Source organism: Mesoplodon densirostris, chromosome 18 (assembly GCF_025265405.1).
Source record: "Mesoplodon densirostris isolate mMesDen1 chromosome 18, mMesDen1 primary haplotype, whole genome shotgun sequence".
Classification (NCBI taxonomy): domain Eukaryota; kingdom Metazoa; phylum Chordata; class Mammalia; order Artiodactyla; family Ziphiidae; genus Mesoplodon; species Mesoplodon densirostris.
The window spans coordinates 63,106,216-63,178,304 of NC_082678.1; the positions used below are offsets into that span (position 1 = coordinate 63,106,216).

The following is a 72,089-nucleotide window of genomic DNA, read 5'->3' on the forward strand; positions in this document are numbered from 1 at the left end:
CTCCTGCACCTTCTATCTTTCTTCTGTAAATGGAGATAACAATTGTCCCTACCTCATAGGGTTGACATGGGATTAAATCAAATATTCCATGCAAGTGTTTAGCACAGGGTCTGGCATGTAAGGACTCAATAAATGTTGATTTTTCACTAATTTTATAGTATTATTCCTTTATCATCTATGTAATTAATCTCTGTCAATGGCTTCTTTATGATAGAATTGGGAACAGAATCTAATTTCCAGCAGACTGTCAACAAAAATAAAGGAAAGACAGGAAACAATCCAAAGTTTATTAAACATTAAGAATAACAGACAGATAAAGGTTTGGACTTATCAGCAATAAACACCACCAATACCATGGTGTATAATTACACTGACCTCAAGTGAACTTGTACCTGTTTAACAGATGCAGTCTTTGTGGTGTTGCCAAAAGGATAACGGTGATTATTGTTATGTTCGGTAAGGTGCTCCAAAATGAAAGATTTTATGCCTTAACTATTCACACACACACACACACACACACACACACACACACACACATTCCTCTACATACACTTGGCCCTCTGCAAAATGTACTGACTTTAGTTGTCAAATCCAATGCATCAAGATTGAAGACATGGCTTTGCTCATTTAAAAATGACATTGTTAATTGTAGAGAAAACCTAGAGGAGATCTTGGCCTTCCCAGTGGGGGCCTAGAAGCCCTCAGCAGGAAGCTGGTAGACTGAGAGCAGGTGTCTACCACCTTCTGGGATAGGTCTGATTAACGCTGATAAAATTTGAGTTTTCCTAAAAGGAACATTAGGGGAAAAGTAGATAAACTCCTTGCGTTTTACAGAATGACCTTTGTTTTACTTTGGGGTGGGGGTGGGAGGTGGGAAGGACTCTACTTAAAATTCTTCTTGACTCTTCTGAAAACAGACTCAAGACCTTTCAAATGTACATTTAGAATTATTGTGGGTTCCCTCACAAAACTGGTGAGTTGGAAGGAACCTCTGGGCTTTCTCATACAGCTTCCTCCCCACCCAATGCCAGAATTCCGTCTGAATGCTCCTCAAACAAATGGTCCTTCTGCTTCAAAGGATGGTTTCACAGTGGTCTGTTGTATTTGAAGATGAAAGGCCTGTCACTATCCTGCTCACTGTGGGTTTTGAATGGTCAAAAGTGGCCACTTTCTCAAGGGGAGGAAGTGATCACTTACCTCCCTCCCATTCCCTACCTATGTCCTCAAGGCGGCACAAGCAGAAGGATAGGCTGACCAATTTTTGCCTTTCTTTGCAAGTCTAGTCAAAAGAAATGATGATGTGACCTTGTCAGGAAGTTCTAGGCCGCTCATTCCAAATCATGTCTAAATGATGTTGGCATAATATGATTTGGATTCATTTTTAATGGCCAAGTAATTAATCTCTGAAAGATGCTTATGAAGAAAAGGTGAAAAATTACAACAGGACTCTTTTAATAGCTTCAGTCTGCAGAACTCATTTGACCCTGGATGATCCAAGTCATTCCAAATTGGGCCGGGCTTCCCATACCATTTAGCAGAACTGCTTTCTTTACTAGTTGACTGCCCTGGACAGAAGGCAGTGAGTCCAGGGGTTGAGTGCTCATGTGTGTGGTGACAATGACCTACATATAAGGCACCTGTACAGACTCCAAAGTTTTTAAATTTTTAAGACGAGGTAGGTTTCTGAAACCTCCCCTGGCACGCCAAAGAATGTTTTATTATGATCGTCTTATTTCTTCTGCAGAAAACATTTATGATGCTCATTTGATACAAACAACCTAATTTCAGAAAGACCAGTACTCAAATACAGTTTTTTCAGCTACCATTTTAAACGTCAATGAATTTAGATGGTCTTCAGTACAATCCTTCAACACTTCTCCACTTAAAGATGTCATTTGTTTCTGTTTTAGTGACGATTTAACAATTCTACTGCAATTAGTCTCTTAACCTATAAAAAGGCCAACTCCATGTCCACTTGTTTCTCTGAATAACACTTATTCAGTTCTGCTTAAGTTTGCCAAAGGTCTTGTTTATTTTATTGGTTATTTACCTGAACAATGTATTTTAATTCCAATACTCTCCCATCTCCCACCATAATCTGTAGCTTGGGACAAAATGGACACCTAGCAGGAATATTTTACTATTCAGATTTCCCAAGACTATGACACTATGAGGGAAGCATTGCTGATGGATTGACAAGGAGACCACCAGGTCGCTAAAGAATTACATACTCTGGACACAGGAAACTAGAAAATCCCACTGATTAAAGGGTATTTTAATCTCGCGGAAAATGTTTCTTTGCAACAACAGCAGAATCTCTTGACACAAGTTAGTGAAACAAAAGAACAACCATCTTTAAAGTCAAAACATCTATCAAATTATAAACCATACACATAGCACCAATATTAACCTTATACTGCGTAAGATGCACGTGCCCACAGAGGAGAACAGAACTGTTTGGGACGCTTGCAGTGATGCTCCATTCCAGGAACTCATAATTTTGAAGTGAACATTTTTGTGGCAGATGCTTTTCCTAAAAAACACTGTATCATCCAATAAATATTTGACTAACATCCATTTTGTGCTTTTGGGTGATGTTAACTGACTTCTTTCTGAGACCTAATAGGAAATAAGGAAGCTCCTTCGATGTTTTAGAGCAGAATCTGTCACAGCAAGCTTCGACACTGTTGTAAAATTTTAATTTAAAGCAGAAAACATGCCGATGTGTCAGTGATAGACTTAAAATATTAAAGACTTCAAAAACACCCAAGCACTTCTTCTCTGTACAACATTGATGAATATATATCTTTGCTATATAATTTTAAAACATGGAATAGTTTTCGCTTTCTCTTTGCTATATATAATATATGTCTTCCAAAATACATCGTCAGTATTTATATCTGAAAAATACTGTACAAAAAGAACTTCCTATAATTACTCTGTATAAACATTAAACAATTTAATAATCTCTCCTTTTGGTCTACAGTAAACATTTAAATTGATTGGATTAACCACAGTTTGTGACAACACCATCCCCTTCTGAGATACACCAGTGTCTTTTACATTCATTTTTCAGAAGTCCACTTTATAAGAGCACATACGTTCAAAAGCAAACAGAGAATAAGAAACATAAGCTCCAAAATCATTAATTTATGAAGCATTCAAAAATGACACCACTAGGAAAAAGGGTTTTACAAAACATCAACTTATTAACTTAACTGACTGATTTTTAAAAACGACAAAGTATGATTCACAAAAACATATATATTACAAAAAATGGGGAAAACTGAATCTTAATTGAATTGTATTGAATATCAAGAGGGATGTGGAAAAAGTTAACTAGAAAATTGGGGGCTAAGGGTATGGGAAAGAGGAGAAAACAAAAGCAAACCCATCAACGTCAAAAACTGTTCCAAGATGCATTTTTTGGCTGTATACTGATAAGTTAACCCCTTGTTCTTAGACCTGGCATTTCCCTCTGCTTCTCTGTCCTGGGGATGTTCTGGGCATGCTCAAATGCATTACTGTAATTTTTGTTTTTTAAAAGACAGTGAAATTCTTAGGTAGGGAAAATATCCTACGTCCACTAGTAATACTCAGGCAGCATGCTCTAGCGTACAATAGGATTATTGCTTTAGGTACAGACAGTGCAAAAACACATTCTGTGTTCTATAATAGTACTCTTACTTGCCGGGGTTGGTAGAGTTAAAAGGAAACTTAGTAGACAGCAGTAAGTAAATATGGGATCTAATAAATCTAAACAGCACTTTAAATTTGAAGACGATTATCACCAAAACTGAAGATAGGAGGGAAGCAACCTGTAACTGAACGGAGCTGCAGTGTAGTGCTAAATTATTCTGTGCACCTTATTAGCATGGTAACTTACAGATTACACAGAAACAAGAGCCTGTGGTCTTGAAAACCGAGATCTACTATTTCACCAGGGCCCTTCTTAGCGAACCCAACCAGAGGGTCCTGGAAGAGTAGGTAAGTGCCAACATGAAGCCACGCGGAAAGGGCAGGAGTGGAGGAGGAAGGGGGTCAGTAAACCCACGAGAGGTCTCCGCAGTCCAGTAAAAACATGGCACCTTTCATTTTGAAACTAAAAGACGATGGAGGGCTATCAAAATGGCAAGTGCAAAGGGACGCGCGCGCACGTACGCACGCGCACACACACACACACACACGCACACACACCCGTTGACCACACGAGCACAAGCACATACACACACCCACGCCAAAATGTGAGTCCGTCCTGTTGATGCATCTGGTAAAGTGCTGATGTCAGAAAGGTCGGTAGGTGCGGTGCGATCAACCAGGAGGCCCCTGTCCGGGGCCTGAGGCCGCCCGCGGAAGCCGGCCTACAGGGGCCCGTGCCGGGCCTCGTACTTGGCCAGGATGTTCTTGCACTTGCCCAGCTCCTTGCGCAGGTCGGCCACCTCCTGGCGCAGCGCCGAGTTCTCCTTCTCCAGGAAGGACGCGCGGATGGCGATCTGGTTCTCCTTGAGACGCCGCGCATCACGCGAGCGCTTGGCCGCCATGTTGTTCTTCCGGCGCCGCGCCCAGTACTTGTCGTCCTGCTCGGGGCGGGGGAGACACACACCGACGCGGTTAGACCTCGGCCCGCGGCCCGCATCCCCACCGGGCTTCCCGCCCCCCGGCTCCGGCTCCGGCTCTGAGAGCCGACGGCACCCACCCTTCCCCGGGCCGCCTCTCCCGCCCAACAGAGCGCCCGTCCCCGAGCAAAGCCGGGCCTCCCGCACTCCCTGAAGGACAAGCCTAACTCCTTCCCTCTCTTTGCTGGAAATGTTAGACCCTTTTCTTCCCTGGGAGCGTGCTTTCCTGAATAAATTGATACAGTATTGTTGGAAGGCGACCTGGCAGTATGTGCACCGTGCCTCTGGGCTCACACCCTAGTGCAGTCCTCACGCACGTGCGCACCCACGGGCCCCAAATTTTTAGTGCAGCATTGTTTGTAATAGAAAAAAATGAGCAAAACCCCCTAATTATCAGGAGCTTTAATAACTACATCATGATAGATTCACACAACTGTTAAAAATAATGATCCAGCTGAACCAGAAAGATGCTAGCGACGTATCACTATGTGGGTAGAAACAGTGGCAATTTGCAGATCAATAGGTTCCTCATCCCACTTCGGTTAAAAAATTATAATAGTATATATTCATGGAAAGAGGCCCAGAAGATTTATACGTAGCTATTGAAAGTGGTGGCTTTGGAAGGGGGATTGAAGGAGGGAGCCAAGGAGAGAGGTAGGATCTTTCACCTTTTATTTTATATCCTCCTGAACTACTAGACTATTCTATAATGGGCATGTGTACTTTGGCAATTAAGAACAAAAAAGTTCCACCTGCCACTGATCAATACTCATATTGGTGGCTAACATTTCAATAACTACTCTAATTTCCTGTTTAACTGTTTTCTAGGCTGTCTGAGCCTAAGTGATGTTTAACTGTGGTCAACATGGAAGCAGTCCCTCCTTTCCCCCCCATCACTGCTCCCGCTGCCAAAAAAGGGAACACCCTCCTAGGAGGACTGAGAAATGTAAGTCTTCTTCCATTTATGGTGCCACCTGGTGGGTTTTGCAACCCCCTTTTTTCAACAACTTGCAACAGTAGATTCCTCAATCCTAGCAAAGCTAATACCTGCAGTTATGTGCCACCCAGAATAAGGGAGTGAGCCAGTTCTTCCCCTCCCCCCAGATTCCAAGAGGCATTTGGCACTGGGGGAGGTCACATGGTTTGAGGCCAAGGCTGCGAGCAAAGTCGAAGGTCAGTGGTCTGCGCCATCCCTGCCATTTATCCTGTGCCAACACTTGCCCAGCACAATGACAGGAAGTGTGAGACAGAAAGCATACGGAGGCACCTTCTATCTGTCCTTCACAAGCTAGTACTGTTCTCTTACTTATAAGCCACTCCCAGCTTGCTATACCTTTCATAATAATGTGTCACAAAGTGAAAAAGGTGATCTTCATAATAGCTAGTACCAGAATTCTTCTTAGAGAGGAGGCTGCCCTTCGGAAAATACCTGGATAATTAAGCTTGGGGCAGGATTTGTTGCTTCCCTTCAGAAAGGGCGCAGCAGAGCGGGAGGAAGGGGTGAGAGACTAGGCTGCTGGCCCAGAGAAGCTGGGAGGAGCTAAGAGAGCACAAGACTCCACAGGGGCGAGAGAGCCTAAGGCACATTAACAACAGTGAAAGCTCCAGCTCTGACGGAGGTTGTCTGCGTTACTTTGTAAGCCCCAATTCCACCCCCTTGGTCAATCAGTGAATCTACCATACTCATCAGTGTTCCCTGGAGTGTAGTTTCCAAGACGATTGGAAAGAGGGGTTGGCTTAGGATGTGTCAGGACCTGCACACAGGGGCCGGGGAGTGAAGGGGTACACGAAGACAAGGAGAAGCTGTGTGCGACGGCAGGAGGATGGGGATGCGGTGCCACCACAGGCCGTGGACTTGCTGGTTTGTGACCAGGTCTTAAGGACCAGGGGCGTCACCAGCTGACCTCAGTGCAGCAACCAGTTTCTGAGCTCTTCTCGCTTCTAAGGTGCTTTCACTTCCCAGCCTCACCTGTCCACATGTGCAGATGAGCTAGGCGAGGTGTGGAATGGGGACCATCTCAGGTGGGAGGGGAGCTGGGAACAGGAGTGGAGCGGAGGCTGCAGAAGGCGGGCAGGACCGTCCCAGACGAGAGAAACCAGCTTTCCCACCTTTGTCAGCACAGAAATGGGGGGCGGGGAGAGCGGGATATTGAGTGGGGCTGAGACATCACCTGTACACTTCCCCTCTCTCTCCCAGGGGCAGATGCCATCTGGCTACGGAGGTAGCCCTACCTGGCAAAGAACTCCTCAGCCCAGTCCCATCCTCTTGGGGGTCTGGTGTTTGATGACACCTCTGCCCAGCAGGCCCCCCCTGACATGTCAACACTCCCTTTTTCTCACTTGGGGGCTGTCAGTAGCGGCTCCCCTGGGAATCCCCAGGCCCTGACACAGGACCTGGCAGACACTAGCATTTGAAAAATATGTGTCAAGTGAACGAATGGGTGTTTGAAAGACACCAAGGCGATTAAACTGAGTCTCAGCTAGGAATCAGTATGCCACCCCTTCATCCTCCTGGGGCTGCCCGCTAACCCAAATGAATGGCTCCAGAGAGAGACTGCAGGCAGCGGCAGGGAGGGCCACTTCACTCACTCGGTCTGCTCATCCAGGGCTGGAGGCCACCTGCCCCAGCTCAGCCCTCCTGCCACATGACAAACATCTTACAGCTCTGCTTCTTGCTTCACCATTGCTCATGCTCTGGGGCCTGAGACTTTACTCACAACTGAAGGAACCCAGGGACACCTGGCAGGACAGACAGCGTTCCTGCCTGCGCCCCTCACTGGCACGTGAGAAGGCCAGGCCCAGCCACGGTGGCAGTAACATGCATCATTCCAGCACAGACGTTTTTCGCGTGGCCTCTTTGTTGCTGAGGTTACCGGGGTAATTAAGTACGCTTGCTCTTTGCTTTAAATTTGTAAATTTGGAGACCATGTGCAGGTCTGGCTGGAAGTTGTATCTACTACTCAGCAGCATCCCTTCAAACTTGCCTCCATTCAAGAGGAAATCCCTACTGAATGGGCTCCCCGGTTTAGTTTAAGAGGCAAGTTCCAAAATGCACACAGAATTGTATGCCTAAGAACACAGGATGAGGAAAAGCATGAGCTGAAAGAAGATGCCTAATTGCCCAGGACCTAATCCCATGGGGCCCCTTTCTTACCCCATCTTAGTCTAACCATCGATTCCCTGACTAGCTTCAATTTTCTGGTGTTTTTACTATGCACTTGCCTCTTTTGATTCTCAAGGTGACAGCTATTGATTTGTCACCCAAAGGCTCCCGATGTAGCTCCTGTCAGGGCCAACGTGCTTCAGTGACCTTTCTGGAAGCTAGCCGACTTGGGGACGAGGCTGGGCCTTACACTAACTAGCAGTGCTCACCTGTACCTTTCTGTGTCTCCATTTCCTCAGTGGTAAAGTGATCACTTTGGTCTAATGAATTTCTGAGGTCCCTTTTAAAACCCGACATTTTATTTTTTAATAAGTTTATTTATTTATTTATTTTTGGCTACATTGTGTCTTTGTGGCTGCACGCGGGCTTTCTCTAGTTGCAGCGAGCAGGGGCTACTACTCTTCGTTGTGGTGAGAGGGCTTCTTGTGGTGGCTTCTCTTGTTGCAGATCATGGGCTCTAGACATGTGGGCTTCAGTAGTTGCGGCACACGGGCTCAGTAGTTGTGGCTCGCGGGCTCCAGAGTGCAGGCTTAGTAGTTGTGGTGCACAGGCACAGTTGCTCCGCGGCATGTAGGATCTTCCCGGACCAGGGCTCGAACCCGTGTCCTCTGCATTGGCTGGTGGGTTCTTAACCACTGGCACCACCAGGGAAGTCCCCAAACCCGGACATTTTATGATTCTGCATCGCTGAAGGTAATCTGAGGTATTGGATGGCAGCAGTGACTTAAATCTGTTGGGTACTTTTTCCTCCAGTGCTCTTTGTATATATGAAAAGCAGAAGTAAATGGTCTAAATCAGTTCCAGGACAATGTCCCAAACTCCCATTTTCCCAACAGGAGTATCTCTTCACGTGAACTGTATTTAGGTTTGAGAAATGGTGGTCAGCAGTTAGAAAATTATGTCTGCTTCCAATGCCTTGAATGTATACAATCATAACTCTATTGTCCATATGATTGGAAAGCAGCATAAACACAAAATATTCTAAGCAATGGGTAATCAAAATGGTTCTATTTTGGTATTAGTAGGCATGGCGTAAGTTTAGAATTCTCTTCCTAAGGTATCATTAAATGTGTCAGATTAATTTCAAGTTGTATCTGATTTCCTAAGGTAAGGCTATTTTCCTTTATAAATAATGTGTGCCTTCAACACAGTAGAGACAAACCAACCCCAAATTAACCTTTTGTTGAGATACTCAAGTGATCTTTACTTGAGACACAGAGTGAATATTACTTATAAATAGTGTCAGGTAACCCACCAGCTTCCTTAAAAGTCCCACCCTAGCATCCAAGGCTGGCAATGTGGAGAGAGGTCCTGTCTCTGGCTGTTACTCCCTGAGGCCTACAGAGAAATGGAAGCAGTTAATTAGTGTTAAATTCCCAAAGGAAAGGTAACCCTTGGGGACGATGAGGTCCAGATGCCCTTCCCAAATAATTTTTTTTCTCTTTTCAACCTTGAAAGATCCTGGTTTGATTTTATTAGGCTTTCATAGGTTTCCTTGCAGATAGTAGTGGGTTTGCTTCCTTCATGGGCTGCAAAGCACTCCATTTTATTGCTTTTCCTTCTATCTATGCATTATCAAGATATGAAAGGCGTAGTTCAGAAGACACCCAGAGAGGAAGCAACTTGCCTCGTCACATGCCAAGAAATGGGATCAGAAATCCCAAGTCTTTGTTCACTAGCTTGTGTGATTTTCCTGGGGTCACCCTCTTAATCTGCCTCTTGATCCCACTCTCCACTTGCCCACAGCCTAATTACCAGTTCCAATTTACCTTCAGATCATCTGGGATGAAGACTTTGCGAGCTTTCTTAATCATAGGCTGTGGCTTCAGTTCTTCCTCAGAGAACTTGCGTTTGCGAGGGTCAAACATTTCCTGCCCGGGGATGCTGGAGAGGGCAAGGTCGGCCGGGTCTGGCTCATAGCCCACCGGGACCTGGATGGTGTCAGGGTCAATGGGGCTCGGAGTATTGCGGTTGGCTGGCAACAGCTGGCCTGGAACAACACAGGAGTTTTAATTCATGCACACTTTATGGAGGAGGCCCAGGAGACAGCTACTTGATGATGCTCAGGATGAGGGCAAGAGTCTTAAACTTACTTAAATGTGACTCTAACATCGTTCCTGAAGGCACAGCAGGCTGAATGGCTTTACTCAGGTCAGATCAGGGAAAACAAGGACCCACATACACATATTCACAAACTAAATTAAAAAAACACATGCATTCATCCCGTCCTACAACATATTCATGAAGCACCAACTATGTGTCAGGTACTCTTTTTTACCTTTAAGGTGTTTTCCAGGGGAGTCAGGGAATCAGACCAAAACTAGCCAGTGAGATATAGTGAAGGGATGAAAGGAAACCACACGTGCTTCCAGAGTGTGGGGGGAAAGGACGTAACCCGAAGCAGGTTAGGGAACACTCCTAGAGAAGATGCTTGGAATAGCGGCGTCTTGAGACACACAGTAATTAGCAAAAAAGGTAATCCAGGGACAAATACAAGACAGGGGGTTGCATTTTTGAGGCACCACAAGTAGCCTTGGGTAGCTGTGTCAGAACACAAGATGGAAAGGAGAGAGGCATAAATGCAAGAGATGTGGTCAAGGGAAGTGGGCAGCAGGGATGTTATAAAAGGCCTTGAATGTCACTGAGCGGTTCTGAGCACTGAAGATAGCAGAGCTGAAGTGTGCGGTTCTGAGCACTGAAGTGATAAGCAGAGCTGAAGTGTGGAAAGAAGTGTGAGGAGTGAACTGAAGGGGGCAGGACTGGAGACAGGAGACGAGCTACCAGGCTGTGGTGCTAACCCATGTGTGCATTCAAGGAATATTGAGCAAAATGGAAAAGATGCAATGGAGATGATCTAACTTCCACTTGACGGTTCTGCAAACCAAACCACTGAAACGCACAAAGGTCCTCGAAGAAGGGTGGACTGCATTTTGGAATAACAGACTGCAGCGTTTATGCGGGGAGCTCTGAACCTCAACTTCTAGTTTCATTTGAATTTTACAATCACCCCTTTCACGCCCAGAGAATAAGTGAGAGGATACAGCTCAGCTCGGTTTAGCACACGTCCTCTTCTCCCTCACTGCTGAAGGCTGGACGCCACGTGGAGTATCCTGTAGGTGCCATTAGAAACTACCCCGGGTTGAAGAGCAAAGCCATCGATTTGCTTTCTGGCTAACCTGTGAAACCAGGCTTGTCTGCCTTCCGGAAAGGCCTGGTGGGGAGCTTGCAGAATGAACGTTCTGGGGACCTTTTGGTCCCCACTCTGCTTTGAGCTCTCTTTGTATCCTGCTTGCCAAAGAGGAAGAGATGGGTCCCAAGCCATTGGCAGAGGATGGAGATTTCTCATTAGCCACGCTCAGTTCAGCTCCAGCTTCTAGAGGCTGCTGAGTTCTGCACTGGATGGTGTCAAGCTAGATTTGATCTTGTGCCTCTCGACATTGCCTCAGAAAATGGACCATATCTGAGTCAAACGGGTATTTTACTTTCCCTTTAGAAACTCTCTCTGAACTTAATAATAAAGCTACCCAATGCCCTCTCAGTTCAACCACCATGCCCCATGCATCACCCCCGCATCACATACACACACCCACAGGTAGATACACCCTCTGCTCCCCTCTGGAAGCATCTCTTAATTAATATTTCCCAAATCTAATTGCTCAAAGTTACTTCAAGTTCTTCCCTAGTACTTCAGTATTCTGTTAATTATGTTGTATTTAAATCCCCTTTATTGATTTATACATGTTAAGGTTTACACACACACACCCCCTCCTCTACCAGACCACATGGTCTTTCATGTTTTCTCTATTTTATCCCCACCCCACTCCTCACAGTGGTGCCTACTTCAGAGTTCTGCTTCTACAAAGAATACTCCTCATTTAATGGGGGCCCTCTGAGATGCTGGGCGCTGTCATTCATTCATGAACATTCTAACAATAACACTTCACATTTAAGCAGAAGCTTTATCTGCATTCTTTCTCTCGAGCCCTTTCTTCCAATGGAAGTAGGTCAGCCCTACCTGCAGCACAGAGAAAACCTAACTGGACCACAGACGAGTCAATGGCTTTCAATAGCTTCCCCAGCATCACAGAGCAACCAGCAAAGGACATGAGAAACACAGCCGGGTCTCTTTTCTCCCAAGATATCCTTGCATCATCTTGTTTGTCTATATTTTCTACTGTATTAACTCTGGTAGACTCATTTTTCCCCCTTTATTCCTAAGTGTCCATAGTATCACTGAGTAACAGGGAGGAGGATCTTTATTATTTTGTCCTACCTTTTGTGGATTTGCAAATTTTTAATATAAGAATTTTCAAGTTAAGGGCTTCCCTGGTGGCGCAGTGGTTGAGAGTCCACTGCCGATGCAGGGGACATGGGTTCGTGACCCGGTCCGGGAAGATCCCACATGCCGCGGAGTGGCTGGGCCCGTGAGCCATGGCCGCTGAGCCTGCGCGTCCAGAGCCTGTGCTCCGCAACGGGAGAGGCCACAACAGTGAGGGGCCCGCGTACGGCAAAATTTAAAAAAAACAAAATTTTTTTTCAAGTTAAGAATGCATCATTACATTAATTTTTTAAATTACCAAGGATGTTCATTGCAAAATTTCAACAAATGCAGAAATGTGTCTCCCTTACCCCCAATCTACCTTGCTGCTCTTCCCAGAGGAGTCCACCCTTAACTGCTTGGTGTGAACCTCTCAATCCTTGGTTTTTACATATAAATGATTTAACCCAAATAGGATTATACTACCCACAGATCTTAAATTACTTTTTCAATATACCAGTATACCATATGCAATTTCCCATGTTAGTACAAACGGAACTACTCTGTTCTTTTTAGAGGGTGAGTAGTATTCCATAGCTTGGATATGTAACAATTTACTTAATCATTCCCCAATGGAAGGATTTTTAGGTATGTGAGCATTTTTAGAGAAGGGATGTCTAGAAGTGAGACTGCTCATGCAAAAGACATGTATATTTTATATTTCTAAAAGCATTGCTGAATCTTATCTATACCAACATTTCTAAGAGTGCATTTTTGTACAATTAAATATTAATTTTTAAAATGTTGCCAATCTGATATATACAAATATCACTATTGTTGAATTTACATTTCCTTGTTACTAGTGAGACTGAGCATCTCACATGTCTATTGGATCTATTTCTTCTCCTGTATACCACCCTCTTCATATCTTTTGCTTCTTTTTAAATGGATTTTGTTGCTGATTCATTTGTAAGAATCCTTTATAGAAATAACTCTTTATGGACGATGGATATAATCCTTTCATCTGTTTTATTTGTAGAAAATATTTTCTCCCAGACTGTTTGTTTTCTAACCTTGCTTATAGAGTTTTGCACTATTGACGAGATCTTACACTGTAATATGGTAATAATGTCTTAGTTTTCTCCTTTATGGCCTCTAATTTCATACCTTCTCTATCCCCAAATTATATTATATGCATGCACGTATACAAGTATGTATGTATACATATACATGTGTGTACATACGTGTGTGTACATATATTACTCTATACTTTTCTCTAATACAACTATAATTAATTTATATTTTTAGGATTTTGAATCACCTAAGATTTATTTTTGTATAAAGTACATGCAAGGGGCTTTACACAGTATTCTCCAAGTGCCTTAATATAATGGTAAGTAAGGTTTGACATTTGATAGGGCAAGTTCTTCCCTCTTTACTGTTCTTTTCGTAAAATTTTATTCAGTATTCTTACAGTCTTCTAGATGAATTTCAGGATATATTAAGTTATATTTAAAATTATTAATGGGATTTTTGAATGAAGATTGCATGAAAGCCATAGGTTAATTTAGGGACAACTGATACCTTTTAAATATTCAATATAACCTTAGTATACTCCCCATTTTTATTTTTTGTTCTTTTTCTTACATCTTTAAGTTTCACAGTTTTCTTCACTTTAAACTCTCACATTTTTTGCTAAGTTTATCCCTTCAATGTTTTCTCATAGTTGTTGCTAGTGTAAATTCCCCTTGTTAGACTTACTAATTGGTTACTGCTGACATATAAGAAGCTACTGGTTTTAAAATGCTGGGTTTATATCCAGCCACTTTACTCCCTTATTAGTTCTAATAGTTCTAACTTCTCTGAGTTTTTTAGGTAAATTATCTTTTCTGCCTCTAGAGATAGTTGTTGCCTCAATGTTTATAATTCCTACCTAAAAGCACACCTCACTGCACTGGCTGGGCTCTGCAAGGCAATAGGTAAAAGGGATGAGACTGGAGGTCCCTGCTTGTCCCAGACTTCAATGAAAAAACTTTTAATGCTTCATATCCTTAAGGTCTATTACAGAATCCTAGCAGATAACAGTTTGACAAGCTAAGGCATTTCCAACCCTTCTATCCCTACTGCACTGAGAGTTGTTTTTTTAAAATCAGAAATCACATACTACATTTCCTCAAATGACTTTTTTTAGTATCTGTTGAGATGAGCATGTGGTTTCTTCCTGTATTTGTTAAGTCTGAGCTTGGTATTTCTCCAAGGCTTTCTTTGAAATATCAGGGGTGGACAGGATCAACCCCATGGTGTAGACTCTGCAGTTTGCTGGAACATTGTTTTCTTCTTTTTAAAAGCATCTTAATGAAAGTCACTTCCAGGAGAGCCAAGGAGGATTTCTGGTGGAAAGGGTGGAACAAAGGGCTTAAATCTAGAAGATTAGAAGTTACCTTCAAACCCAAAATTGGCCTCCACATTTGTCATAGAGTAGGCATGCCTAAACCTCCAAACAGCATAACTGAAGATAGGATGTTTTTTATTCTTACATACTTAACAAGAATTTAGCATCTCATGTTCAATTAGCTGATTAGCTAGAAGGCATCAATGAATGGGTACAGCCACAATCTGTGTTCCGTGTCCCAATCTCAAATTGATGGTTTATTTCTTTAGTTTATGGCTGCATCAAAGTAATAAACTGTAGCTACATTTACGACTTAACCCTTAAGACTAATTACAGCATCTCCAACCTTTCTGAAGTGCTCCCCATTCAGGAGGTTAAACACAGCCGTACTGTCAGGACAGACACCATATCCTAGTGTTACCACTGATGAGCGTCAGCCAGCTGGTGAACATTATCCCCTATAAAGAATACTGAGGGGCTTCCCTGGTGGCACAGTGGTTGAGAGTCCGCCTGCCGATGCAGGGGATGCGGGTTCGTGCCCCGGTCTGGGAAGATCCCACATGCCATGGAGCGGCTGGGCCCGTGAGCCATGGCCACTGAGCCTGCACGTCCAGAGCCTGTGCTCCACAATGGGAGAGGCCACAACAGTGAGAGGCCCGCATACCGCCAAAAAAAAAAAAAAAAAAAAAAGAATGCTGAGAAGAGAGAAAATAATTTGGTTTTGGCCAATGGGTTCTCTCTTAGAACTGATGGGTGAAATTCCTTGTGATTCAGTTTGGTTCATGATCTTCCTCTCCTTCCCATAATGAGTCTGTGGTCTGTTTGCTTCTCACGACCTCTTTGACCCTAGAGAGTCATAATTTGAGTTTGAAATAGCACTTCTGACCCTCTTTGTACCAACTGCTTTCAGAAGAAAACCATCATCAGGGCTCCCTTCACTGCAAAACACCCAGCTTCCGAGAATCCTTACATTACAGGGTGCCAATTAACTTAGAAGACTGCAGTAACACTCGAGGGTATGTAAAGTGTTACCATGCTAGGTGCAAAGATTAAATAGAGGCCTTAAAAGTACACCCTAAGGATGCAGGCTTTCTGAACTCTGAGGATGATTTAGCTAGTCTCTATTCCGATGGCAGGAACCTGTTAACTTGTCCAACAAGCACTCTGCAAAGGCGACAATGTCCTAATGGCCAGAGGTCTCATCCCTCCCTCTACCCACGTCCTGCTCCACGTGACTCTGCAGTTCCAGGCTGAGTCTCTTTCCCCACCCCTTGAATCTGGGCTGGCCTTGTGGCAGAAGTGACAGAGTGTCAGTTCCGAGGCTGGGCCTAAAGAGGTTTTGCATGTCCTGCTGCTTCTCTGCAGCACTTTCGTCACCACCATATATGCATGCTTGGTCTAGCCTCCTGGGGGGGTGAAGGGCACGTGGGGCAGGCCAGTCTAGGTCAGCCCAGATCACTTGTGCCTGAGATGTGCGAGTCTAGCCAAGATCAGCAGAGCTACCTGACCAACCCACAGCAATTTCAGACGAGTGAACAATAAACCCTCATGTGTATATGCTACCAAGTATTTGTGAGTGTTTGGTAAACACTGTCATGGCAACAGATGACTGATCTACAAGCTGAGCTAGTATATTTGGGGACATGCTTATACAATAACATTAATATCACAGGAAGGTTTTAAAATGCACCGGGTAGTGGTTAAGCTGTGAAGTGAGTCAGACTTAGGTTTGATTTCTCATTCCGCCACCTATACGGTATAAACTTGGGTGTTTGTGAATAAAGGACCAGAAAAAAATATTCCACATTTCCTAGTAAGGTCTGTTGTGAGGACAGGAACTACTAGTGAATTTTTTTTTTTCCTTTTTTTAAACCTACCTCTCTTAGTTCTAGTTTTTTCATCTGCAAATGGAGATTACAATGCCTGCCTCATAGGGCTGTGTGAGAAATGAATGAGACAAGGTACTTATAGAGTGCTTAACATAATGCACAGTGCCTGGAAAGCAATCAGTAGTCTCCATATAAACACAAATATAAAGTATAGATACTGTGGGGAATTCCCTGGTGGCCCAGTGGTTAGGACTCAGCGCTTTCACTGCCATGGCCCGGGTTCGATCCCTGGTTGGGGAGCTAAGATTCTGCAAGCCACAAGCCAAAACACATATAGAGATAGACAGATACTATGATCCCAGATACGTTAAAAAAAATCCAGTAAAAAGACTGCCTCCTCATCCAAGCTGGCACGGTCCCTCCCTCGAGCATCTCTCCACATCCTCCTGACTGCTCCCCTCCTTCCACTGGAGCCCCCACAATGCACTCTCCACACAGCCACTGAGAAACATTCTAAAAACAGAAGCCTATGCAGCTCACCCCCTACCTCAAACCCTCCAGAGGCTTTGCACTGCCCCACATGGTAACACGCAAGGCCCCTCCTTACCCCGCATGCCCAGCCGTGCCGGCCTTCCTTCTGCTCCTCACCTGCCCTAAGCAGGGCCCCCCCACCCAAGGCCTGTGTCCTTAGTATTCCCTCCACCTAAACGCTTTCCCCCTGCTCTCTGCCCGCCTGGCCCTCCTGCATGCTTTAGACACCAGTTCAAATGCCACATCTTCAACCCCTCTGACTCTCCTCTGCCCCAACTCACCACCTATCAAACCACCCTGTTTCATTTCCTTTGCAAAATTTATCTCCCCCCCCCCACATTATCCTCTGTATTTGTTTGACCTTTGTCAGTGACCTCCTTCCATTCGCATGTAAGCTCCAGGGAAGGGGGACCTTGTCTTCTTTGCCGCTGCATCCCTGGCTTCTAGAAGGAGCCTGCATGGAGAAGATGCCTAGTACTAACTACTGAGTAACTGGAGATAAACACCCCCGGTTCCTAACAAGGACTGTTGTGGGGAACAGGGACTATTTTTGCTTTTTATTTGTTATATTTTTCAAATTATCTATAATGAGCAACATTTACTTTCAAAGACAGAAATAAAAATTTTCCTCTAAAAATGGACTTTGCTTCACTTTGCACATATATAACCTTCAAGAGGCTGTGTTAAATACTGTCAAGAAAAGACCATTCAAACCCCCAGAAAGGAAGAAGAGGAGGAGAAAGAAAAGGCTTAACCAAAGATTATATTAGAAAGTGTCCTTCCCACCTCCAGCGGCTGGGAATCTGTCATAACCCTGAGACTTTTCAAGTGTCCTGAGCCTTACTCAGCTGATACACTGACTTCAAGGCAAAAACAAATCCCGCCCCCCACCGCCTCTCTCTCTCCCTCCCTCCCTCCCTCTCTCTCTCTCCTTCCCTCTCTCTCTCTATCCTCTCCTCTCCTCTCTCTCTCTCTCTCTCTCTCTCACACACACACACACACACACACACACTTCATTTGTGCCATATCCAGACAAGGTGCCCAGTAAGTGCTGTCTGTGATTGTGGAACAAATACACTGAAAGATCCTCTATAAAGATTGCTTTGATCAAAGCAGCTCTTTTCCAACAACTCTCTCCACGCAGTAACAGACTGTCAGCAGAAATATGGGTAAAGCACAGCACCGAGAAGCCAGCCCAATCCATTACTTGTAAACATTAGGAAGGGTCTGTCTGTTACCATTTACTGAGAGGGCGAATGAAATGCAGTCCTGTGGGCTGGCAGACAGGCCTCCCCTGCCCGCTGAGTAACCACTGTTAGTCAACAGTGATGAGTGGCCGGGAGGAGCACCCCCTCGCCAAGGCCCTGCCAGTGTATCACCTCACTTAATCCTCAAGATAGCTGTGTGGGGATTCCCTGGTGGCGCAGTGGTTAAGAATCCGCCTGCCAATGCAGGGGACACGGGTTCGAGCCCTGGTCCGGGCAGATCCTACATGCTGCAGAGCAACTAAGCCCGTGCACCACAACTACTGAGCCTGCCCCCTAGAGCCCGGGAGCCACAACTACTGAACCCGAGTGCCACAACTACTGAAGCCCACGTGCCTAGAGCCCGTGCTCCACAACAACAGAAGCCACTGCAATGAGAAGCCCGCGCACCGCAACGAAGAGTAGCCCCCCCTCTCCCCAACTAGAGAAAAGACTGCGCGCAGCAATGAAGACCCAATGCAGCCAAAATAAAATAAATAATAAAGAAATTTTTAAAAAAGATAGCTGTGTGAAGGTGGAATCATTACTAACTCCATTTTCCAGACAGTTTAAGACAAGCTCAGAAAGCTAAATGATTTGCCGAAGGTTGCCCAACTAGTAGATGAAACAGAATCTCACCTCCCACCTCTTCTGACTCTAAAGCCCAAGTTCTTAATCATGTAAATGCTTCAAAGGACAGCAAGGGACTGTGTGCTTCTCAACTGAGAGTTTTGCATCAGGACCTGGGTCTCCTGGCCTCAAGTACAACGTTCCACTGACCCATCAGCCCACCCCACATTTTATGGATGAGGAAGTGGAGGGTCGGAGGTGAAATCTGCCCCCAACACCCATACACAAAGTCATGCAGCCAGAAAGCTGGTGGGAGGTTGGTGGAGTTCAGTCTCCCATGGCCCATAGGGTTCCTGTGCAGCAGATGGTCCCCCAAGGAGGCAGGAATGCCTCCGGCTATGGACAAGAGCCCCAGGAACTTACGGGCAGCCAGCCACCCCATTTCCTTTCCCTCCCTTCCCTCCTCCACTACTTCTGTCTTCCTGAGCTCCTGCCAAGAGCACTTCTTCAATGACAAAACAACTAATGACCCTCGGGGCTAGGGCTCCTGTCAACACTACATCTCACTCAGGCATCTTTAAAGAGCTCCTGGATAGCCAGAGGCCACGCCTCATTTATTCTGTTATGGGATATGGCTGCAGAGGCCACGTCATGGGGGAGGCACGCTTTAGGTCTATACCCTTGAATTATCAGTATGCCAATTAATACTGGGTCTGGGTTTGGGCAGAGACAGCTGGAATACCGTTCCAGGCTCCTGCTCTGGCCTTCGTCCCTCACTTTGACCCGTCCTGGGAGATGGCCTGGTTCATCAGAAAGCACAGACAGACCTGGACTCACAGTGCTTTTGCCCCTAAATAACTCTGTGGCCTGGGGCCAGCCACTCCACCATGCAGAGTCCTGCTCCCTCCTCTGTCCGCTGGGGCCGGCTGGGATGGGCAGGACGTGGGGAGGCCACTCGGGGGCGGGGATGTGGAGTCCGCACATCCCCCCCTGAGCCCCCCAGCACACACCTCCCTCCAGCTGCAGCCCAAGAAAAGCCTGCTGGCCGTCACCAAGTGTGACCTGTGTCCAGGACCAGCACGCTGGTCTGGGATTGTGCACCAGTACCCAAAATGGCCCTGACTTGACTTGACAGCTCCTGATCTGGCAGAGGCTGGGACTGGATTAGCAAGGCCTCTCATTCCAAGGGTGCGGAACAGCGCGTGTCTTGCCAGTGGAGTCAGCAAGAAACCTGCCTCCTTGAGGTGAACTTGAGAGGCGAGAGCAGAGCGGCTCAGAGCCACGCCCGCTGGCAGTCAGTGACATGGGGCAGATCAGTTCCATTCAGGGGTCAGGGCACATGTGGGCCCCCTGGCCACCACGCCACTGTCCCCAAGACAGAGCAGCAGAGTCCCCTCCACCTGCTCTCCCGGGGCCTCTCCTCACTGCTGTCACAGCACCTCCGTGCGCAGACAAGGAACAGGGTGGCCAGAAATATACTCACAGCACCAGAGACCAAAGCCTGCTTGAACTGGATTTCAGATCTTGCAACACTGACCCCCCATCCCTGCCCCGCCACAGGTGCGTAGGGAGCGTCATAAACTGGAAACAAGGTGCACTGTCCCTCCCCCCCACACACTCATGTCCCTGTGCCACTCCACCCCAAGTCATGGAACATGCATAGCTGGAGAAAAGCAGGCCTCCTGGCTTCCTCTGCACTTGTAGGAAACGCATGTGGGTGAAGACCTGGGAAATGCAAGGTTGAGTCCCACCAACTGCCTGCTTGCCCAGTCTTCAAATGCTCTGTGCAGAAGCCATTCCTTTTTTATTTTATTTATATTTATTTATTTATTTTTGGCTGCACTGGGTCTTTGTTGCCACGTACAGGCTTCCTCTAGTTGTGGCGAGCGGGGGCTACTCTTCGTCGCGGTGCGCGGGCTTCTCATTGCGGTGGCTTCTCTTGTTGCGGAGCACGGACTCTAGGTGCGTGGGCCTCGGTAGTTGTGGCGCACGGGCTCAGTAGTTGTGGCTCGCAGGCTCTAGAGCGCAGACTCAGTAGTTGTGGTGCACGGGCTTAGTTGCTCCAAAGCATGTGGGATCCTCCCGGACCAGGGCTCGAACCTGTGTCCCCTGCATTGGCAGGAGGATTCTTAACCACTGAGCCACCAGGGAAGTCCCCGCAGCCATCTCTTCTGAGAGAGCAGAGGCCCAGTCCTCCCAAGGCTGTAGCAGTGCCAGTGGCTATAATGCAGAATGGCCACTTCAAGCCCTTCTGCAACTGCACATGCTAGAGGATAAGCAACATGAGACATCTGGAGAGGATCCAGTGGGGCCTGGAGTCCTAACCTCAGCCCCGCCTCAGAGCCCCCATGTGTGCACGGTGGTGATGTCAGCTTTCCAGGCAGCAGCAGAGGAGGGGCTCCCGCCTGCATTTACATGCTGCATCTAGACCTGGTTCAAGTGCACGCCGAGTATCTACAGCCTCATCCCACCCTCCCGACAACCCTGCGAAGCACATAGGGCCCATGGGCACATTTTACCTACGGAGAAATTGAGCCACTAAGCAATTTACTGAGGTCCCCCTAGGCTGGGGCTACCTTCTTATCAAGCAGAGAAACAAGCTCTCCATCCCTGGAGGCTCTTTCCATCTTTAATGACAACATGCACCGCTGGAATCAGCACCACCCAGGTCCCTGGAGTCTCTTTAATTGTCTGAGTTGGTGAAAATGTGCAGGCCTAGTCATTTGAAACCCGCAGTTTTCAAACTGCTGTCGCGGTGAGTTATTAAACTGACTCTTCTCCTTTAGGCCATGTGAGTTTTTTGTTTGGATTTAGAGGAGAGAGTGAAGCAGAACGTGAGGTAAGTGCAGGGCTTGCTGACGTCCACTGTGAACCCAGGAACCGACTGCAAACAAGTGGCCCACACTCTCCTGAGCAACACCCTTCCTCCTCTCTCAACCCCCCAGCCAGTCCAAACAAACATTGGAAGAAAACCAGAATTGTTTTAAAGCCTGAGTTTCCGGATGAACGTGAATAGGATTCAAGTGTGTCTGTGGTTCTGCGGCTGCTCAAGGAGATGCACAAAAATTCCTTCCTGTGCGAGTCTCCAAGTTGAGTACCCAAAAGTAAACAAGCTTTTCTAAAGCCTCCTGCCTTGGTGCCTGGCCAGCACTCTCTGAAATTCCCTCACCCCAGAGTTCACAGAGAACCCTGCACTGGTCTGGGCGCTGCTGGTCACGGCCTCCTGCTTGCTGTCGTCTCAAAGCCAAACTCATCCTCCAAGCTCCCAGGGACCATCAGCCTGAGAACTGTCGTCGCCTTTCCGTCGGGCTCTGAACTTTAACCACACCCCTCTCATGCAGAAGGATCGGAATCCAGAGACCACGCCAGTTATGGGAACTGTGGGGGAGACTCACAGTTGGGCTTCGGTTTGACCATCCGTTATATAATGGGACAAGAGTTTGGGATGACAGCAAAGTCTCATTCTAGCTCTTGCAATAAATTATCCTTAAGTTCAGTGAAGGTTTTCCGCTGTGGTTCCGATCCCTGTCACAGGCGAGGGCAGGCCATTCCTCTGAGGACCTGGACAAATCAGTGCCTTCCTAACTGGCCTCTCTGCCGCCTGCAATCCTGTCCTTCAACACAACCACCAGGTTCCTCTTCCTGGAACATCTCTACCATGATCAACGGCAGCAGTGGCCTCCCACTGCCTCCAGGTCCAAGCTCTCCACCTGGAGGTCAAGGACGTCCTCACTCCCACCTCTGCTCTCTGCTCCAGGCACACTGGTCAGCCTTGGGTCCTGGACATTCCCGCTTCTCATCCTCTCCGCCTCTACCTGTCGCACCATCCCTCAAGGCCTAAGTCTGGTCCTCCTCCCGCTGACTGTCCCAGTGTTGGTGACAACTTCCAACTTCCCTCACATTTATTATCTATATCCTCTTGCACTTAAGCATATGCTGGCCTGGAAGTTTTATCAGGTTAAGTGACTCTATAGCCTTTAAGCAATTACCTATTCTCAAACTAGACTGGAAATCTTTTCAGGCAAAGGCCTTGCCAATGCCTCACATAGAAGGTGATTAACAAAGGCTTGTTGATTAAAACACTGATTTGTTTAACAAACATATATTGAGACATACTATGGACTAAGCTCTGGAAATATATAAATAAAACCCACGCCTGGGAGCACACAGTCTGGAAGTGGAAATAGGTAAGCAAACAGGTGTTCACAGTACAGGTGCTAAGTGCTATGGGAGGGCTTTGCCCAGGGAACCAAAGGGTGGAATCCAAAGGTGGATCACTAATCCATATCCTTGGAGGCAGTGCAGGGGCATCAGGAAATGCTTCTCAGAGGGAGTTGGCATCTTGGTGGATTCTTGAAATTGGCCAGAAAATAAAGAGATAAGGGTTAATCAAGGCAGAGGAACAGAATCTGTGAAGGCATGAAGATGTGACAGAACTCATGGGCCAGGCAGGGAACTGAAAGCAGTTGGTAGTTGGAGCTCAGAGGGCAAGGAGAGGGGCAGGAAGAGTTGAGACCAGACAGAGAGGGGCCCCTGATGGTCAGATCTTATCCTCAAGGGAATGGTGAGCAATGGAGGAAATAATGCTGTGGCAACCAAGAGGAGAAGGCATCGGAGGGCAGACAGGAAATGGTGAGAGTTTCGTTCACATCAATGGCAGAGGACCAAGTAGATTTAAGGGTTATTAATGAGGTGGGGTCAATATAAGTCTCAGTCAAGTCAATATAAGGGAGAGAGAAGGAGAGAGCAAGATTAACTTTCAGGTTTCTAGCTTGGACAGCCAGAAAGGAGGTGGGAAAATTCACTGAGATACAGAATACAGTGTCCTGAGCACATTCAGAGGAAAAGGCAGCATCTGACTGTGGATGCATCAAGTCCAAGGCACCTATGGGCTACAGATAAAGATGCTGAAGGACGTAGATCTCAGCTTTAAACATGAGTCCAGGCTGCAGGAGAGCAATCCTAACTAGAGATACAGATTTCATAGCCTTGAGATTCCCCCAGGAGAGAATACAGAGCAAGAAGAAAACCAAAGACAAGGCCTTGGGGGGCCATGGACATTTTAGGGACGGGTAGATGAAGAGGACTCCATGGACAGTACTTCAGAGGAGCCAGAAAGGCAGGAGGTAAACTAATCCTTGGACAGGTTGGTGCAGTGGGACTCACTGAGGTAGGGTTCTCCTAGTTATGTGATCAACCCCTCACAGGCAGTCCAACCAGGGAGCTGTATCATCTCCACTGAACAAAGGAGAAGCAATCGACCAGCTTGGGTAACTTGCTCAAGGTCAAACAGCTAGTGAGTTGGAAGAGCCTACGTTCAAACCAGGGCCAGCTCCAAAGCCCTAACCCTCCTCTCTACACTTCCACTGCCACCCGCACGTGCCCACCCACAAAAGTAATGCCACAGGCTGGTGGCCAACAACTCCCTTCAAGCAGCCCACACCTAGACCCCACCTGTGGCAGGAATCCTGGGGCTGTGACATGGTCCTCAGGACGTTCCTGTCTGTTCTGCCTTCTCTGGGGGAGATCTCTGTGAGGGGTGTTGAGCGACCCAGCCTCTTACCTTGTTGGCCTACGACATCTTTTTTTACTCTTGGTCTAGAGAGTGTATGTTGCGGGATGGAGGGCAGGGGCTATGGAGAGAGAGGGAGGGCGACAGATTAAAATGCCTGTAGACACCCCCTCCAGCCTACAACAGAGAGGTCTGTAACGCAGGCTGTGTATATAACACGGAATAGGGATGTTCTCTTCCTCTTCCTTTATTAGTTAACGATAATTCTGAAAGGTTACTAAATAACTATTGCTAGGCAACAGAGCTGCGGTGGGGGTGAGGGGTGGCGTTACGCTAAGTCAGGGATCTGGATTCTTGGGGGGAAAATCAACTTAATTCCACAGAGTCAGCCGGTAACTAAACACAATGGATTTTGTGCCCCCCAGTGTCTCATCCGGGGTGAGGTGAGCACTGCCAGCCTCTGCAGCAGCTGCCAGGCACTCTGCTTCATGTAGGCATTCATTGGTCTTGTTATCGCCTGACCGGCATATACATTTGTGATGAGGTATCACGGGAGGAATTCTATTTTAAAGAAGTGACAGCTCAGTCTCAGTCATCTGGGCAGAGGAAAAGGGAAGACTAAAGAGCAACTTATACAGTTTCCAGTGATCTATAACCTGAATCAACATTCAATGAGCATGCGTCATGCATCTGATTTTACAACCAGATGCAAGCCAAGACTTGGGAAAAGGCGTACACTCAGGTTTTCTCAAATAACTTCAAGTCCCACACAAGGGGAAAACTGCCCAACAGCCACTGATTTTGACAAGGAATAAAAATGGAGGGGCTTACTGAGTGCAGCTCTTACCACCACCATGTTGGTGCGGGACAAAGGGAGCCACAGGTAAACGTTCATACATATTTATAAGCCCGCAGTAAGTCAGCCCATAGTCATGCGGTTCCCTTACATATGCTAGAATAATATTCTAAACCAGACAATTTCTTCGAAATGTGTTGTTTTGGAAAAATTGGAATTTTCCAGCTTGTACTAAGATTAGCCAAGCTAAACCCATCTGGCTCCTGCCTAATGTAGAGAAATCTGTATGGGGCAGAAATCTGCCTTTCTATTCCACAGGCACAGGTGAGGTCTGTGTGCCTCTTGGGTAAACAGAAATGAGACACTAAGTCATTACCAAACACTTGTGCGGGTTCCTTAGTGTTGTGGCACACCTTCTTCTTTAGCTTCAGGCCGGGGCCCATCAGGACCACACATGAGACATGAGATGGGAAGGCCCAGCATAGCCTGCAACCTTTCTGTGGACCCAGGGTGTCCCAGCACCTCTGAGATCCTTTGTCATTCCAGTGTGCACCAGCCCCCACCCCGCTCCCTTCCCCCCCTTCCCCCCGATCCCAATCAGCTCAGATTTCCTAATATAAACTTAACGGAAGGCAGTTCTTACCTAAACATGGAAGTGAGATAAAGAGACCAACTGAAAAGAAATGTGGGCAAACGACAAACGGGAGGGCGCAGGGGTGTTTCCTCAAAAAGGCAAAGACAGGCTTGCTGTTAGATTGAAGGCAATGGTCTTCGGGGTGGTGGGAGGAGTGAAGGTGTGACACGGCACCCTAATGCCACAGAGCAAGGGACCCCGCCCTTGGTAGCAGCTCAGTGGACAGAGACACAGAAGAGGATGGCAAGGCACGGCCTCAAGGGGAGGAATGAAACAGGCTGTGAAGGAGGAACCATTCCCCAAGATGGAGAATGCTTACAACAGGCTCTCTGGAAAACAGATGTCATTTTTCTCTCTCTCCAGCTACTGTGGCTAACTAAGCAAGAGAAAGGAGACACTTTGGTTACTTCCCAAAGCTGGCCAGCTGCCTACCAGCCCAGGGGCTCTTCCTACTGAAATCAGAGAACAAGGTACTGACTTTAATATCCACAAACCCTACCTCTTCTAATAGAACCTGAAGCCACACGGAAAGGAATTAAACAATTATTTCTTAAAAGTCTTTAAAGGAGAAATGACTTATGAACAAATGATTACAGAATAGTGAGAAAAGTATCAAACTGTACCTAGGTGTTACTTCTCTGGCTCTTGTAGCTTTAATCCTACTCTAATAAATACAGATTCATTTAATGTTATGTCTGTCTAAATAAAGATCTCTAGTTTAACAAGAACTTCAGAGGAAATGGGTAGCTCTATTCCCCAGCTGGCCACAGTAAGGGAAATCTTGCTGTTTGGGTCTGAAAGGGCATAACCAAAGCATCATCATTTAGGAGAATGGCTCCTAACTTTAACCCCTCTATCTAAGGCCATAGCTCCCAACCCTGGTTATGGGCCAGATTCACCTGTGGATCTACAAAAATAAAGATGCTCAGCACCCCTCCCACCTCAATCAGAAGCTCTGAAAATGGGGCCTGGGGCTCTGTATTTTTGTTTTGTTTTACTTATTTATATTTTTAATGAAAGGAGAAGTAGCCTTCTCACACACTTTTGGTGGAGTATGAACTAGTACAATTCTTTTGGAGCCTACATACTTTGATCCAACAGATTCACATCTAGTGATTTAAACTTCAGGTATGCTGAATGTATGGAGAACGGCAACCAAGGATGAAAACAAGCTAAAGGTACTTGTTAAATAAATTATGGCACATCCAGGGAATGGGATTCCATGCAGCTGATAGATCTATATGTACTAGTATGAAAAGATATCCAAAAGATATTAAGTAAAAAAGGCAAGTTGGGGCCTCCCTGGTGGCGCAGTGGTTAAGAGTCCGCCTGCCGATGCAGGGGATACGGGTTCGTGCCCCGGTCTGGGAGGATCCCATATGCCGCGGAGCGGCTGGGCCTGTGAGCCATGGCCGCTGGGCCTGCGCATCCGGAGCCTGTGCTCCGCAACGGGAGAGGCCACGACAGTGAGAGGCCCGCATACCGCAAAAAGAAAAAAAAAAAAAAAAAAAGGCAAGTTGCACAACATTATGTACAGTATATATGCACTATGTATAGTATATAGCCTATGTATAGTGTGTGCATATACATATATTTCCATACTTCTGTGCACACACAATCAATCTCTATATAAATATATGTACAAATATATTTATACACACACTCACACATGCTTATAAACACAAAGCAAATGTCTGGATGAGTATCCAAGGAACTGTTGACTGTTAAATCTAGGAATGGGATATAGGAACTCAAGCTGTACACCTGCACAGTTCTGACTTTATTTTACAACGGTCATATATTACTTTGTAATTAAATATTTTTAAATAACTTTTTCCAAAATCTCCACTGGTGATTCTCAAGTGAGGCCAAGGTTGAGAACCAATGGCCTGGAGGAAATAGCCCCTGTGGAGGTAAGCAGCTGGTACACTGAAGCTTGTAAAACCCACCACCTATACAGTCCGAGGATTCACACCATGTCCTATCTCGGATTTGCCAGAAGGTGGTGCCACAGAGGCAATCACCCAGCTCTTCGGCCAAAACTTCAAAACCAATTTTTCATTAACTCAAGTCCTTTTGCTACTCTAGGGACGCTTTTACTTATGCCTACAGCATTCTTTGCTGCTGCTGCTTCCATAAAGGGAGATTTGTACACATTTATGCCACATGCATTTTTTCATAGAAATCCATGGGTCATGCAATAGATTCAAATACAAGGCTTGGGAGGTATCTTCCTGAAAGGAGTTGGCACTGCTTGCTCAGAACTCCCCTCCCTCCTCCACACTGCTCCCCTGTTGTCTTTGTTCCGGTTTACTCATCTCCTATCTTAGTCCAGCGTCAGTTCCACGGAGGCAGGCGGCAGTCAGCCACGTGGGGCATGTGTCCTTCTCCAACTATCCACACCTGTGGCCCAGAACAGGCAGTGTGGGGCACGGGGCAGCCCAGGGCAAGTACCATGAGTTCTCCTGCCCTCCCACTAACTGATTTTCTGGAAGTGGGTGTGTTGCCACAGCAACTGTCAAATCACATCTGTTATGCCGCCTATAACCTCCCAACTTCTTTAAACATGCCATGTTTGAGACACGTGGCTCGGCTGCCCTGGCAGTGCAGAGCCCGGGTCCCTCACCATGCAGCAAGGTTTCCCTTCTCCGGGTAGGAGGGAGTTAGCCCCTCTGTGGGTTAACCACCCTGTACATTCTTTTTATTCTCCTTTTTCCCCCTCATTTTTTTTTATTCCAGTCCCATGTCCCTTAACACTATGATGTGAATTAATTCTTGAGCATATTTAATGGAAATTAACTTAATATCAGACAAGAAAAATTCAATGAGTCACTTAAATGCATCCTTCTTTTTTTTTTTTTTTTTTTTTTTTGCGGCACGCGGGCCTCTCACTGTTGTGGCCTCTCCCGTCACGGAGCACAGGCTCCGGATGCGGAAGCTCAGTGGCCATAGCTCATGGGCCCAGCTGCTTCTCGGCATGTGGGATCTTCCCAGACTGGGGCACGAACCCGTGTCCCCTGCATCGGCAGGCGGACTCCCAACCACTGCGCCACCAGGGAAGCCCTAAATGTATCCTTCTTATTGAACAGTTTGTGCTCATTCTTCACTACACAATTCAAAGATCGTCTCTGATCTTACCTCCACAGCCCATTCAGAGCTGACCTCTCTTGCCTTCACCTTGTACATACCCTTAACACTTTATTCGCAATTATTTAACTATCTCTTTGCAATTCATAAACTGCTCAAGTTCCTTATCTCTGAATTCCCAACACCTAGCTCAGTGCCTGGTAAATAGTTGGCCCTCAGTAAATGTCAGGTAAGGGAAAGGATAAACGCACTCAAAACTCAAAACAAATGTCCATTTGCTGTGGTTCTACATTAATTTTTGTCATGTTCTTAAATAACGGATAATGATGTGATGAACAGGTATCAGACTTGAAAGTAAGATCCAAGTAACACGCAAATCCTTTTTAAGAAGGAGAATACAGCAAGTTCACTCCTGGGACTTTTATACCATCCTCTTTTTCATTCTTGTTTTTCAGATGCAAGAAGTGCGTGGAGAGGGAGGCCTCTCCATAGAGTGAAGAAGCAATGAGGCCCCTAAGAAGGAAGCTGTCACGTTCCTGGAGTCCTCACCAGGCAGCCTGACATCTGGTCCACACTCAAGGAAAAGAGGCCACATCCTCACATGGAGATCTATTTTTGCATCCGAACTGCTGATGCTTCCCTTGTACAACTTGCCTCACACACAGGAAGGGGAAGGGAACTAATATTTACCAAGTGCCGGCTGCATGCTCTGTGCTGCTTCACACACACAGCTCTCAAGAACACACGTCCCCCATGTTTTGAACCTGCAAGGAGCTCTCGGCAAGCACATCTCTGAGAAGCACGTGAAGGCGAACACTCCTTCCATCCAGCTGACGGCGAAGTGCAGAGCTGCCGCCCAGCACATCCACACAGCCATGCGTGCTTCTGTGCGTGGGCTTCTCAGGGCGGCTGAAGCGGGGGATCTCAGCGTGGAAGACTGAGAGTCTCCGGGCTGATGGGTCTCACTATTGTACCAGGGCAGATCCGCAAAGGATGGGCACCAGGAGGATGATTCCTGCTCTCTGCCTTGCATGGACTGTGCCGTGGGCTTGGCACCAAGGCATGACGTGTTCCCAATACCCCTCTAGTCTGTCCCTGACTTTCTGGGTGTCTGTGTTTATCATTTCACAGAGTTTCACTTTTAAGAAATTGGAACGCACTGTGGATTTGAGAGTCACACCAAAGCACAGAATCCATTTTTAAATTAAACGCTTCATGATTTAAAAGTAAAGCCTGTGCTCTGAAAGCTGGCCTCTCCAGGCCCTGGCTGCAGAGACCTCAGGGCCGCCACAGACAATGCGTTTGACTGGCCTGGCTTTGTTGCTCCTTTCGTCTGCGTCCCCTCCACACCCAGGTTCCCAGTACACCTAAGACACTGTGTTGTGCCATCCACACGGGGGTTCTGAGGTCCCAGGAGTTCTCCACCTTCCATGAAGCAAAGTGCCTCCTACAGAGAAGGAGACGTAGCATCTCAGTGCATGGATGCTGGTGCCAGACCGTGGGGCTGCACGTACCAGCCCTGCTGTCTACCAACTGGGCTCCCGTCAGCAATTACCTGGTTCTCTGGGTCTTGGTTTTCTCATCTGTGAAAGGACCATAATAATAGTACCTACCTAGTACTAAAAATAGCAGTGTCCAGGGTTTGTTTTGAGTTTTAATGAGATAATACGTGTCCTTAGCCTAGTGCCCAGACTACAATAAACACTAGAGAAGGGTTAGCTATTATCACGCTGTTTCTTTTCACCCATCTGTTTGATGGAAGCTCTGTGTTCAGAGAAAAACTGGTGCACACTGTAGACTGCCTGATTCGCAGGATTTCACCAACCAGGAGAGAAGGCACAATGGTGACCACTCCGGCTGCCACCTCTAACGGGCATCCCTATGACACCGCAGTCCTTGGAGTGAGCCAGTGTCACAGCTCACTACCTGTCTTCAGGCTGCACCACGCCCTTCTTTGAACGTTGGTTGTGCGTATTTGTCTGTTTTTCTTCAGCACCGAGGGAAGAAGATAGCTCTGGTGCAGTTTCTCCTGGGGTTAAGGGATACTCCTTTTATATTCCAAAGGGAAACACCCAGAAACTCTGTGCCAAAGAGCCGCCTGCCTATCCTCTGACAAATTCTAACCAAAAGGAATGCAGCGTTCTGATGCACCAGCCTGGCCTTCTTTTCTAACTAGACTAAAATCAGGCTTATTTATTAATACAACAGACCCAAAGTGCCAGGAGGGATTCACATCTGAGAAAGCAGATTTGGAGTTATTTCTGTTCTGCCTTATGAGTTCACACACGGCTTTTTAAAAAAAGTTCCCCAAGAGCCCAACTTGATCTATAATGTTAAAATTCATAGATGACTATATAAATTTATATATGAACATATAGGTAAATATGCTAAGTTGTTAATTCTGGATAATGGAGGAAGGGTGCTTGCTATGTATTTTTGAAGTATTTTAAATCTTTCTCAAAATAATTTTTCAAATGCCTCAGTTATTTGAATAATTTTCTGCACTGTTCCTTCCAGAGACCTTTGCAACCTCACCCTGGTAGGAGGGAGGTTATTTTCCCCAACGTTCTACTAAATTGAGACACAGCAAACTGAACATGCACACGTGGGAAGGGCCGAGCATCTCCGGGTGTTGCTAGAAGCTTCACACTGTATTCCCTGGTGTGGGCACAGAGCATGTTGGGGGCTTAGAATGAATTCTGCTCAGGGACTGCTGAGGACATCACAAGTCCAGCCATCAACCTGTTCTAACTCTTGACCTGCTGCTGTGGAGGCAGTGAGCCAGAAGAGCAGCCTCCTGCCACCCCTCAGTGGCGGGCTGCAGCTGCTCCTGGGGTGGACCTTGGAAGCCCCTCTCCTCTCCAGCAGGGCTGTGTCTGTTTTAGTGACCCCAACCACTGGCAGGTAAGTGCAGAAGCACCACTCCATACACCAATCAAATCCTATGCTCAAGGAAGTCACATCCTCACACGCCAACCAGAGAAGCCTCCCCCGCATCTATTAGCCAAAGAAATATAAGTTGGTGTTTTTAAAAAAAAACAGACATCCCTCTCCATTCCTCCCTTCCCCCAGCCCAACATGGGACTTCTTACTTGCTCAGTTAAAATTCCAATTAAGAGGGGACTTCCCTGGCAGTCCAGTGGTTAAGACTCCACACTTCCACTTCCACTGCAGGGGGTCTGGGTTCGATCCGTGGTTGGGTAACTAAGATCCCACATGCTGCGTGGAGTGGCCAAAAAATAATAATAATAAAATAAAATATTATGAATTCCATGTTTAAAAAAATTCCAATTAAGAACCTGTTAGATGGGCTTCCCTGGTGGCGCAGTGGTTAAGAATCCACTTGCGAAGGCAGGGGACACAGGTTCGAGCCCCGGTCCGGGAAGATCCCACATGCCACAGAGCAACTAAGCCCGTGCGTCACAACTACTGAGCCTGCGCTCTAGAGCTCGCGAGCCACAACTACTGAAGCCTGTGCTCCTAGAGCCCATGCTTTGCAACAAGAGAAGCCACCGTGATGAGAAGCCTGGGCACCACAACCAAGAGTGGCTCCCGCTCTCCGCAACTAGAAAAAGCCCGCGTGTAGCAACGAAGACCCAACGCAGCCAAAAATAAATAAATTTATTTTTTAAAAAAACCTGTTCGATGAGTTTCAAGAACTCTTACAGGTGATCTGGGAATAACTGTAGAGTCTGGAGCTGCTGACTTCCAGTTGTGTCTGTCATTGAAGATGGAAAGTCAGGGGTGAGTATCCACCTTTACCTGTGATCTCTCATCTGAAAACACTTCATTCTTGGCTATTTAACAACCAATCAGAAAATAGCAAAAAGTTCACATGGAAGAGCAGCTCACCGAAGCCTTGCGGTGAGCCCTGGCCCTGTCACTGTCCACAGGGTTCTGTCTGCATGTCCCTTCCTCCAAGACCACCCTGACTCAATTCTGCCCCAAAGGAGCTCATCACACTCCAGTGACCTTTTGCAAAGACTTGCCATGTTGAACTGAATTCTGCCAGCATCACTGAAGATATTAAAGTGAGCACAAGTGCTCTTGTAAAACCATTTATAGTGAAAGTAATGTCTTTGTTAGTTCAATCGCTGAACAAATGTTTACTGAGTAAACACTTACACCAACTACAGTGTAAAGCGTGGGCTTAGGTGCCCGAGAGAAAACCCTTTCCTGTGCCTCTGAGACACTCGCAAGCCGAGTGCAGAGTCCACAGAAGTGCTTTGGGGAAACCTGGGTTCAACACACCTCTACCCGTTTTATGCAAAACTCTCACAGGATTCAAGTACCCACAGTGGCACGAGAATAGGCCAAACTCAGGCCCAGCTACTTAACCTACTGATTGTCAAAGCAGTCCCGATACAGTCAATTCTGAGTGATAAGTGTCATGCCATTATAACACACTAAGAAAAGCACTGCACATTGCTTCAGTTAATTATAACATGAAATTACATTCCCTGAACACCTCCCCAAGTGAGGGCAGAGGGTTAAAGCCTCGAGGTGTTGTCTTGCTGGGTGGCAGATGGCAACTAGCCAGAGCTTACACATTCACCACGGCCCATGCAGAAAGCAGATGACCCACACAACAGACCTACCGCTGACTGCAGATCAGACCATCCCAGTCATCCGCCAGATTTTCTGTCCATCAAAAAGGAAAATGTGACTAAAAAATACCTGTCTCGCTTATAAGGGAAAGGGAAACAAAGCTTCAAATCAACTTCTGAACTTCAACCATTTCTCAGTGCTTTCAGGAGAACTCTTTGAAACTGCAGGGTGACTTTCATCTCTCCAATAAACTTTATCTGACCTCTCCTGAAATGAGTAATGTGATTGCAACGGTTTTACTCTGTGAAGTAGCACTCTTTCCACCCCGCACTGAGTTGAGGCATCTACCCACCATAGGAGAACTTGGCATTATTTTTAAAGCTACTTACTTGCAGGGGGAATGGGTTTCTGCCGTCTCCCTTCTGCAGAGCAAGCATAAGCTTCACCAGGTGACTGGCAGGAGACTGCATCCTGGTCCCCAAGGTTCTGGGCATCCTTCTCAGTGAGAGGGAGCTTCCCACGGGTGGCCTGTCCTATGAAGCAGCAGGTGGCACATGCGTCTTGTGGGGAAAAGTTTCTTTAAATCTTGATTAGTTGTTGCTTGGCTGGATGGGACCGACAGCAAAAGCAACATCCCAAAGTAGTCAACACTAGAATCAGAATAAGCTTTGGCACTTGGGAAATCCTCATGGATTTTATGGGTTGGCGTGATGGGGAAGGAAGAGTTTATTTTCAACTTTTTTGTTTCAAGAGGGATCTATTTCATTGAGAAAAGTCAGTATTATTCCAGTAAATCTTTGTTTTCTAACCATTCCAATCTTCCCTAAAAAGGGTTTAAAATTCCAGGACCAAGTTTCTTTTCAAACCCAAGTCAGGCTTCAGGCATCCACGTGTAAGAACTGAGTATGACGGGACACCAAAACAAGTGAATTATACCACCTCTTTCCCCCAACTCCCCTTTTTGAAATTGGGTATTTGTGCTACTGAAGGCAAAATGATCAGCTTGCTCCCTGAGAAAAGTGAGATGGAGATGGGAGTGGGAGTGGAGAAGGGAGAGTATTACAAAATGTTAAGTACCGGGGTGGGGGGTGGTAAAATAAGAAATAAAACTAGACCAGTAAGGGAAAACTGAATGGAAGAGGTTCGTTTGTTTACTTTAACAGTGTTTTCCATTCCAGGAGGCTTGCTGAAGTTCTTTCTTTCAATGGTTGGCCTTGGACCAGCATTTGAAAAGTCTTAGATCTTTGGAAAGGAAGATTTGGACAACAAAGTTGTTTTATCTGGGAGGGTAACTAGTTTACTCAAGAGTTCCAGGACTTTGGTTTTGATGTTATTACCTTGGCCTGAGTTCCTCTGTCCCAGGCAGTCCTGGCTATGTTTACTGATTTAGGAAACAGGGGAACCTGGGAGGGAGGGGGCTTCTCTCACGTGCTGCTGCTACACTTCACCGGATCACCTAACTACCTGGGCACCTTGAAGACAACAAGGATGGGGCAAAGTCAAACATTTTTTAAAGGTCCTATCTCTCGACACGCAGAAGAGGGAAATAACACTTCTCTGACTTACCCCCCAAATAGACACCGCCGTGGATGTCCTGCCAACGAGTGATGTGAAAGTGTGTTCCAAAGTGAAATGTAAGCTTGGTCCAGTGCCCAGCTCTCGGCTGTATTCTGCAGAGAGAGCTGAGGGCTGGCGAAGTGAAGGAGCACACTTCTCTCCATGTGACTGTGAGAGCCAGGCAGCCCGAGCAGATTTCTTTGTGTTAATAAAATGTGATCTCTAGACTGTACACACAAGCAGCCCTGGGAAAACGTGAGCCAAAGGGAAGGACCCAAGGAAACCCATGGCCCAGGCTGAGAAGGGAACGCAGCTGTCGGCAAACTGGGTGGTACTGAGGCAAGGCATCCAGGCCTGGCAGGTGCAGGATGATCCCGGAGTCAGAGGTGAAAGGATGTGCCAGGTGCTTGGGTGAACACTGCTTAAGACACAAAGATAATCCACAGAAGCCCGTCAGCCACCATCCTGTGCAAAGGCTTGTTCTTCCTTGACAGGCCATCGACCAAAGTCCTTCATGGACACTTCCTCAAGATTTGGAGTTTACCTGGGATTCAAGGTTCCTCCCCACAAAACTGAGATCACTCCAAGTACGGCAGGAGTTTGGCCCCTGGGTTGAACCGTGTATACTCTGGGCTGCTATAAGCTGTGGCGAACACCTTGCTCTTGTGGGCAACTCCCACCTCGTTACCACTGTGGCCTGGGCCTCCTACGACCACAGCGGGGATCCACGGCTCAGGGTCTCAAGCCTGTCAACTACGTCTGTGGGGTGGCGCTGGAAGGGTGGCTCACGGGCTGAGGAAGAAAGGGGGCATTCGTGCCCCTGCTCACCGCGCCCCTTTCAACGTATTAGATCCCTTCATCTCTGGGAATTCCACATGCACCGTGCCCTCCGGCCAACATGATCTTCCCAACGTGGAAGGTACCGGAGACAGGGGCAGAGCGCCAGGACCCCGGGAGCCTTGGACCCTCCCAGGGACGGTCCTGGAGCCGGAGTTCACGAGCCACTGGGCTCCTCTGGCCGAAGGGGGTGGAAGGTCCTAGAAGACACTGCTCCTCATCTCCCCTCCCTCGCAGCAGCCCAGCCCTCAGGCTCCTGGACCACGGGGTATGCAGTCAGCCATAACCAGCTAATGATGGAGCAGTGGAGATGAGGAGCACCTCCCAGGCCCAGGTGAGCCTTCACCCGGGTTAATCTGCAAACCGGATAATTGGCTCAGGATATGTGAAAGTTAATCATATGCACAGCTCAAGTGCAGTCACTGGAAACAGCAGGAAACCGCAGTAGCAGAGGAAGTCAGGTCCACTCTCAGTGAACTCTTTTGTGGCTTCTCCATAGACAATGTTTAAACTTGAGCCCACTTCACCCCCACTGCCCCATACACCCCTGCACCAATCCCTTGTCACACAGTGACCCTGGTGCCTGGAAACACGTACTAAGTGCTCGATCAATCGCAACTATTATTAATCCACTAGTGTAGTGGATGGATTTAAAGTTAGGAGATTAGGGGGTCTCCAAGACATTTGGCTGGCTAGGGGAAGCACACTGGGGGAGCTGTGAAGGGCACTACGCTCCCCCAAAGCATGCTTTACAAAAAGAAAAATCTGAAGTGTTCAAACATCCCTAGGAAAGCAGATCAACAGCACAAAAACATAAAGCACATTCCAAAGCTGAAGGGAAAAAAAAACTTCAGAATTACTAACATGGATAACTGAAGGTCATCTCCAATCCTAAGTAGACTGGTAAATTCTCCAATGCTTTTTAAGGAAGGTAACAGAACTCCTGTATTCAATGTCAAGAATCACAGTGTGTGGGGGCTTCCCTGGTGGCACAGTGGTTGAGAGTCCGCCTGCCAATGCAGGGGACACGGGTTCGGGCCCCGGTCCGGGAAGATCCCACATGCCGCGGAGCGGCTGGACCCGTGAGCCATGGCTGCTGAGCCTCCTCAACGGGAGAGGCCACGACAGTGAGAGGCCCACGTACCTCAAAAAAAAAAAAAAAAAAAAAAGAATCACAGTGTGTGGGGTCCCGAGGGCCCAGCCTCCTCGTCCTTCCAACGGCCAGGTTTCCAGGGACTCTGCGGCCGTGACCGCTGGCCACAGCCTTCCAGGCTCTGTGGCTTGCGGCTGCCTCTGCTGAGCAGTAAGCACCCCAGTCTGTGCTCCACTGGAGTATCCACGGGAATCTGACGGGGACTGTTGGAATTATAGCTTCCTTCCACCTGGCCACTCCTGTCCTGTGACCATGGTACCGAATCAACAGACTTCCCTTCTTCCATTCTGTGAAGCTAACCAGAGTTAAGACTTCCGCTGACAGAAAACAATACTTGCCAGGGTCTTGGGTAAACACTTGTCCAGGACACCGGAAACAGCACTGGCCCGAGTCCTCGATCTTCCGCCCACTGGAGGGACAAGTACTAAAGGATCTTCCCAACCTGCTCTGTCAGGAGAGTAAATACCTGGCACAAATATGGTCTTACCTAAGCCCAGGGCAGACATCCCTAATCAATCACAGAACTCTTTCCATTGAGCCCAGACCAAGTTTCAGTCTTTCGAGATGACATTCCAGGTACCTACTAATCCATCCAAACCGACTGCATGGGAAGCTCCTTCAAACCGGGATCCGGCCACCCAGAGGAGCAAAGCCAAAGCGCAGCTGGCAACTGCCCTTCTAGAAGAGTTGCCATCAAAGCTAGCTGTGGGGCGTGGGGTTTTCCTTTTTTAAAAATTATTTTCTCTGGCTAATAAAACCCTGCTTAAAAAAATCTAACCCTTGGAGCAAAGACTCTAGCCAGATAACTTGCTTTCAGGCGTCCTCTGGAATGCTGAACACCAGAGAGAAGCCAGCGGCTCCCATTCAGAATGAAGGCCATTTTTTAGGAAGTAACGAGCTTTAATGCTGTTGCCTTTTTTCCCCAAAGGTGTCAAATGTGTTTTGCTTTTACAGTTTTAGCTTTTGAACTCTGTCATCCTCTATGAGTGGCAGAACGTCAGACTCTTAATCCATCGACCAGCTTGGGAGCAGCACCATCACCCCAAGAAGCTTTACATTTTTTGCACCAAAATTTGAATATTTGTCTTTCAATTGATACTAGTCTTAGAATACAGGGTCATAGAGTTAAAAATAGCATCCATGTTTGATAGATAAGAAAACTGAGGCCTTGAGGGATTCAGTGACCTGTCCAGAGACACACCACCAATCCTTGCAAACCAGGTCCGGAACCTAGATTGGCTGATTCCAAATTCTGTGTTCTTTGTAAATGGTCCACCTTGAAATTATTGCTATGTGTTTTCCCCCCTTACCACTTAAAACCCAATGTAAATAAAAATGCTAACATGATTTACACTTTGATTTGAATTTAGATTGGTCAATTTTCTAATTGATTATCTTATTTTATATTTATTTGTAAGTTAGAAAAATATAGATTATTCCCATCTTACAAATGAAGAGGTGAAGCCCAGAGAGGTTGACAACTTGCTTAAGGTGATTAACAGCATAGCTGAGACAATAAATTAGATCTGTTAGTGTACCTGAAGGAGCATCATGGGGCTTGAAGAGACTCAGCCCAGCAACTCGGGAATCTAAAAGTGAGACTCCAAAGATATGAACTACAAGTACATTCTTGTAGAAAGTGATGTTTAAATACCAGATTATCACTCTGAGTTAAAACTTACGGAGTGACAACTCTCCCAGGTCTGCTCACTGATTAGCCCATTTAATGGCATTTAACCCTCACGGCATTCCTACAAAATAGGCTGCTATGATCCAGACGAGGAAACAGGGCTCAGAATTTAAGTGACTTGACCTGGGTATCATGGCTTCCCAGGCGACCTCTAACTCCAAATCTGATTTATAATAGTTTAGTGTCTAAAGGCTCCAACAAGAGTGTGTTGATGCTATTAAGACTGTGTTTCTCTGAATGTCTTTATCAAAGCTTGTTATTTCTGCCTTAAAATGATTTCATCCTGATCACCATGGTTTTTGGCCCCTGAGATGGGCCCACATTTATTTTTAAGCAGCTTGTAATCAGGATGGAAGGGCTGACGAAGAAAAAAGAAAACATGCTTTGGCAGTGGATCCTCAACAGCCAATCCTCTTGCGAGCAGACTAAATTCCAGGAATCAATTTCATTTCTTTTCTTTTTAAAAAACATTAATTAATTAATTAATTAATTTTGCTTGTGTTAGGTCTTCGTTGCTTCACGTGGGCTTTCTCTTGTTGCAGCGAGCGGGGGCTACTCTTTGTTGCTGTGCGTGGGCTTCTCACTACGGTGGCTTCTCTAGTTGCAGAGCACGGGCTTTAGGTGCGCGGGCTTCAGTAGTTGCGACGTGAGGTCTCAGTAGTTGTGACTCGCGAGCTCTAGATCGCAGGCTCAGCATTTGTGGTGCATGTGCTTAGTTGCTCCACGGCATGTGGGATCTCCCCAGACCAGGGCTCGAACCCATGTCCCCTGCAGTGGCAGGTGGGTTCTTAACCACTGTGCCACCAGGGAAGTTCCCCAATTTCATTTCTAATATGACTGACTTGATTTCCTACAACCTCTTACACTGAGTGCTTAGCAGCATCCCAGCTTTAACACATAATGGGTATGGCTATGATTTCATATGCATTTAGCTCATTTAAACTTAGGAGCATTGTGCCTACTTTTTTATAAAAGCTCAGAGATATCTGATTGGATGTAAAAATATGCTGAGGGAGCTTTAGTTCCCTCTTGTGAGGGAACTCAAACGCCCCTCACAAGAGGGAAGGTCTTGACTAATTTGATGCTGATGTACTTTGTTATCCTTAAGGCAGGACTGTTGTACCTTTAAAAGGTTTATCCTGCCACACCCATATGTACACGCTGTACTATATTAAGACCCATGCCAAGAACTCCACATCTCTGATCTGGCTGCAAAGCAAAGTTATATCAGGTTAATCCCAATTCTTAAATTAACTGACTTACAGCTTTCCCTTTTGTGTAAAAAACTATTTTCACACTTTTCTTCCACATAATTTACCTCTGTTTTCTCAGTTTCCTCATGTTTCCATTGTACCTTGACAGAAGGGTCTATTTTTCCTCTCTGGAGACACCCGCTGCCAGGTTTTCATCTTGTAGGGAGGGTTAAGAAAACGTTTGAGAAATTTGCACCAGGGGGAGCAGAAGCCTAGGGGTTCGTTACCGTGGAAACCCACGGTCCTGCCTCCCCCACTCAGCAGCCCATCACCCACAGCTCGGGGCACTGCCAGTCCTCCACTCCACCACCCAAAGGTGTCACCAAAAAAGGAAAAAGAAGAAACCCCAGTCACAAATCCTATAGCACGCTGGAAAAGCTTGAGAGCACCAACAGAAACGAATGAAGTCCCATTTCCCCCTTCACCCCCTCAAGGTCTTCCAGGAACAGAGTCAGAGGATGGTGAGGGGTGTGAAGATGAAAGACACAGACCTTGCCCACGGAGCTCTCCAAGGAAGCAGGCACTGACACTGCTACGGGATCACACACGGGTTTTTTGGGGGGTGGGGTATATGTTCTCACAGATGTCAGCACCTAGAATGCTCCGCTTCCGCCTCTCCATCACCCTCTCTTCCCTACAATAACTCCAGGGGCGGAAAGCAGTGCTGCAGCAATCATCGCTGGCCAACACTACTACAGCACCAGATTCGTTCCCACTTAAGTGTCCATAAGGTGACGATGGAGGTAGGAAAAGAGAAACATAGTAATCGTAGAATCAAAATGGGGCTTCGCTGGTGCTCAGTGGTTAAGAATCCACCTGCCCATGCAGGGGACATGGGTTCCAGCCCTGGTCTAGGAAGATCCCACGTGCCGCGGAGCAACCAAGCCCATGCGCCGTAACTACTGAGCCCACGCTCTAGAGCCCGCAAGCCACAACTACTGAGCCCACGTGCCACAACTGCTGAGGCCTGTGCACCTAGAGCCCGTGCTCCACAACAAGAGAAGCCACCGCACTGAGAAGCCTGCGCACCGCAAGGAAGAGTAGCCCCTGCTCACCGCAACTAGAGAAAGCTTGCACGCAGCAACGAAGACCCAATGCAGCCAAAAATAAATAAATAGAAAAATATTTTTTAAAAAAAGAAATAGAATCTTTCAAATTAAAAAAAAAAAAAAGAATACAAACGAAAGTGGTGGAAGCTTTCATTCAGGTTGGCCGCTGTTCTAAGTGCTTCCCGTTGAGCATCTCGTTTACTCATCCAGGAATCGGCGGGAGCAGGTACTGCCACCCCCACTTACAGAGGAGAAAACAAAGGCAGAAGAGTTAGAGAGAGGGTCAAGCTGGCTCTGAGAGCCAAGGTCTAAGCCAAGGCTGGAATTTTTTTTTTTTTTAGCGGTACACGGGCCTCTCACTTTGTGGCCTCTCCCGTTGCGGAGCACAGGCTCCGGACGCGCAGGCTCAGCGGCCATGGCTCAAGAGCCCAGCCGCTCCGCGGCATGTGGGATCCTCCCGGACCGGGGCACGAACCCGTGTCCCCTGCATCGGCAGGCGGACTCTCAACCACTGAGCCACCAGGGAAGGCCCCAAGGCTGGAATTTTAACCACATTATGCTGCCCGTCGGTGAGAGGAAGCAAAGAATGAGAGGAGGCTGCTCTAGGAGATGATTATTTCATTAGTAAAATTCGAGAGAAAACCACCATCCTTGCGGATTGGTCTATGACATCCTCTCTGACGGTACATAATTGAACAAAAATGCTCTTTTGTTTCCATATATTTCCTTATATGAAAATCTAAGTTTAAAAATATGAAAATTTAGTGGGTGGAGACAAGTGGGGGAGAGGGGCAGAGAGAGATAAACGGTAGCAGTTTGGGGGGAACACTGATTCGAACGACTGAAACGTCTGAATGACAGAAGTTCTTTGTTCCTCGCTAATACACGCTGTGATTAAGAACATCAATGTATACACACGCAGCTAAAGTCTTTAAAGCCTGTTTTGTACTCAAATAAGTGCCTCCTAAAATTATATTTGCATAATTAATTTGTTTTGCAATATCGTTATAAAGAAGACAAAGATACCAATTTCAGTTTAATCAGCGTAAGATCAAATGATCACAAAATCTGAACCAATGCAATGTTACTGCCAGGTAAGCTTGAGGGTAAAAAGAGAAATAAGTAGACTATGAGTAAACTCAAATTGCTTCTTTATACCTAATTTTTGCAATACTGAAACTTCCAGTGTTTTACCTTTAAACATCTAAGGAATCCAATAACTAAATACCACTAAATGCCCTGTTATATTTGGGGCAATTTCATTTACAATGCTAAAAAATATTTTTGACATGAATATAAATATTATTTTAAAAATCATTCATGTGTTACTGGCCATTTGAAATAAACATACTTTAGATTCTGTGAGGAAAAAAAGGCATCCAACTCCCCTGGTAGAGTGTATTAATAAAAAGAAATCAACTGTAGTGAATTCTGTGAAATGCCTATGAAGTCAGTTCTACAAATTTTCCTTTCCTAGTCTAGAAACTCCATCAAGGCTTTATTTCTATCTTTACATTTTATATTATTTACTCTTTCCTCTATAAATCTTTCGGCGGCATTTGGTCTCTAAAAGCAGTATTATTCCAACTGGATATGAGATCTCCATCCTATTTTTAAAGTTTTCTCTAGTAAAAGCCTCCCTAATCTCCTTCAGTGATACTAAGCTCACAGCACAATGAATCCATTCTAAGGTGAACTAAGTCTTCTGATCAATCCTTTGGGCAGATGGAGTTTGACTCTTTGTCACTCTCCTTGGAAGAACTCTTCCTACCTTGGGGTACTGAGATCTCTGTTCTGAGCAATCTGATTACTGCCTGTCTAGATGATCTTGTTCATCTGGTTTACAGCCTTGATTCCCATTGGTCAGGGCCTGGTGGCATCCTTCCCCAAACAAACCTTCATGTTACCCATTCAATTCAATTCAAGAGGCATTTATTGCGCCTGAATGGACAGCCTCACTGAACTCTTTCCATAAAGTGCAAAAACACTCACAGAGCAGCAGCGAGGCTTTCCTTCTCTGCTCCACTATCCAGGCTTGGGTTCCACAGCAAGGACATCAAAGCAGACTGTTACCCAGAGCTAATTACAAAAGAAAGCACTGCTCTTTCCCACTCAAGGAGTTTCTGCCAAAGCACTTATTTCTGCTGAACCATTTATGCAATCTCACTTTCTAAGAGAACATTTTGTCACAGATGATTTAATGTTATAGCTCCCTGGAGCACCCTTCTGCAGCATGCACTCATTGTTTTTAGGAATCTAGGGTCTCCCAGGCAAGATTTGAGAGGGAAAGGGGTTTAATTAGCCACAAGCCATCTCTCATTACAAGACCCTAAATTCCAAAGCATTCTTCCAAAAATCATTAATGAAAAAAAAATCCTAGATTAAACTTCTAAAAACAAAACTTTTAGAAGATCTGTTTGACAGTGGAACTGTATAATTTTTCAGGACAGAAAATGAGACTGGATTCCCATTATGAGCTGGATGGTTAGGGACTTGAGACAGTAACAATACTTGCTAAAGTCAGAAAAGAAGGAAAACAAACATTTTAGGAATTTTCACATTAAGTCATGGAGGGTATATCCACCAGAAGCCAATTTGACAGAAACGAGTACTGAATAGTTTTTCCCCAACAGATGCCTGATTCTGTCAACACTCCTGTAATTGTCTATTGTACATAGCTGGAGGTGAAATTGCACACATTGACTGTTTTGTTTTTTTTTCTTTTACTTCAGGGAACTGGTTTGGGTTAGGGCAACTCCTCCTCATTTCTGTCATCTTGGCTTGATCTCAGAGAACACTTCAGGGGTACCTGAGTGAGTTACTTCGTGCAGGTGCCATTCGGCAGCTCCCATTGCTCTTCCAGAGCCTGTCTGCTCCCACAAAGTCCCTTTCCTCCAGCAGCACCCCCCAAACCCAGCCACCAGATCTCTGCATGATATGCAACTAATTCCGGCTTCAGGGAAGAAAGGAGCCACAAATACAAGGTCAGGACTCAAGAATACAAAACTGTAATAAGGACTCCTTTGTCTCTCAGGAGTAAACTTACTAAGCTGGCCAAACACTTGCCTAAGTGTTTTCAGCCTGATATTACTGCTGCAGGTAATCCTTATAATCAAGTACTATTTGTATCACTGAATCCTTCCTTCTTTCTCTCTCTCACATATACATATACACACACGCAAAGGAAAACAAAAACCTACACTCATAGAAATAGGTTTAACATACTTGTTTGCAAACCCAGTAAGCTTTATAACAGAGGCATTGTAAAGTCATGAATATTAATGGATTGGGCTTATTAAAATCTATTTTTCTACCCCTATGAGATCAGGCCTGCTTTTGGACTTTTAAATTCTGAATCATTCAAATCCCTCAAACTATTTTCTTGCCAAAGAGTGTTTCCCCTAATTGCCAAAATTATGGGCTTCGTAAGTGAAACTTAAACCCTGTGTTTTTGAATTGCTTTCTCTAGATCATTAGAACATTGTGTTTTGAAAAGCTGTTTTATGTTCAAGGGAGAGTATTTATTTTCAAAATAACAAAAATAAGGAAGTCCCGGTTCACCAGAGGAAACCATTGTGAAGTATCTAAAAATGTTTCAGATCCAACCTTGAACCCAAGAGGAAACGTCCACATGCCACTTCCCTGCTCAAACACCTTCAATGGCTCCCCACTGCCTCCTGGATCAAGTTCAAGCTCGGTAGCCTGGCATGCATGAAGCTGCCAGCCTGGCTGGCACCTGCCTCTCCAGACTCACACTCTTGCCCCCTTCATATGAATTTTCTGCACCAGCCAAACTGGATCCACACCTTGTTCCCTAAACACCCGTGGGCATCCCTGCCTCCACGTTCTGCCGTTCACCATCCTGGCTCCTCCACTCGGAGGCCCAACAGAAGGTCCAACTCCTGCAAGAAGCTTCGCCCCAGGCCCTCTTGCCCCAGGCACTGACTGCTTCCTGTGAGGCCTGGCAGCCCTCACCGTCTGCACTGCTCCCTTATTAATTTTCAAATGTTTTACTCACTTTCTTGCTTACTCTTTCACCCTCCTCTTTTCAGTAGATATTGGAGGCTTCTATGTACACATCTCTTGGCACTGAGAACACGCGAGCTTGTCCTGTCACTCATCTTTTTACCTACAAGTTCTGTCTTCCCTACTGAACTGCCATCTCCTCGAGAGCAGCAGCCAAATCACACCCTTGTCTGTCTTCCCTAGGGGGCAGCACAAAGCCAAAGCTGATGCTATTGCTGGGGACCGTCCACATGGCTCCCCACCCCGCCAGCTTCCTCTGCGGCTTTCTCGTCTTCATACCATTGACTGCAGGAAAGTAACGGTATGGATCTGGGGTAAGGGTTGGCCAACTAGGGTGGGTACCATGCTGGCCCTTCATGCACATTAGAAAGCTCACATCAACCCAACCAAAATGCTACTTTGCACATGAGAAAATAAATGTGTGGAAAGAGAAAGATTTATCCATTAAAGGACCACTGAGGGGAGGAGGAATTATTATTCTGGAACGCTTACGTAAAGTCTTACTTGTAAGCAGGAAGATGAACTAGACTCCTCTCCTCTCCCAGCACCCTAACACGCCTTTACGGTTCCTTTACCCCTGAGGTCACTGTAGTTCCTTCAAGTATAATTACAGCTTACTAGTAAAAATTCACAATAGTAACAACAATTGATTGGCTGATTTACTAGCCATATATGTCCTGGAGAAATCCTCTACTCAAGAACTTCTTTGAAGTGCATTTTGCTTGCTTGATTTTTTTTAATCTCATGAACAAGGAGGACTGAATAAAGGTTACAGTTAGCTGCCCAAGGCTACTTAAAACTCAGAGGCGAAGAGAGGGGCGAGCGAGACTCGGCAGACAAGCAGAGGAGGAATTCCAACGCCAGAGGCCTTAACTGGCTGGGAAGGGAAAAGTATGGCGACTGCCTAGGAGTCCAGTGTGACGTCCTCCTATGAGACATGAGATCAGATGGTAACGAGAAAGCCACTCGGAGCAGCTGATATTGGGCGTTGCTGTGTGCCCGCCACTGTGCCAAGTCTTCTCCATATAAACTTCAGCAATCCTAGGAGGCAGGTCCAGGGATTACTCCGAAGTGCCAGGTGGGGAATCCGAAGCTCAGATCATTTGAAGGACCTGCCTGAGATCCGTGAGCAGGCGTGGCAGGGACGGGATTTACACAAGGTGTGTTTGTTTATCGGGTCGTATGCCCTAAAGCACTGCTATACTGCCTGGATGGATCTGTGTCTTTTCAAACACAGGTCATTCTGATGGACATTTGAATGGTGAGCCAGCTGGCATCTAGGTCTGCAGCACATTTCAGTTTATTCCAAAACAATGGTTTAGTGGTTTCAGATTAAGACATTTGCTGGGGGGACACCAAATATTATAATCAAGGAAGACATTAGATGAGACCAATACTCTCAATCATTCCCTTACAGAATCAAATACAGGCCCTGGACCTCCCCGTCCCTCTCTCATGTGTTCTTTTTTTTTTTTTTTTTTTTTTTGTGTTACGCGGGCCTCTTACTGTTGTGGCCTCTCCCGTTGTGGAGCACAGGCTCCAGACGCCCAGGCTCAGCGGCCATGGCTCACGGGCCCAGCCGCTCCGCGGCATGTGGGATCTTCCCAGACCGGGGCACGAACCTGTGTCCTCTGCATTGGCAGGCGGACTCTCAACCACTGCGCCACCAGGGAAGCCCACTCATGTGTTCTTTTCCAATGTTTTTTGCAACCTCATTACTTCCCGTACTACCTTCCCTCTCTCCTCCATTTCCACTGCTGAGACATAAAAAATGATTCCTGGGTGAAAGTGATGAGTGCCGGTTGGAAGGGAGGTTTCTGAGAAACCTAATAAGTCACCGTTGTCTCTCACCCTCTGGCTCTCTACACCAGGACGTTATCACAGCTCCTTTCTTGGCACCCCCACCCCCACCCCCTTCCTTCTCCTCTGTCCTGATGTTGCTATTTTTCTAGTCTGGTAGACACAGCACTGAACTGCAAAGACTCTGGCAAGGCCCCTGGCAGGCACTGGCCTGCAGGAATCCCGCCTCCTGTAGCGGCGCAGAGAACACAGCGCCTCTGGGCAGACGGGCAGGAGAGAGGGTCGCATTTGGGGTCTGGCTAGGATGTGGGGCACAGCAGGTTTCCCTGGCACGGGAACGGCCCTCCAGAGCTCAGCTTTCTCATGCCAGGGTCAGGATTACAATTCCTCACTGGCACTCGCTGTAGTTCGCCTGGGAAGAGAAGCGAGAGTGGGGGTGGGAGGGTGGCAGGCAGCCAGCACGCCACCCAGAGCTGGGCGAGCTCCACAGGGCACAGCCACGTGCCTGGAGCACACGGTCACGCAGGCAGGCAGCCAGGGTGCCCGGGGCTCGCACGAGACCTGGGGGCTGGGCAGCCAGTGAGCGGCCGTTTCCACACCGGAGGAACAGGAGTTGCTAACCCAGAAGCGCAGCTGCTGCGGTAACATCAGGGAAGTGGCTCGTCTCAACCCAGAACAGAGGAGAAAAGTCAGGCAGGCTCTACGGAATAGGGCCTGGGCATGCTGGGGGAAAACAACAACAACAACAACAACAACAAAACGCACGTCCTATTTTTGCAGAGGGAAGGGCATTGGATGAAACAAATCCCTAAATGGAGAACGGGTTTGGGAATAAGCCATGCCTTTCCCTACTTGCAAGCCACGACATCATTCTAGCTCCAGGCTCTGAGTATGCATGTGCCACACACCCTGCTAAAACCCCACAAAAGGGGGACTATTTACAGTCTCTATTCTACTGATGAGAAAACCAAGGCTTAAAGAAGTCAAGGAATCGACCTCTGTTTACAAATCCAGGATGTGAACCCAGGTCCCTGGGCCCAGAGCTGATACTCTTAAGCACCCAGTCACCCTTGCTGTCCATACCTGTCTGGGAATACCTCTTGCCAGAAGGCTAGGATCCACTGCCCTGGGAATGTCTCACACGACAAAGCCAAGAGAACAGGGCAGGCCTGTCCTCTACAAGGTGTGGTGAAGAAGACAAACCCTTACAAGAAACAGAAAAACGTCTGCCTGCTTCCAGAACAAAGCTGTCTCTCTCCCCTCGTGATCTCCTTGAGCCTGATGAATGAAAGGCACTTTCAAGATATACTTGGGGCACAGTGCACCTCAACTCAATCAGGGTGCTCCCAATCTGCAGATTTATCAACATGCTGGAAGGGAAAATATATGAACTGCATGCCCTGAAGGGGAGGGAGAAACTGAAGCTTCATCTCATGATGCTGGAAGAACGAAAAGAAGCCTGTTGCCTAAGCAGGACTCTCATAATCCCAGAACAGCACAGAATCCCAGCACAGAACTCCCCTCCACCATGGTTCAGATCCCAGAGCCAGCATCTTCCTTCCATGTGAAAAGCTCATTACAAGGCAAGGTCAGCAATTCCAGGACACGGATTCCATCCTGCAAAGGTACCATGGGGTCTCCCCTACCTCCTCACTCTCCTTTGGCCACCCATTCATGCCCTCCTCTTCCCACTCACCACCACATGTAAGGGTTTTCACTTCACTCCATAACCAGCCTTCATCACAACCTAGGCTCTGTGCTCAGAACTGGAAACAGAGGCTTCGTAATTCTCAGCTGAATACGGGTCTAAAGTGGTAGGACACCCCCAAGCTATTCAAAGAAAAACCACCAGAGGAAACAATTTCAAATCTGGCTTTACAAGCATGTGATTTAAAAATAACTCTGCCTTTGTCTGCTATAGATGACTTCCCTAAAGGGACTGCTGTCCTGAAAGCAATTGCTCAATTCTCAGGGCAAACCGATTCTTATTTTTCCAGTACGCAGCACATACCTCCAGGAAAGCACTCCCGGGTACCACCTCTGATAGCATCTGACATGCAAACATCGAAGTGGTCAGGATGATTTCCTGCCATCTCTGCTGGCCTGGGAAAGTCCAGGAAGCTGCATCTCAGGTGACTGAGAAGCCCGTGCAGGTGGCTATAGCATCCAGGAACCACCACTCTTCCTTCATTAAGATGTCACCCCAGAAAGCTTAGCAATAACCCCATTGCCACAGGAGGTTTCAATGGATCCCTGGGTTATTTCTTCAAGGAAAATTGTATTCAGATATTTAATTCATTCTTTGATCAGATAGCTAGACAGAGGAATAAGGATGAGTATATAAAACAGGAAAGGGGTTGGAGGGCAGTCAGGGTAAACAGTAAGAGAATTCACAAGAACGCTCACCTTGTCATTCCAAGACACGCTTGGGGTAAACCTAGAAATGCATGATTTGTCACCTCTCAGCTTCATTTCCCTTCAACCACACAGGCAGCACTAAAGGCACAATGTTACTGAGTGTAACTCAGAAGATGCAGCGTGCTGAGCAGAGAGCGGAAAACAAGTGTTTAATAAAATTGCTTTGCAATTATCTCCTGATTAGTCTGATGTCTCAGTTTTATCAACTAGAAGTGTATAAGTATACTCTTATTAACATTATATTTCTTCTTGGCAACTTAAGGTCTCCTGACCTTCTCAAAAGTTTTGCCATAAAGCATTACAGGAGGTAAAAAGCATCCATGTGTGTGACAGGACCCTGAATTAAGCCCAGATTGTGTCACTCAAATCGAAAGTCGAGATCAGTAGTTCTCAACGGGGGTGATTTTGCCCTCAGGGGACATTTGGCAGTAACTGGAGACATTTTTACTTGTCACAGGTTGTGGGAGGGGGTAGTTTTACTGCCTTCTGGAGGATAGGGGCCAGGGATGCCCTTAAACATCCTACACATGCACAGGACAGTCCTTCCAACAAAGACTTACCTGAAACGTCAACAGTGCCAAAGCTGAGAAATCTTGCTCTAGACTGAAATTCTACAATTCCCAGAATGTTCACAGCTACATCTGTGCTCTTCCCTTCTGAGGACTTATTTTCCTCAAGATTAACTTGGTATTTCTATTCTGGTCACCACTGTGATTACAGAGAATCATCAAGAACTTCCTCCTTTTTCAGGTTTGCTTGTGATATACCATCCAACAATTCCACATTCCCTAGAATTTTACTTTGCATTATCACCTTTATAATGTTCAGCGCTGTAAGAAACACAATGTTATTTTACCTGCATTTGGTATTTTAAGAAGAGTTCTAACTTCTTTTCCTTTTTTGTCAGGACTATCACTGAGTTTAAATGAATTGAAGGGTATTATTTTGAAGTGTGTTTCCATTATGAAAAAAGATGTTTAAATGAAGAGCTTATTTCTAGATGCCAGTGCCCCGTTTGATCCTAGTGCCTTTAACTCCATAACCTAACAAAATGACAGCCACTGAAACTCAGCAGTCCTTTGTTATGGATTGCAAACCTGATTCAGGCATCAGAAGTTTCTGAAAGTCATTAATTAATACTGATTCTGTGAGCCCTGACAAATGACTTTTAAGGAAGCTTCAAACTCCAAAACCCCAATTCTTGATTTTTCAGTAGAAACCTAAGGGTGGGGTCCCAATATCTGCATGCCTCTTGGGAAAAAATACAGAGTTTCTAACATGGCACGTATCCTGTACGTGAGAGAAAACTGAGAAATACTTGTCAACTGAGTATATGTGTTAGGCTTAGAATACCCCAAGCCAAAAACTATCGGTCAAAATCTCCTGACATTTCTCTCCAGAATAAAGGGTTATATACTGTACCTAATTACTTTATGAAGGTATTTCAGAAGACAGAAATTGGAATAAATGATGAAAGTTGACACAGAATAATGATCGTAACTGCTCTCGTTAAAAAATAACTAGTGCTTGTCATTTGACCCTTTATACATACTGTCTCTAATTTTCACAATAGTCCAATCAAATAGAAATTATACCCTCCTACACAAAGGGAAACCGAGGCCCAGAAAGACTGTATCACTTTGTGAGGTCACATGGCTACGAAGTGGTCAGTCTCATCCTGCAGAGAAGATGACTGAGGCGTAACTGCGCCTTCTCACTGGGGCTCTGTGCCCTTCCTCCTGGGTGTTTTCTCACTCTGAATGCTTATTTATTTTGTTGTCTGTTCCTGGGAAAACGGCCTGTGTGTCCTAAGGAACAGGGGCTCTCACATAAAGGAGTGTTTCCCTAAGCTTCCGTGGCCTTCTGAGGTGGTCAGAGGCTAAGACTTAAAGCCATTCCAGCCAGTAGCCTTGAAGTTATAATTCAAAGTGGGTTTTGGAGAATGGACAGCACAGAGAGATTGGATGGGAGAGCTTCAACTCCAACACTGGCATTTCAAGGCAGGGGCGTTCTCTTCCTCCTCTGCACGGTTTCCTTTCATTTTAATCTCGCTCTGTGTGTCACAGAAATTCTACACGAGTTGAGGACACAGACTTCAGGAACGATCTCTAGCACAAGTCTCCCATTGTCCTGCTTTGTGTCCTCCCCGCAGCTAAGGCCCTTGGCTCAGCGACCTTCCTGACAATTTATCTGGCTGCATCTTTGTTCCTGGTTACCTGCGCTCGTGAAATGGCCTTTCTTCCTGTTCATTTTGTACGACAGGGTGCTAAAGGCACGAAGACAGAGCTCCCTCAACTTGTGTTTGTATCTGAGCATTTGGAGGTGGGTTTTGAAGTACTGGTCATTTCAGGTAACGTTTTTGTGTAATGTTTCAACACCGTTTAAAGCCAGCCTTGTGGCCTTGTGGGTTTTGATAAAAGTGGATTACGTGTGGTGAACAGATGAAAATGAAAAAAAATATAAGAACAATTTGGTTTATAGGAATAGGGAAAAGAGAGAGACGGGATCTGATGCTGAAGAAGGCTAAGCTACGCTTAATATGAGAGCTGCTTTTAGATTTAGTTTCTCAATCGACGACAACACAAGATGAAATGGATGGAAAAGCTATCTGCCCCACACCCCTGACTCACATTTTTTTTTCCTTTGGGCCAGAGAACAATGCGTATAGGTAAACCACAGCCTTACAGACAGTCTACCCAAATCATTCAGCAAGGTCCTATTATCTGTGTATTTGGGGAATGAGGAAAAGAGACAGAAGATGAGATGGATGCCTAAATTATCCGAGTCGTTAACTGCAGGTTGGTATTTCTTAAACTGCAGTCCTTGGATCAGCTGCATTAGAATCCCCCAGGGAGCCGGTTAAAAACGCATATTCCTGGGCCTCATCCAGACCTGAAAAATCAGACTTTCTGGGGGTAGATTCCATAGAATCTGCCTTTAGCTGACTCTCCGGTGATATGCTCATTGAAGTGAGACAACCAGTACAATGAAATACAAGACTCCACTTTCAAGTGTTGCTAAAGCACCCCTGACCCTTAAGACGTTTATATCACCCCCCCTCCCTCCTTCCCCCTCCTCCCCACCTGAAGGGAGAACCTTCTGAGAGTTTACCTGGTCTGATGGGGCTCTGCATACAGTTTGGGGATGGGATGCCAGGGTGAATGGGTGCAGAGGTCCGACTGCTGAGGTCCATGACGGAGGGGGCAGCTGAGGAAGCCGGCTGTAGCCCGGGAGTGTGAGGGCTGTGGTCATGCTGAGACGGGCTGGGGGGAATGCCATTTTCCGACAAAAACTCCTCCAGGTCCATGTATTCCAACTGGAAAGTATCTCCGTCATAGGGAAGGGTTTTGTCCCATAAGGTGGGTCCCAAGAATGCTGACTGGGGGACCGTCGGGCTATTACTCTCATCATCCAGCTTCTTTTCCTTGTCTTTATCTTTACTAAATGCTGCAAAAAAGGTGGGGGGGGAATTGGAGTTTAAAAAAGAAAATGAAAAAGTCTTGCTTTTTAAATCACTTCTCCTGGCTTCTGCTACAAAACTACTTCCCACAAATGCCGGGGTTCTTCTCTAGCTGCTGGTTCTTGTGGACCTAGAGTTAAAAGTTCAGGCAGGACATGGATCTCTGCCTGTTTTTCAACATCTTCCTATTTACTTTGGAAAGAAAGCACTAGTCCTCGGGACAGGGCTAGAGACTGATCTGGGATATAAACAAGACAGCACAGGATTCAGTGCATTATTTGAAAAGACAATAATTTAAATCTACAGTGGTAAAATAACACCTGCAATTACATACAACTGCTGTGATTTTTAAGAAAACAGCCAATAACCAGGCATGATTTATCCTCCAGGAAATTGATTACAGTAACAATATGAGGTCATTCATATTTAGAAAGCCAGTGCATTCATAACTCTAATTTTGGTAAAGCAGGGACTCTCCACCCTTCTTTGATACCGTGTACTGAGCACCTACTAACATACCTGGTTCTTTCCATATATTTCCCCCCCCCCAAAAAAAATCTCATAATAAACTTGCAAATAGCGACGATCCCCATTCACAATGAAGTAATGGAGGCTCTGAGACTTGACAGGAGCTTGACCAATGCCTCACACTGCAGAGAGGAAAGCTGAGAACTGCCTAGCCCACATGTGCTTGCTTCTAAAGCCACTGAGGTACGTTGTATTTTACAAAAGGAGCTTTCTGTTTTGTTTTGTTTTGGTTTTAAATACGAAGTGTTTCTTCCTCCTCTTCCCCAAACACTGAAGTATGATCCAACTCAAAAATGATGCATGTATGCAACCTGTCAAAAGCACAAGTATCAGAAAAGGTGGTTCCTCTGTATACCTGTGATGGAGGTGTGCAGCTGCTTTCTACCTGGAAGTATCACTCACCCCATTAGGTCTTTAACCAGCGCTCTGGATTTGGACAAGTCTAGTACTCAGGTGCGGGTGGCATCTGGGATTAAGCAATTTGGCTTCTGAGCTTCTTCCTCACAGAAACACAGTCTCCATCGCCATTCATTCTAATCCTCTACGGTCTCATCTCTCAAGAATCTGACTTTAAAACACCCACAGATGCAAAAGACTGCAGGCAGCACCTTCCTCCCAAGTGCTCCTCCTTAAAGGGGAGTTAAGGGGGAAGCTATGTTCTGCAGACGGCGAACCAAACCCCTCAACTCTTGTAATGCAACAGGTTGCCCTAGGAAGGAAGATGCGCGTAATCCCGGGCTACTTGTAAGCCAAATGATCTTTCAAGACTTTACACTCTGAGCCGCACGGTTCACCGCACGGTTCATATCTGCTACCGTGATATCGAAGGCATGAAACCCAAACGACAAATCCCTGGCGGCACCAGCTGGGTTCGGCGCCTCCTCGCACGACCCCTCCTGGCCCGCTCCAACCAAGGTTGCCTGGGGGAAGGTCTGGGACTTACCAAGAAAAGGCTCAAGCCAGAGGAGGCTCCTGCGCGGTTACACGTGAGCCTGCTCCGCTCTCCCCTCCCACCAGGAAAAGTGCACTGGGAAGGTGGCAGCGCTGGGGGCGTGCGCGGCATCCCGCCCAGAGACCACTCCCCCAGCCAACCCCGGTACCCCCCCACCCCCCTTTCTGAAGCACCCAGCCCGGGAGAACAGGCGTCTCCGCTCTCACCTCGGGAGTTCCAAACACTAACAACTAACAGCAACGATAAGCACGATCCCAATACCCAGGCTCCGCAGTGAGACCCCCGACTCGAGCCCCCACCCGCGTGGAAGTCGGCCCTGTGGTTTCTCTCCCCAGCCCGAGCTGCTCTGCCTGCGTGCAGGCGGTTTCACTCTGCGTGCGGGTGAACCTCAATCTAGGGAACACTGACCTGTCAAGTTCTATCTCCCACCTGCGCCGCCCGAGCGGGACCCGGGAAGGCCCGGTCGGGTCCCCAACGCTATTTTAAACGTTGCTCGGCGAGGGGGTCCCCTCCCCTTTTTGAGTAGGAGGGATGGGGCGCTAGGTGAGCTCCTCGATTTCATCAAAGCAAGGCCGGGGTGCCGGGGGCAGGGACGGAGGGGTATGGATACTCCAGCGGGGGTGCCCGGCCCAGGAGGGGGCCCCGGAAGCGTTGTTCCTTCCCAGAGCGGGGCAGCCAGGAGGGCAGCGCTCACCGTCTTCGTGATGAAGGGGGAGCTTCAGCGGGTTCTCCAGCAAGGACCTGAGCACGCCGTAGGGAGGCGGGATAAAGGTGGGATTCAGTGGGAGCGGTCGGGACATTTTCTCCATCGCGATGCACTCAAAATTTTTTTTTTCTTAAAAAAAAAAAAAAACCCAACCTCCCCCAAAAATGTTGCTGAGCTTTCTACTCCGTCCTTTGCCAAAAGTTCTCGCTTTCAAGGCGGTGCAGACAGGGAAGAAAAAAAATTACTTATGTCTTTATAAATACATCTGCGTAAAAATATAAAAACAAAAAACTTTCGGGTTCCCAGTGCAGTCCCCAGAGAGCGCGCCAAGTGCCCGCGGGCTCCTCCACGACGTGCAGGATGCTCTCACTTGCCTCGAACCCCTCGTCTTGTTAAATGTTCAAAATTGCGAAAAAGAAAGAAAAAATATGCAGACAGCTGCAGAGGGCGGAAGGCACCGCACCGCCCGGCCGCGTCGCGCGAGCTCAGAGGCCGCGGGCCGTCCCACCCCACCCCCCTCCCCGAGCCGGCGGCCGCTGCTCCCCCGCGCTCCGCTGCCCCGCAGAGCCGGGCTCAGCGCATCCGGCCGCCCATGTGCCGCGGCCTGACAAGAGTGACGTCAGAGCCCGCACCGCGCGCCGATAGGCGTGCGGGGGCGGGGCCCCACGCGGACCCGCCCGCCCGCCGCCGCGTGTTTAGCGTCGTCGCGCGCGCCAATTTTCTGGGACCGTGTGGTTCTGGCGGGCTGCAAAGAGACAGGCGTCAGGGCGTCAGGTCCCCTGGGCCACCGACCTGGGCTGAGAATCTAACTTTTTCAGAGTAAGAAGAGGAATGAGAAATTTATCTCAGTAGTTTTTAACCGGGGAATAATCTAGGGAGTTAAAAAAAAAAAAATCCAGATGCCCAGGCCGCACCCTAGATCAATTAAATCAGAACCTCTGGGCTGACATCCAGGCAACATTAGTATTTTTTTGTTTGTTTTCTTTTTACAACTTTATTGGAGTATAATTGCTTTACAATGGTGTGTTAGTTTCTGCTTTATAACAAAGTCAACATTAGTTTTTAAAGCTCCCGGAGTGGTTTTAAGGAGCAGCCAAGTTCGACAATGATTGGTTTAGATCGAATTGAAAATACCCTTCTAAATATTTCTCCTGGCGCCAGCCAAGCTTAGCATCCTCTCTCTTGCCCCGTCCTTGCTAGAAGTTCTAATCAGTTACAAAAAGCAGAGAGGGGGACGACAGAGACTCGCTGTGAACTGTTTCCCCCGCTTTGAAGGGGGAATTCATAGGGATAAGCTTTTGGCCTGAAGTTGAGTGAGGACAGGAGAGAGACGCACAGGGAATGGTATTTCAGGAATATTTGCTTTAGGAGAGAACATATGACTGTGCTTGGGTTACGAGATCTGCACAGTAATTAAAATAATTTTGTAAAGTTTCCCTTAAAGTGGTATAGGCGTTCAGGACCATCGCAGCGGCTGCAGCTTTGCCAGTTTGGTCGCAGGGCGCTGGTGGTCGCTGAGCACTGCGTGCAACCAGGTTTGGGTTGGGCGGGAGCGCTGGCATCCAGGCTTGGAGAGCTCGCGGCAGGCATTGGGGTCTTCCACCCAGCCTTCGTCTCCTCCCTAAGATTAGGGTACCATCATCTGGGGAAGGGACTGAAAGAAGGAATGTGCACAAATTAAAGAAAACATTCTTTCAGTGAGGCAGAAAGGCCTCTGTAAAGACTGCCTCTGAGGTGGGATATGCTGGAGTCTCAGTGGCTCTTCCCTGGAGCCCCCGATAGCATCTGGAAGCCAGGAGACCAGGTGCAGGGTGCCCCTGGCAGTGTGACTTCTGGCAAGTGCCTTTCCCTCTTTGAGCTGCAGTTTCCTCGTAAAAGGCATATGATCAAGTGACCTCTACATTTCTCCTCACTAGAAAATTATGACGAAAGATAAGGTACCGTTCTAAGTGAGACGGGGCTGTAATGTTTCAGATTTCAACCAAATTCCAAAAACATCAGACTTTTAGCTAATGCCACATACATTTATTGAGCACCAACTGCATGCCAGGCACTATGCTGGAACTGGGGAGAAAAAGATGAATAAGACATATCTAAGCCTCAAGGAAGTTTAGTTTCGGGCCTGGCATATATGCGCATTATAAGATTGTCTTAAATGAGCAAAAATGGATAGATGGAAGTGACATCTCCAAACAAGTCACTCAAAAACCTACTGGCTTAAAAGAACAACCATTTTATTTTCTCTCATCATCCTGCAATCTGGCCTAGGCTCAGCTGAGACTCTGAGGTGGCTAGCCTTCTCTTCCTCTCCGTGGAGTGTCAAGGTTTCTCTACTTTCATGTGGCCTCCTTACATGGTCTCTTTGTGTGGTCTCTCCAGCAGTGTAGTCTGACTCCTTACATGGCAGCTCAGGGCTGCCAAGAGCCAGCCATCCAAGATAAGCCCCAATGTGCAGTGCTCATCAGGACTTTTCTTGCTAATGTTCCACTGGTCAAAGCAAGACATGTGGCCAAGCCTCGAGTTAGTGTGTGAAGGGATTATACAAGGGCATGTAAGTTGGGTGGCATACTTCATTGGGAGGCCCCCAAAGTAAGGGTCTTCCACAGTCATTAAGTTATTTTATCTTAAATAAAGGCAAGTAAGATCAGAGAATTTATCCAACATCATTGGACAGAGCCAGCATTTGGACCAAGATCTTCTGACCGTAAGTCCAGCGTGTCATTGGATGAATATGTGTCCACTCAGTCATTCATTCGGTACTGTAAAGCTCTGAGTGCTGTGCAAAGATAAATCAGACCAGAGGGATCAGGTCGGATGGGAGCTTAGAGACTGGCTGGCAATATGCCATATGTAACCAATGTGAAAAGTGATGTTCTATGAAAAACACAGGAAGAGTACAGAAGAGGTCTGGAGGATAAAGAGAAGGGAAGGGAACCAGCAAGCTTCCTCAAAACAGGACATTAAGACTGCATGGTATTTGTACGTGCAGAAATCAGGGATGGGATGGGAAAAAGGGAATTCCAGAAGGGAATGACATGGGTAAAGATATGGAGAAAGGAAATTGACAATTTGTGAATGTGTTTTCATTTCTCTTGGATAAACAAATAGGAGTGGAAATGGTTTCATTGGGTAGATACATGTTTTACTTTCTGAGAAACGGTCAAACACCTTCCTGAAGTAGGTGACTTATTCTACATTTCCAGCAGCAGTTGAGGATTCTGGTTGCTCTGGATTTTCACCAACATTTGGTGGTGTCAGTTTTAAAGTATTTTAGCTATTGAAGTGGGTGGATGTCTCATTGCGCTTTTAATTTGAATTTTCATGATAACAAGCGATGTTAAGCACTTTTTCATGTGTTTTTTAGTCATTTGTACATCTTTCCGTGCAAAGTGTCTGTTCAAGTTCCTTGCCCATTTTAAAATCAGGGTTTATTTTTTGTTGTTGTTGTTTGTTTTTTTTTTGCGGTACGCGGGCCTCTCACTGTTGTGGCCTCTCCCATTGCAGAGCACAGGCTCTGAACGCGCAGGCTCAGCGGCCATGGCTCACGGGCCCAGCCGCTCCGCGGCATGTGGGATCTCCCCGGACCGGGGCACGAACCCGTGTCCCCTGCATCGGCAGGCGGACTCCCAACCACTGCGCCACCAGGGAAGCCCCGGGTTGTTTTTTTTTATTATTGAATTTTTGGAGTTCTTTATGTACTTTGGGTACAGGTCCTTTGACAAATATATGTGTTGTGTTTCCTTCCAATCTGTTGCTTGCCTATTAATTTTCTTAACATTGCCTTTCCATGAGCAAAAACTCATGGACTCATGGAACTTTAATTTGATGAAATTTACTAAAATTTTTTCATGGGTATTACTTTCTGTGAACTAAGAATCCTGAGTTTGGGAGATATTTTCCTCTAAAGCTTTTATAGTTTAAGTTTTTCCTTTTAAGTCAATGACCCACCTCAAATTAATTTTTGTGGATAGCACTGAGGTAGGGGTTGAGGTTCTATTTTTTTCTCATGGGAATATCTGATTGTTCTAGCAGCAACTGTTGGAAAGACTTTTATTTCCCCCTTGAATGGCTTTGGTGCATTTATTGAAAATTATTTGACTGCATATTTGTGGGTGACCGAAACCTTTGACCCCAAGGGAAAGTGGGTGCTTTATTTCCAAGGGCAGAATAATGCTATTGCTAAGTTTCCTGGGCTCTGCTTCATATCAAGCAACAGAACAAAGTTCATCCAAGTTCATAGCTTAAATGAATGGCTCACTTTCGATGGCTCGTTTGGTTTGTTACAAGACCTTCTACAAAGTTGTCCACATTAAGGTAAATAAGAGTCTAGAGGCAGAGGCAATGGCCAATTTGCTTTTTATGTATATGTGCAAATAATCAAGTCTACTGAATGTTTTTGGTTACAAGTATGAATATTTTTAGCACTCCTGTCCTAACCTGCATATGCTGGCGGGGGAAAAAAAGTCAAAACTAAACCTCTGTTGCATAAATCCAAACAAATAAATACTATAAGGAGAACACTTGACAAGTCAGTGGAAAACTCTTCAGTTGCCTCTTCAAGCAAGGAAGGAGAACAGAGGCTCCCGGGGTATGGAACTGTCCTAAAAATAGAAATGACCAGAGAAGAAAGGTTTCTCAGAATCCACTTCTTAAAAGATGCCAGCACAGCCCTGCTCTGCCCCGAAGCTCTGGAAATCAGCCTTCTGCCCAGCCAGTGGTTTCTACCTGTCTTATTTCAGGAGTTTGAATAGTGCGGTTGGGTAAGGAAGTCTTTCTCGCAGCCCAGTGGGAGCAGATGTGATGCAGCCACCTTGGCACTGACCCTGCAGGTCTGCAGAAAGGTCTGTGCAGGGTAAATAGTGTCTGTGTTTCAGATTCCCAATGGGTGTGAAACCTTGTTGAGCACACAATGCCTGCCACTGTACCCTACCAGGGGCTGGGAGCCGGGGGTGGAGAGAGATAAGCACTGGGGTTATAAAAGTCTTTATATGCCAGTGAGCCAAACTTCTAGATGAAAATGTTCATCTTGTTGCCAGAAAGGGCACTTTATCCAGGGAATTAAATCAGAAGTAAAAGGCAGCACATGGGAGTTGAGGTGGATACACCTAACCAAGCTTTCTTTCTCTCCTTCCTGAAACCTCTATCCCAGCTAAAACACCGAAAATGGAAAATTATATTGAATTAGCTTAACTACTGAAGACCCTCAAATCCGTTTTCTTGGTGCAGGAACATGCAAACCAAAACCAATCAAACACGTGTTTGGAAGGCTAAGCTTTCCTCCAAAGGATGACTCGTGCAAAGGACCATGGCTGGGCTTCCCATCCCAGCTCTGGGTCGTGGGGTGCTTAGTAAATGTGAGTGAGGAAGACTGGGACAAACAGGTAGGTAGTAAGCCAAGTATGTGTGTGTTTACTGAAAGCCAGAGGCTTTATGGATGTGTGATAGGAAGGAAGGCGAAGAAAAACTGTGTTGAAGAGAAGGAAAGAAAAAGATATATGTGAAAAAGGGAGAGAAAAAAAAACAATACAGTGTGTTACAGTAGAATAAACAGAGTTTGGGGTGAGACATACTTCGGTATCTACTACTGCTCCTACTAAAATAATAATTACAAAACATGAAGGAGGAAAAAGTCACATTTATTGTGTGCTTAACTGTGTTCTAGTGCAGCATTAAACAATTTCAATACACTATCTCATTTTTCACTTGCAACAGCAGCATAGGGTATGGAGCATTGTTATCCCTATTTTACAGATGAGGACAGTGAGACTCAGAAAAGTCAGTGACTTGCCATGGTCCTATGGCTAGCTGAGACATGGAGAAGCTGTAGTTGAAAACGGTTCTGCTTGACTGCAAATCTTGTGCTCTTAACCTCCATACAGTAAATGAATGGCAATCATCCATCCAGTAAACTTGCTGGGCTTCCAACTGGTTCAAATTCTGTCTCTGTCGTGTGACCTTGAATAACCTCTCAGATCTCCACTTTCCTTGTGTAAAATATAAACTAAAGCTCACAGAGTCGCTTGGAGGACTAAATGAGATAGTGCCCATGGAGGTGTTTGGTAAATTGTGAAGGACTAAACAAATGTGGGAACTTGCTTAGTGGGGCTTTTTTGCATTTTCTGTTTTTCTGCTCCTTTGCAGGGACGCTCCCACTTGTGCGTTTGCATTTCTGTTTATTTGGTCCATGATATTAGATGCTCCTTTTCATCCAAACACACATGTCCTTTTCTCTTCTCACCCTCTTCTCCCTTTCCCCAGGGCAGCCACCTTCTATTGCTCCCAGACTCCAAATGACATATGAGTTTGAAGTTCAATGGAAGAATCAAGTAAAGCGGATTCCAAGTCGCTCTTCAGCCAGAGTAGAGGAGGGCTGCCCATTTCCTGTCTTACTAAAAGCTGAGGAATAGAAATTTGTGGTTTAATTAACACGTGAAAATATTTCAAATCTAGTAAATATAACTGAAGTTAGAGACAGCTGAGCTACAGAGGCAAGGACTTCCATGACCTCGAATCTAGTCTTCAGTTTTCTCAGGATCCAGGGTCAATCAGGCTCAGCAAGATAGATTAGCGTTAATCACTCTCTAAAATATAATTTCCAAGCTGCACATTAGGCTCTTTTAGGTGCATGGAAAATGTAAGGCCAGGTGCCCTGAGGTGATGAGAATTTAATGTTAGGCTAAACATGCAGAGAGGAAGACCACAAAATTGTGCTAAGGACACACGCTCTCATGGATCAAGTACTTCCGTGACCAGCACATCCCGCAGACCTGGAGAGAACAGGAACAGTTGGCTCTCCACATGCAGGGATGCAGGGCAGACTTCCCTCTGTTCATTGTGTCTTCACGCCAAGACAAATGTTGATCTGTGGACATCGTCACCATTCTATATCGAGTTTTTGCACTGGGCGGAGTTTCAAGTGAGCCATCTCATAAGTGATTGGCCAACCTGATGCCTATAAGTGGGTGTCTTTGTTGGGACATTGGTAATCGATTCAATTACTAGAGGCCAAGGCAGCAGGTTTAACTCAAACACGTGGCACAAACCATGTGCCACCAGATTAACTTGGCATGGCTTTCCTTTGGAAAGGAGCTCTGGGCATGCCAGGTATGTTGAACTTCAAGCAATACTTAAAAATTCATGTCAGCTGGACAGTGTGTTCCCATATGGACGCTCTCCATGAGAGCATCCTTGCTGGGCATAGAGTCAGAGTGAGGCAAGTGAGTTGCATGGCCTTAATGCCACCAGGCAGAGCCAGCCGGGTGCACACAGTCTTGCTGGGACTTCTCTCCCATTGAGTAGCTGTGAGGATGTGGACATTTACATCACAGAGGCTGAGAACCAGAGTGGGAGAAGCAGGAGAAAGGGCCTTTCTTGGCTAGAGGTGGTGCTAGGTCTTCTCACACACTGACAGACATGTTCTAAGCTCACCGTTCCTACTGGGTATATCTCACAGGCTTCATATCTACTGGTCTTTGCACAGAGCTGGAAGCAGGCTTCCTGGCTCTTTGGGTGCCACTTTTACTAGACTCCAAGCACACTATTCCCCATCGGTTAGTGCTTTTTTTTTTTTAATGTCAGGCAGGGAACATGAAGATTGAGGAGCTTTCAGCGGGCCTGTCTTCCGGATTCTACAGGTCCTCTTCTCAGTGCACAAAACACTGATGCAAGACCCTGTGGGGCCAAGTGCCATGCTGGATGCCGAGGACTAAAGCAAAGAAGAGAAGTATGGGGTTCCCTGCAGTCAGGTGGGGAGCCAGCTAGTTAACTAGATACCTACATCAGTATGATCTGAACAGTTGAAAGAGAAAAAGGGAGTGTGAAGAGGGAAGTGACTGCCTCTGCCTGAATGGCTTAGGAAGTCTTCAGAGAGGGGCCTCAGGAAGGTTTTGTAGATAACATAGGAGTAGATTAGGAAGGTGGGGAACAGGAGAGGTATGCCCGGTACAAAGTACACAGGTGTGGAAGAGCACAGTTGGAACTACGGGCTGCCCAGTTTCTGGAATGCCAAGTTCACAAGAATAAGGATGATACTGATGATCTTAACCATGACAGTGACTATTTGCAGAACACAGACCAGGCCAGGCTCTGTACTACATACTTTGTATCATCACAGACCATCTTCAAGACAACCTTATGAGACAGGCACTGATATTTTTTTATTGATGAAAATTCTTGAGGTGTCATAAGCCAAAGTCACACTGGCTGAGGCAAGTGTGGGGAGCTTGGGAAGGCTCCTCTTTGCCTTCTCATTGTCTCTTGCTTCTCTCTTTCTGCCAACTGGCCTCTTCTGTGCACTACATGACTTCCAGTTGTTTAGGAGTTTCATTAAACTCTTTGGCTTTCTTCCACCAGAGAGGGACTAACTCTCTTTCTTGGTTTTTTATTTTTATTTTTATTCGTTTTATTTAACATATTCATTGGAGTATAATTGCTTTACAATGTTGTGTTAGTTTCTGCTGTATAATAAAGTGAATCAGCTATATGTATACATATATCCCCATATACCCTCCATCTTGCATCTCCCTCCCACCCTCCCTATCCCACCCCTCTAGGTGGTCACAAAGCACCGAGCTGATCTCCCTGTGCTATGCCACTGCTTCCCACTAGCTGTCTATTTTACATTTGGTAGTGTATATACGTCCATGCCACTCTCTCACTTCGTCCCAGCTTACCCTTCCCCCTCCCTGTGTCCTCAAGTCCATTCTCTATATCTGTGTCTTTATTCCTGTCCTGTCCATATTAACAAACTGAACGATAAAAACCATATGATAATCTCAATAGATGCAGAAAAAGCTTTCAACAATATTCACCACCCATTTATTATAAAAACTCTCCAGAAAGTAGGCATAGAGAGAACTTACCACAACATAATGAATGCCATATACCACCAACACATGGCCACCATCATTCATTCCCAAGGGTGAAAAAGTGAAACCATTTGCTCTGAAATCAGGAACAAGGCAAGGTTACCCACTCTCACCACTATTATTCAACATAGTTTTGGAAGTTTTAGCCACAGCAATCAGGGAAGGAAAAGTAATAAAAGGAATCCAAATTGGAAAAGAAGTAGAACTGTCACCGTTTGCAGATGACATGATACTATACATAGAGAATCCTAAAGATGCCACCAGAAAACTACTAGAGCTAATCAATGAATTTGGTAAAGTAGCAAGATACAAAATTAATGCACAGAAATCTCTTGCATTCCTATACACTAATGGTGAAAAATCTGAAAGAGAAGTTAAGGAAACACTCCCATTTACCATTGCAACAAAAAGAATAAAATACCTAGGAATAAACCTACCTAAGGAGACAAAAGACGTGCATGCAAAAAACTATAAGACACTGGTGAAAGAAATTACAGATGATACCAACAGATGGAGAGATATGCCATGTTCTTGGATTGGAAGAAGCAACATTGAGAAAATGAGTATATTACCCAAAGCAATCTACAGATTCAATGCAGCCCCTATCAAACTACCAATGGCATTTGTCACAGAACTAGAACAAAAAAATCTCACAATTTTTATGGAAATACAAAAGACCCTGAATGGCCAAAGATATGTTGAGAAAGAAAAAAAAACAGAGCTGGAGGAATCAGGCTCCCTGACTTCAGATCTTTCTTGGTTTTAGTAAAAAAAAAAAAAAAAAAAAAATCCCAGAGAAGGGCTCAGATGTGCCCAGCTTAAGTTGGCTGCCCATTCTGGGATTAATCAGCAATGGCTGTAGATGGTAAGAATGTGACCACCCCAACTGGGACCAAATGGTTGGAGTGGAAGGAAGACCAGTTAGAGGAGAGGGTCCTTGGCAGACAAAATCACATATGCCCCTTGCATTCTTTATTTTAGGAATGGGGATACTGAAGCTTGAGAGGCTGACTAACATGTTGAGGTCACACAGCTAATAAGTAGCAGAAACTGGAATCCAATCTAAGTCTTTCTCTGTGGTTCTCAAAGAGGGAGGATTTTGCACCCTCCCCTTGGCACAGCTGGCAACATCTGGAGATATCTCAGCTCCTCACAACTCTGGTTGGGGGTGGGGCTGCTTCTGGCCAGGGATGCTACTAAAATTGTACACTGCACAGAACAGCCCCCACCCCCAGGGAATGATCTGGCTGAAGAATGGCAGTAGTGCTAAGGCTGAGAAGCCCCGGTCCATCTGAGTACTGATGACCGCTCCCCTACACAGCCCCACACTCTCGAAGGGCCTTGCTTGGCCTTTGGTGGCTCCCAGGCCTCCTCCCCATATGCATTTACAGACAATATGTTGGGTTATCTCAACCTCCTTTTTTTCGGTTTTGAGTCTTACCAGTTTCCCTGTCAGAGAGTTGCCTCCTTGTTTTCAAGTGCTGGGTTCAACTCGTGCACATAAAAGCTAACTAGATGCCAAATAATGGACAAAATTAAATGCAAACCCTTTGGAGCTAAATTATTTTATCAAAATTAAAGTTGATAGTCTAAAAAAATGCTTTCAGTATATGAGGATTACGTATTATCTCTGCCTCGAACTGTTTTTCCATGAGGAGAGATGGATTTGCAATGAGGTAACTATATTCTTCTATCTCTCCCCTCAAGGATAATAGCGCAGTCTGTGGCATCAGAGTTGGTGAGTTTGCCTGTGTTTTTTATTCTTTCAGGTGATGATCAGTCAGGTGCAGCCACAAGAGAAGGCAAGGAGAGGCTCAGGAAAACAAGTTTATTATACCCACAGGTCCTAGAAATGGGAGGCACGGCACCCTGTGCGGGGCCGCATGGGAAAACCCCAGTGCTGGTCAGGAGGCAGAAGGGGCAGGAGTGAGGGGAGAAGCTGTGCCACAGCGTTTCCTGGAGTTTCCGTGGGGAAGGCAAGGCCGGGAAGGGTACACAGTCTACAGTTGGCCAGTTTAATAATTTCAGCGGGCTCCAGGCTATAGAGGTGGTCCCTAGCTGCCTAGCACCCAGCCCTGGGATAATTAAGGCAAAGGAATTTTGTCCTCAGGGGTGTGCAGGCCAGTTAGAGGAGGTGTGGCTCTGGGTTGGTTGGTTTGTAAATCAAAGGCATGCTCCCAGCTCAGTCCTCTGCTATCTCTAACAATTGTCTAGCACCAAGAGGGGCAGTCTCCCCCCAGGCAGAAAGGTTTTTAAGATGTCAAACCATCATAATATGAAGAAAATAGAAAATGGAAACAATACAGCCTGGCTAGCACAATTTTCTAATTCAACCAAGTGAGCTTAGCTGAGAATCTAATGCTCCTTGCAATATAACTCTAAATTAGATTCCACTTTCCTCCTGCTCTCAAATAAACTAACTCCTCCCCTTTTTGTATTTCCTTCCCCCCCACCCTGCCCCCGCCACCACTGGCACCAGTTTACGAAGTCACCAAGTTAGAACGTACAGAATTGACCCTTCTTTCTTCCTCATCCCCCCTAAGTTGACTTTTTGAGAACTAAATGCAATATTTAAAATCGAAGGCGGATTCTATCTGTTTCTCAGAAATACCCCCTCCCCTCTGCCCTCAGTGCCGTTGGCTTGCTTACGACTTGCGGCAGCTCTCCTTAGAGGGGCGCCTCCTTACCTACTGCTGTCCCTGTACTTTCTCTCTTCACTCCCACCCCAAAATAGTCTTCCACCAAAGTTATCTTCCAAAAGCCTGATTGGGTTTTATTTTGTTTTGTTTTACTTACTTCAGTGTCTCCACACTACCTGCAGAGTGAAACCCAGCCTTCTTCCCATGCAGCAGACACCCTGTCCCAGTGGAGCACCAGCCTCCAGATTCTTTCTAGCTCCTGCAGTCTGCTGCTCTCCACCTGTAACTCCAGTCCCACCAGCAGGGGGCAGCATGCAGTGTTTAAGTGGAAGCCTCTGGAACAAGACCTTAGGGCTCAAGTCCTGGCTCCACCCTCTGTCAGTTGGATGATTTGGGGCAAGTCACTTAGCTTCTTGGTGTTTCAGTTTCCCCAGTCAGAAGATGAGAATAGCCCTTGTACCAACCTCACAGGTGAGGATTACATGCATTAATACACAAAAGAATTTAGACCCAAAGTATGAGCTCAATACTTTGAGTCTAAATTCAATCCTCTGGCCCAAAGTATGAGCTCAATAAATATGAGCAGTCATGCTCTCACAGCTCATGCTCCCTTCCTTTCCCCATTTGATGAATGCCTGTCTTGACCTTCGGGCTCCGCTCAGCTGCCACTCCTTGCTGAAACCTTCCTGACACCCCGAGAAACACTTCCTCCTCCTTTGTACTCCTGAAACTCTTTCTTACATGTCCATCTCTCCCTCTTCTCCTCGAGGCTGTGGTTCTTTCCTCTTGGTATTCATCACCATACCTAACTCTGTACCACCAAATAGAAGACGATACCTGTTTGAAGGCGTAAGTATATAGATAGCATGAGGGCAACACCAAAATTTAGAGTCATTTGCCCGGGTCATCCATAGGTCCTGATCAGTTTACCTAACCATTGTTTTCTCTGACTCTCACATTTCAGCTGTTCCTACTTGCCTACATTCAAAGGCGTGGAAAATATCCTTTACAGAGTTCAGTAGCTTGGTCCTTCCGCCTTCATCTGTCAGCTTTTATCCACATCAAGTGTTAGTCGTGTTTGTTATCAGTGCTTCCCAGATTCTCCATTACCTCTCCAGCTGGGTTTCTGTTTACCTGCCAGTACCAACCCATGACCGTTCAGCTCTCCTCCCTCATTAGTTTCTGCACACACAGTTGAGAGGTTTCCCACAGTGAGACCGGCCACCAGGTCTCCAGGCTTGTGGCTCCAGTTGCTGCACAGTCAGGGCTTAAGTAATTATGTCTCCAGTAACCAGTAATCTGGGTATCTCATACTTCTGCCTAGTAATCCTAGGTTCTGTGCTAAGAAAATGGCAGGCAGCCTATGGGATTTCCTTTTTCATTAAAAAAAAAAAAACTTGACATATTGGGCCACTTCAGTCCTGAAAGACAGAAGCCACGCTCCTTCTTTATCAGCAGCCATCAAGCTTTATACACCAACTTTTAGAGGGGTTCGTAAGAATGCAGAGTCCTGGGCCTGCTGTAATGGTTCTCGTTCAGTAGTCTGGGGTAGGGTCTGAGTATTTGCCTTTTCATCAAGGCATATAGTTTCCTAGGGCTGCCCTATCAAATTACCAAAAAACTCGGTGTCTGAAAACAAAAGGAATTTTTCTCTCACAGTTCTGGAGGCCAAAACTGAAGGGGTCGGTAGATGAGGGACCCCTCAAAGGCACATAAGGAAGAATCCTTCCTTGCCTCTTCCAGCTTCTGTGGGCTCCAGGCATTCCTTGGCTTGTGGCTGCATCACTTCAGTCTCTGCCTTCACCTTCACATGGCCTTTGCCTCTGAGGTGTGTCTCAAATATCCCTCTTCTTTCTCTTATACGGATACCAGTAATTGGATTTAGAACTCATCCTAAATATAGGAGGCTCTCATCTGGAGATCCTTAATTTAATTTCATCTGCTGAGATGCTATTTCCAAATAGGGTCACATTCACTGATACTGGGGGTTAGGACTTGGACATATCTTCTTTTTTTTTTTTTGTGGTATGCAGGCCTCTCACTGTTGTGGCCTCTCCCATTGTTGAGCACAGGCTCCAGACGCACAGGCCCAGTGGCCATGGCTCACAGGCCCAGCCGCTCCACGGCACATGGGATCCTCCCAGACCGGGGCACGAACCCATGTCCCCTGCATCGGCAGGCAGACTCCCAACCACTGCGCCACCAGGGAAGCCCGGACATATCTTCTTGATGGGACTAAGTTTGACCCACTACAGAAAGCTACTCTGATTTATGGAGTTCTGGGATTATACTGTAAAAATGCTGCCCTAGGTCCTGGATCAGTTTTAGAGCTTATCTTTGTACTAGTTTATATGATATCTAGACAGTTCTACACTAGAATACTAGTAAGTTGAAAAACTAAGAAATAAAAGAGAATGCTCTCTCCCTGGGCAGAGCACATCTTCCTTCCCACATTGCTACTGTGGAAGAAAGGGCGGGGAGGAAGTGCAGAAGGGCTGGCTTCCTTCCTCTGCTCCGTACTGCTCTCTCCCCACCTCTCCCCTCCTTTTCCCTCTTCTCTCCCCCTATCCCTCTCTCTCTCCCCTCTTGAATGCCTGGTCTTTTCCTTTCCAGCCTATATAAGACTTTGGCTCTAAAAGCAAAGTTCAAGGCTCAGACGCTGCCTCTTCACCAAATGCATGGAGCCTACTGCTGGAAACGTAGATATTAAATGCATGAATGAATGAACAAACACACAAAGGAATGGAAGTATTTCCTCTTCTTTCAACTCATGCAGGGCTTTGTATATTGAACCTTGAAAAATAATCAGCGCTTCCTCCCTGGAATCCTTATCCTGGTTTTCTCTTCCCTATGTCTTATCAGTATGGGTTTACCATTGAGATAAGAGTCCTCCTTTTTCTCTTTTTGTGTGTTAGTCACCTTCCCCTGTTTCAAACTAAAGAAGTCTTTGAAACCAAGGATTCACAGTAATACCTGCTTTTTCAGCAAAAGTATGGGCGTCTTAATTTCATGTCTGCGAACTGCCTTGCCTACAAGAGCCCCGTCTCTTTTACCATATGTTTATTTCCTGTACACCTAATCCTCCAACTATCGGTTACAAATCCTATAGCTGCCCCCTCTTTAAACAAGACACCTTTTACCTTTCATACAGTCCTCAATCCCTTCTCTTCCCCCCAAAACTCCAGGTCTTAGAATGTTTCCAGAAGCTGGGACCCTCCTTGACATTGGGATCAGGGCCAACAACCACACTGTGTTCCATCGCAAAGCTCTGACTCACCTTTCTAACTCCCTTCTCAGATATTATCCTGAAAGCAAAATCTGGCCAAAAGCACCTCTTCACTGGTGTCCACCTCTCCCATCCTTGTACCCCTGCTATTCATTCTCCCCTCAGTGAATTCACTCCACGTAACAACTTGGATGAGTCTCACAAATACAGTATGGATAGAACCAAAGAGATAAATATTCAAAAGAGTTTGCACCATGTATAAAGTTTCTATGGGTCTAGAAGCCAGTATAGTTGCCATTACTCTAGGAGGGATGGGTGGGGGACAGATGAATGTTTAACAGTTGGCTCTCAGAAAAAGAAAGCCAAGATTTCTAGTACTGACTGTTTTCCCTGTGTAAGTACTTCTATCTCAGCCAATTTCAAGCTACTAATGCAATGTCATTTAATGCAGAGTTGGGAAAAGCTATATTGTAGCATAACATTATGTGGAATTTCCACTGGACAGATGTAAATAACCTCAAGAGCATAAATACTAATAAAATGTATTAGAATGCTTAGGAAGTGGAGAATTTTGAATATTTATTACCTTTTTCTGGGTACTAAATGATCTGTCCAGCACCTCACTCACATGCAAATTTGAAAGCCCCAGCAGCTAATGTCTTCTAAGACATAGGACTGAAATGATGTCAAATGACCAAATACCCTCTTGATTTCCACCATTCTTTTTTTTTTATAGATTTATTAATTTTATTTATTTACTTTTGGCTGTGTTGGGTCTTCATTGCTGCGCGCTGGCTTTCTCTAGTTGTGGCGAGTGGGGGCTACTCTTCGTTGTAGTGCACAGGCTTCTCACTGCAGTGGCTTCTCTTGTTGTGGAGTCCGGGCTCTAGGCGTGCAGGCTTCGGTAGTTGTGGCACGTGGGCTGAGTAGCTGTGTCTCACGGACTCTAGAGTGCAGGCTCAGTAGCTATGGCGCACGGGCTTAGTTGCTATGCGGCATGTGGGATCTTCCCGGGCCAGTGCTTGAACCCATGTCCCCTGCATTGGCAGGCGGATTCTTAACCACTGCGCCACCAGGGAAGCCCGATTTCTACCATTCTTGAACCCTCCTAGTCTATCTATATTTATTCAGCTTATGAACAAATATTTAGCAAGCTATGTTCCAATCAGTTTTTCTTTTTGACAGTTCTGTTGAAGTATAATTGACATAAAATAAACTACACATGATTAAGCATACAGTCTAAGTTTTGATATCTGCATATACACCCACAAAACCATCATCACAATCAAGATAATGAACATATCCACCAACCCCCAAATTTCCTGATGCCCCTGTGCGACCCCTTCCTCCTTCTCTCCCTGCCCGCCCCGGTCTCCAGGATACACTGATCTGCTTTCTGTCACTATTCATTAATTTGCATTTCCTAGAATTTCTTACCTTTCCTTTTAATGTAATTCATTTAATTAGAAGTTTATATAATTTTTTGATAGTTGCTGTGTTTAACAACCAGTTCATAAATTCCTGAAAATTCAATCCTCATAACTCACAAGCCACTAGGAGCCATCTTCAGCATGTGACGGGGGTGGATAAGTGAATGGAATGGGACATGAGGGGAGATTCTGGGCTTGGGGTGATGTTCAGTTTCTTGATCTGGTTGCTGGTTAGAGATCTTCACATTGTTAAAATTTATTGAGCTGAACACTTACAATAAGTGGACTTTACTAAACTTATGAACTTCAATAAATTTACCCCCTGAAAAGCCTGAGGATTAAAAAAGACGGAGGCATTGGATCACTTTTCTTCCCTGTTTAAAATCTTTCTCTGGCTTTCTCCTGCATTTCAGCTAAAATCTAAGCTCCTTAGTACAGCTCTCAAGCCCTGCCTTGCAGATTCTGGCCCCTGATTCTATTTCCAGCTTTACTTCTTCAAGCCTCCGGTCCTCAAACCTGGTGTGTTCTTTCCAGCCTTTGGGCCTTTACACACGCTGTTCCCTCTGCCTGGAGCTCTTCCTGCCACTTTCTCTAGAACTCCGAGTCCTTCCAGGCTGGACTGGTCAGTCAAAACCTAACCTTCCCAAGTCTGCCCCCCGCCCCTGCCAGATGCTGTCTTTAAAGTTGAGTTACTCTTTTTCTCTTTTTTTCAAAGTCTTATTTTTTTCTTTCTAAACACTTTTTTTTTTAAGATGTTGGGGGTAGAAGTTTATTAATTAATTTATTTATTTTTGCTGTGTTGGGTCTTCGTTTCTGTGTGAGGGCTTTCTCCAGTTGCGGCAAGCAGGGGCCACTCTTCATCATGGTGCACGGGCCTCTCACTATCGCGGCCTCTCTTGTTGCGGAGCACAGGCTCCAGACGCACAGGCTCAGTAGTTGTGGCTCACGGGCCTAGTTGCTCCACGGCATGTGGGATCATCCCAGACCAGGGCTTGAACCCATGTCCCCGGCATTAGCAGGCAGATTCTCAACCACTGCGCCACCAGGGAAGCCCCTAAATACTTTTAAAAATGGGTAATTCTTTGTTTGTTTCTGGCTTGTGCCCCCTACTAAAGTATAAGCTTTATGCAGCCAGGAACCATGCATGTCTTGTTGATCAGTGTGACCAGGGCACAAGGTCAGGCTCCTAGAAGGTGCTCAATACATATTTTGTGAATGAAGCCCTTGATCCTTGGCTGTCTTGTGGCCTGTGGGGAAGCTCTGGCCCAGGGAGTGTGTGTGGCTGCAAGGAAGAAAGCAGAGACACTGGCTCAATGTG

The 72,089-nt window shown here is 46.3% G+C and overlaps 1 protein-coding gene across 1 annotated transcript; it reads right to left on the minus strand.

Annotated features, from left to right (window-relative positions):
- Positions 1–4,361: 4,361 nt before the first annotated feature.
- HLF (HLF transcription factor, PAR bZIP family member) lies at positions 4,362–54,712 on the minus strand. Its single transcript, XM_060082040.1, has 4 exons — positions 54,598–54,712; positions 52,075–52,410; positions 9,549–9,769; positions 4,362–4,577 (listed from the first exon to the last, which is right to left on the minus strand). The coding sequence occupies exons 1-4, from the start codon at positions 54,710–54,712 to the stop codon at positions 4,362–4,364; spliced, it is 888 nt and encodes a 295-aa protein (XP_059938023.1).
- Positions 54,713–72,089: the final 17,377 nt, after the last annotated feature.

Bases quoted from the DNA above. Each gene is read 5' to 3' on its own strand.
- HLF (XM_060082040.1), bottom strand. From the start codon at position 54,712: ATGGAGAAAATGTCCCGACCGCTCCCACTGAATCCCACCTTTATCCCG. The intron at 9,770-52,074 runs GTAAACTCTCAG...GTGTTGTTCCAG, and splicing joins GCAGAGCCCCATCAGACCAG to GCCAGCTGTTGCCAGCCAAC. The intron at 4,578-9,548 runs GTAAATTGGAAC...CGCCCCGAGCAG, and splicing joins TCATCCCAGATGATCTGAAG to GACGACAAGTACTGGGCGCG.